At 41.0% G+C, this 72,089-nt stretch overlaps 1 protein-coding gene across 1 annotated transcript; it reads left to right on the top strand.

Moving 5' to 3' along the window:
* The first annotated feature begins 254 nt into the window (after positions 1–254).
* On the top strand, positions 255–44,312 carry LOC139475167 (alpha-mannosidase 2C1-like). The gene is made up of 32 exons (XM_071258423.1): positions 255–352; positions 1,519–1,644; positions 2,066–2,189; positions 3,183–3,250; positions 3,526–3,688; positions 4,195–4,292; positions 5,466–5,557; positions 11,125–11,228; positions 12,778–12,888; positions 14,398–14,490; positions 16,177–16,293; positions 17,152–17,247; positions 18,092–18,183; positions 19,752–19,805; positions 20,696–20,819; positions 22,941–23,126; positions 24,190–24,220; positions 28,975–29,030; positions 30,255–30,366; positions 31,185–31,228; positions 32,169–32,310; positions 34,236–34,318; positions 34,877–34,968; positions 35,405–35,509; positions 36,541–36,610; positions 37,203–37,289; positions 37,952–38,095; positions 38,764–38,873; positions 39,045–39,124; positions 40,221–40,372; positions 41,713–41,816; positions 44,189–44,312. Exons 1-32 carry the CDS (start codon positions 255–257, stop codon positions 44,310–44,312), a joined length of 3,282 nt encoding a protein of 1,093 aa, XP_071114524.1.
* Positions 44,313–72,089: the final 27,777 nt, after the last annotated feature.

Raw genomic sequence — 72,089 nt, forward strand, 5'->3', positions numbered from 1 at the left:
GTCAAAGACTATGGCTTTGCTCTTTGAGGATGGCCATATTACGGTCGATACTTCTTATTGAGGCTGAGATGTTTTTTTTCAAGCAGATGGAAGCTGATTTTTTTATTTACACAAGAGTATGAACTGTGTTTGTTTTTATACAAAAACCGGGCTTACCCTTGAAATCAAATTTTACTTTCGACTTTAGCGATGCCATCAACAAAAACGGTACCGGTGCTAATTTTGTTTCGTTATTTCAGTACCCAACGTGTCCCATGGATCTCATCCCCTTCAAGCACCGAGACACCCAACTGGCAAGAATACGGAAGTTTCTATGTCATGATCTATTTGACGGAATTTGTTTGACCTCCAGGTAAGCAGATCGTTTAAAAGTCTCCCCGTTTGATGAGTTTCATATTTTACATTTTAAAAACCATCTGAACATACGAATGTAAGTCAAACATTGACATAAGAACATCTAAGACCAACTCTTAATTATAATTGTTAGTCAGTTTCCGAGCAATGTTGTCCTGATAATAAATAATTAAAGTAATAATGTGTGTACTTATATTGCGCTAGATTCCAGACACAAATTAAAGTACATGCTTACATTATTACCCTGGTTAATGGATCAGTGTGCGCTGGATTTTCATTCTCCGTTGGAGTATATCATGATGCAGGTGTCTTATTTTATACTGATATCTATTAATGAATCTATTATTCTACGCCTGGCTAACTTTCAACTATGAGCCGTAACAAGGTGAACTAGTCAATAAAGTGCATTGTTTGAGTAGTTCATTGCAAGTGTATTTGATCTTGTATATTAGTGACAGCCGGTTGAACGTGATAGGAGTCCAAATAGACACAGAAATGGAAAAGAAAGAGTACCGAGCAGTCATCAAGTTTTTTACTTCAGAGAAAAGTACTCCCCTAAAAATTCCTGAAAGCTGCCGTAGATGGGTTTTTCAGGGTGGCTTCAGAAAATTTCGTCCTGATGGAATTTAAAAGCTTCATTGTCGATATGAGAAGTGTATTGTAAAACAGGGTGATTATGTTGAAAAATTAAATGAAAAACACTTTCACATTTTATTGTTTGTTTTGTTTGTTTGATAGGCTTGGTGCTTTTTGACCAACCCTCCAGAAGGCATTCATTATTTGCAAAACAATTTAAGTCAATTATTGTGAACTGATTTCAGTGCTTAATAAATGAATTGACATTTCGAATTTGTGTAGCAAACTAAAGCTTATAGCTTGCACTTGTTCTGAAATATGACGAACGTCATGTCAATATTTTCGATTTCAATACACCTATCGAAATTTTCGATATTCAAGTGTGGTTTCGTTGTCACCTATTTTGTCTTTTGTTGATGTATTGACATCGGACCAAGAACAATTCCGATACATCAATAATGCGATCAGTCGTAACACACTGAAGTCACGGCATTGAAATTTTGGATCGACATTGAACATGAAAAATCGATTTCTAGGTCATTATAAATGTATTTTGTCTATGAGTATATCTTCTATTTTTTGTTAAAGAGTATATCCACAAAAGGAGGCACTGTGTTGTATTGCTCACGCGCAAGCTGATGACACAGTTATGTACGCCCAAGCCGTCAATCTTCCCTATGACGAGGTCAAGGTTGGCCAAGCGTTTGGACCTCTGTAAGTTTACATTTATGATGATAATTTTGTCCTACGATCTACGATATATATTCTGTTACAAACGTGTTCTGTTTTTACTATCTCAATATTTAAGGTACATAAACCACAGAACTAAAAGTATCGTCATGGCCTGTTTAATGGATAACTAGCCCAAGACACAGAACTGGTCCTCCGTACAAATTGCTTGCCGAACGAGCAGGCTAAAGTGGAACGGGCTGTCACGTTCGGTAACCCGACTGCGTGGGTTGTTGATCATGATATCAACCACTGGTTTGTCTGGTCCAGACTTGATTACAAGTAGTTACAAGCCACTGTGGTGGTATAGCTGGAACATTGCTCATTAGTAACAGCCAAAACTGTACTTATTTGGATTGCTAGGTATGCTATAGTATACGAGCTGTTACCATTGCAACAACTGTAGGTGGTCCAAGCACTGGTTTCGACTCCAAATCAAGATACAAGAGAGCTGGTCGGGACAGGAAGTAAGGCTAGTGTGGAATTCGGGTTCCGAATGTCAAATATGGGTGGATGGGAAGCCAGTGCAAGTAAGTATATTATCATTGTCATTATTATTATTATTATTATTGTTATTATTATCGACCATTACTTTCTCGAACACCTGGTGCCATCACTATTTGATAGTGATCAACAATGCGTAGACGCAGCTTTTAGCATCGATGTCTTATGATTATGGACACAATTTGTGTCTATAATTAATTCAAGTTATGGCCCTTGCTCCAAGCTTTTCAAATGAGTGCTTTTCAAAAGCGGACAAATTGTCTGAGAAAGTACTGAATTTACATAAATGAAAATTTGCATGCTTGTTTAAGTGATACTTGCCAAGACAGTTCGAAAATTGTCCCGTAAATTAGTTTTGTACACAGTTAGTGCCCTTGGTCTATGCTATTTTACCTTGTCTATAGTGTTTTCTCAGAAACTACTGAATTTACATGAATGAGACTTATCTGAGAGATACTTGTCAAGACTGAGCTAAAACATTGGTCCATAAATTACTCTTATTCGGAGTGACGTGCCTTGCTACATGTTTTTAGATTTTGTGCATCCTGTCTTCATTTCATTTCCTGAAAACTACATAAACATTTGCATGCTTATACGAGATACTTGTTTTATAGTTTATTGACATTAACGTCCATATTATTCACTTGAAGAAACAAAATTCTCATGTGGCCCTTGATAAGGCTGTTTTCTTGTTGATAGTTGTTGAAGTCTCATTCATGTAAATTCAGTAGTTTCTGAGAAAACACTATAGACAAGGTAAAATAGCATAGACCAAGGGCACTAACTGTGTACAAAACTAATTTACGGGACAATTTTCGAACTGTCTTGGCAAGTATCTTTTTTAGGAGGAAAGCTTTAATGCATCAATAAAGGTTTGGATATCTATATGGGGAATCGAACGCGGGCCTTCGTCTTAAGGAGTGAACACTTGAACCACTGGGCCACCCAACCACCACTTCATATTCTGAAGTAAATGTGTCCTCTCTTTCCATCTGTAGACTCTTGTTCTTGTCTTCCAGGGTTTGAGTTGCATGAAGACTAGATATTACTACACCATCACGTCCTGTGCCGATTCAGAAGCTCTTGAGTGAGTTTCTGAGTCTTTTTTCAAATTATTTTGTTATCTGTTTACCGCAAAGTCAAATGTTTATAAAAAGAATTATGCGACAGGTTTAAATGGTGAACAACTAGTATTATTTCACTTTCTTACATTAGCAAATACGTGGGGATGGTTAACGTGGGCATAAAAGGCTATTTTATCCATCTTCGAGACAATATCTTGTCCCTTCCCAATGGATGTGTTGAAGATACGAACACTTATATCATTTAGGCCTTAAGCTTGCAACGACGTCTTTAATTCAGTCACCTCATCTACATCGAGATGTCTGTCAACGGTATCTACAACGATTTTAACGAAGCACCTCCTGATTTCCAAGCAAAGTTGACAACAGCAGAAATCCGAGTATTTGACAGAAATATATTCAACGTTATGATGGATTTGCAAGTGTTGTACGAAATGGCAAAGGTACCAAAATATATATAGATTAATTACACGACATAATTTCATATAAGAATTCAAATATAACTTGTAATCTGAACGATTGCTTTGAGCATATTGTTGGATGATGGACAGTGGTGCGTTTCATGTTTTTTAATGGTAGAGTTTGTTTGCTTGTCTGTTGTTTAAAGCCACACTGAACGCCAAAATGAAAGTGATTTAATAATAAGATCAATATTGACATCAGTGTTGTTGACGGAGGCTCATGCTCAAATTGGCAAAACACACAGTTTGTCCAATTTATTTGGGGCACGAGTGGACCTGTTGTCCGTGATGCCGAATATGCTGTCAGAATTGCGTCCCTTTGGCGTGCCAGGAACCTGTGCGTTCGTTTTCCATATTCGGTCATAAAGCTGACATGCCATGATATAAAACTGAAATACTGTTCCAACCAGTGTTAAATCAAAACTCACGCGCTTACTCGTACGATTTAGAAATGTAGATGTATTGGCATGTGATATTGGATGTTACAGGATCTCCCACGTGATAGCTGTATGTCGGAGTATGCACTGCAGGTTGCAAATGACGTCATCAATGCGTGTGTGCTTGGAACTAAAGAGGCCTACAAAATGTTGGTAGTTTGTTTAATCACAGAATTATTTTTGAGATTAGAAATAAAAGAAATCAATGTATTCATACATTCAGGTTAAGTGTCACAGTGTAAAACCGATAAATTTAGTACATCTATAAAGAATCGTGACAATAAAAATGAACATAAAAAACCGTACTCCGCTATGTATACAAAGATCTGATAATGGTGAGGTGAAATGGAGTTTAATGTCGCGTCAAAGATTATTGCACTTATATAGCGACGTGCGTGCACGTGTATGTGTGTGTGTGTGGCTGCTTGAACTAGTCTGGACTGATGCCGATTTTTTGTGCTAGCTCACTGAGATACCATGCCGCAGTTTAACATGAATACCCCACTCAGACACAGTATACTGACTCCAAGCCGACCAGTCCTTGTTTTAGCCCAGACAGGGTAAGAACAATTACCATCTTTTAACGTCTTTTGGTAAGACGCGGTCGGGGATCGAACCCCGGACCTTCCGCTCTCCGGGCGGACGCTCTACCATTAGACCAAGGGGGCGGTCAATCTAATAATGAGGATACGGTGGATAATATGACCTGGTTGATTGAGTTTATGTCATCGCACCTCAACGGTATGATCATCAGTCAGTCACGTGTCTGCATTATTTGTATATTCACTCGCCCACATGTCAGGTGGAGTATTGGTGACTGCGGAAAAAATGAAACAACATCCATTAAAATATATCACTCTCATTTTGTATGTGAATATGAAAATGATATTGGAGCAAAGTGGCCTAATCGTCTCAGGCGTCGCAATTCGATGTGCAGAGTTGCGTCCCTTCGGCGTGCCGGGAGCCTATGACAGTATCTTTCCTCCAACAGGGGTAGCCTGATGGTTAAAGCGTTTGCTCGTTAAGCCGAAGCACCGGGTCCGATTCCCGACATGGGTACAGTGTGTGAAGCCCATTTCTGGTGTCCCCCGCCGTGATATTGTTGGAATATTGCTAAAAGCGGCGTAAAACCATGTTCACTAACTCACTCACTGACTCCCGTCAAGGGAAAGACGTTTCATTAATGGAGTGAAATAAAAGATCATCCGCCAAAGCTAACTGACATACTGTTCAAAGCTGTTTTATACTCTACTCACACGCGCAGTCAAGTTGGCATTTGATGTCCATATCATTAATTATTTTCCTTTGTTGCGTTAATTCAGAGCACGGTCACGCGCACGTCACGCACTGGGCATGACAAGCGGAAAGGGAAGTCATCAGATTCACGCAGTGGGCTACGTTAATGTGGATACAGGTATGACGCTTGCATACGATATGTAATACGGACTACATTCCATAACACACAGTCCAGAGCTCCAGATAAGCTGCGTATCTGCGTGAAATACGCATCAGAAATGCAGAAATACGCACTTAAATAAAATCCAAGCGTATCAAATACGCAACGAACATTACAGATACGCTACAAAAATAATACTTGTGCGTATCATCAAAATATTGTGTAGTAACCCTGCGTATTCGATTAGCAAATCAGCAACTTATTTTGAAATTATAAACGGGCATTCCATCAACCTTGCCAAACTCCACGATGACAGTTACATCATGATCATTTGCCATCACACTTTCTTGTGGAAGTATCGTGGTATTTTTGAGTCCTATAAAGCTCTCGAACCCAAACGACAGCAGTTTGCAGGGCTTGATGAATAGTGTTTTAAATATTTAACTTAAATACCCACATGTGTAAAAACTAGTGGGTAACAGAAATTTGAATACCCAGATAGAATTACTGATACCCAATGATTTTAAAATGCATGGGTAAAATACCCACAACACCAAAAGCTTATCTGGAGCTATGAATACAGTATCTATGTGCTTTAACTTTTATCAATTATTTATGTACTGTAAATATTTTCTACAAGTACAATTTGAATTAAATAACATTTCCTAACCGTGATCTGCATCGTCATTTCCAATTTCGTATCAAACTGAAGTCTCGTGTGGAATTATTTACAGGAAATATTCCTGGTGATGGACATGCAAAACTCGTCTCATTTGCATATTATACGTGGGGGGCACAAATGGCCGAGTCATCTAAGGCGTTGCGTCCCCTGGGCTGAAAACAAGATCGTGGGTCGAATCCCGGTTCACCCCGATTATGTTTCTAGGTGTGTCAGCACCATACCCGTGCTCGTGGGTTTCACCGAAGTAGTAAACGTCTGAGACCTGCATCACTTCGGGCTTTCCTCCCACATTGGGCTGAAACGCTGTGATATTTATCTGGAATACTGTTAAAAGTGGAGTTAAACCAAACTCACTCACTCATATGGTATGTGTTTAATGTACATTGTATTACGTACGATAATCTGTTATTTCACACCATTAATGAAACGTCTTGCCCTTGACGTGAGTGAGTGAGTGAGTTTGGTTTTACGTCGATTTTACGTCGCTTTTAGCAATATTCAAGCACTATCACCGCTGGGGACACCAGAAATGGGCTTCACAAATTGTACCAACGTCGGGAATCGAACCCGGGTCTTGGGCGGGACGAGCGAACGCGTTAACCACTATGCTACCCGACAGCCCCTCCGTGGCGGGAGAAAGATGCATATGAAAACGTGATGGATGGGGAATGTTGACAGACGTGTCCATCTTAACTTAACATAGACTGCTGAATTGTGTGTGAAATTAAGGAAAGCATTTATCATAACGCAATCGTCTTTACTGTTATGAGCAAATATTTCATCGATGGCAAACAACACATTTTACTTCACAGAGCTTGACAAGCTGCAACTGGCGATCTAGATTCTCTCCAGGGTTCTGATTGTGTATTCATAGTGTCGTTTATTGTATTCACAGTGTTCTGATTGCGTATTCATGTTGTTCTGATTGCGTATTAACGGTGTTTTCATTGTGCATGCTTAGTGTTCTGATTGTGTGTTGACGCGAGTGGGTGAGTTGGGTACTTGACGTTTACCTCTTTGGATGAACAGTCATAATCAGGGTAATTTGAGATTCGAACCCAAGGAAGTTAACTGAATGTCAGTATTATAACATGGTAACACACAGTCTGTTTGTTCATAATCAGCTATAACAGCTATATGGTCGAGTCTGGGACAGGCAAACCAGTGTTGATTACCGAGTCTGGGACAGGCAAACCAGTGTAGATGATCGAGTCTTGGACAGGCAAACCAAACTTGGATGATCCAGTCTTGGACAAGCAAACAAGTGTAGATGATCGAGTCTTGAACTGGAAAACCAGTGTAGATGATCGAGTCTTTGACAGGCAAACCAGTGTAGATGATCGAGTCTTGGACAGGCAAACCAGTGTAGATGATCGAGTCTTGGACAGGCAAACCAGTGTAGATGATGGAGTCTTGGACAGACAAACCAGTGTAGATGATCGAGTATGTAACAGGCAAACCAGAGTAGATGATCGAGTCTTGGATAGGGAAACCAGAGTAGAAGATCGAGTCTTGACAAGCAAACCAGAGTAGATGATGGAGTCTTGGACAGACAAACCACTGTAGATGATCGAATCTTGGACAGGCAAACCAGCGTAGATGATCGAGTCTTGGACAGTCAAACCAGTGTAGATGATCGAGTCTTGGACAGGTAAACCAGTGTAGATGATCGGCTCTTGGACAGGCAAACCAGTGTAGACGATCGAGTCTTGGACAGACAAACCAGAGTAGATGATGGAGTCTTGGACAGACAAACCAGTGTAGATGATGGAGTCTCGGACAGGCAAACCAGTGTAGATGATGGAGTCTTGGACAGGCAAACCAGTTTAGATGATCGAGTCTTGGACAAGCAAACCAGAGTAGATGATCGAGTCTGGGACAGGCAAACCAGAGTAGATGATCGAGTCTTGGACAGGAAAACCAGTGTAGATGATGGAGTCTTGGACAAGCAAACCAGCGAGATGATGGAGTCTTGGACAGGCAAACCAGTTTAGATGATGGAGTCTTGGACAAGCAAACCAGAGTAGATGATCGAGTCTTGGACAGGCAAACCAGAGTAGATGATGGAATCTTGGACAGGCAAACCAGAGTAGATGATCAAGTCTTGGACAGGCAAACCAGTGTAGATGATCGAGTCTTGCACAGGCAAACCAGAGTAGATGATCGAGTCTTGGACAGGCAAACCGGAGTAGATGATCGAGTCTTGGACAGGCAAACCAGTGTAGATGATCGAGTCTTGGACAGGCAAACCAGTGTAGATGATGGAGTCTTGGACAAGCAAACCAGCGAGAAGATGGAGTCTTGGACAGGCAAACCAGTTTAGATGATGGAGTCTTGGACAGGCAAACCAGTGTAGACGATCGAGTCTTGGACTGGCAAACCAGTGTAGATGATGGAGTCTTGGACAGGCAAACCAGTGTAGATGATCGTGTCTTTGACAGGCAAACCAGAGTAGATGATCGAGTCTTTGACAGGCAAACCAGAGTAGATGATCTAGTCTTGGACAGACAAACCAGTGTAGATGATGGAATCTTGGACAGGCAAACCAGTGTAGATGATCGAGTCTTGGACAGACAAACCAGAGTAGATGATCAAGTCTTGGACAGGCAAACCAGTGTAGATGATCAAGTCTTGGACAGACAAACCAGTGTAGATGATCGAGTCTTGGACAGGCAAACCAGTGTAGATGATCGAGTCTTGGACAGGCAAACCAGAGTAGATGATCGAGTCTTGGACAGACAAACCAGTGTAGATGATCGAGTCTTGGACAGACAAACCAGAGTAGATGATCGAGTCTCGGACAGGCAAACCAGTGTAGATGATCGAGTCTTGGACAAGCAAACTGGAGTAGATGATCGAGTCTTGGACAAGCAAACCAGTGTAGATGATCGAGTCTTGGACAGGCAAACCAGTGTAGACGATCGAGTCTGTAACAGTCAAACCAATGTAGACGATCGAGTCTGTATCAGGCAAACCAGTGTAGATGATGGACTCTTGGACAAGTGAGTGAGTGAGTTTGGTTTTACGCCGCTTTTAGCAATATTCCAGCAATATCACGGCAGGGGACACCACAATTGGGCTTCACACATTGTACCCATGTCGGGAATCGAACCCTGATCTTCGGCGTGACGAGCGAACGCTTTAACCACTTGGCTACCCGACCGCCCCTCTTGGACAAGCAAACCAGTGTAGATGATTAAGTCTTAGACAGGCAAACCAACAGTCGATCGAGTCTGGGACAGGCAAACCAATGTAGACGATCGAGTCTTGGACAGGCAAACCAGTCTAGATGATCGAGTCTTGGACAGTCAAATCAATGTAGACGATCGAGTGTTGGACAGGCAAATCAGTGTAGATGATCGAGTGTGTTATTTTATCGTCGAATCACCGACCTTCGGCTCTCTGGGCAAACGCTTTATCCAGGCCAGTTATTACTGTTCCGCTATTCATAAAATGTGATGCTGAACCATTGGTTTCAGTGACATGTTTATTAAAAGTAGATTCGAAAATTAACATGAAGGACACCTTGCACCTTCGATGGATTTTACATGTACTGATAAAAAACACAGTATTTACCTAAACAGAAAATATACATAAATAACTGTAACCTGAGTTGTGACGAGAATGTGTTAACTCTGTTTAATACGTGAGTAGCTATCCTAAAGCTTTGTTCTTTCATAAAACAATGCACGTAAATCAAAACATTCAGAACAAAAGTACATGCATGTTCACACTGCACTATATTTGGGACAGAGCCAAACAATGGAACTTTTCGGTGTGGATACTTTAAAATACCTTTACAAGCAAAAACATTTCCTATTTTAAGGCTAACAGCCCAACTTATTGATTTTGATAACGGATATTTCGCTCTTGTTACAATTGTTCTCCTGAAGTTGGAACCCGTGAGTTACGTTTAACGTTGTTTTAAACAGCATTTCATGTATATCGCGTCAGCTTGATGTGGGAGGAAATCCCGAAGTGGTACAGGTCTCAGACCAAATATTATCTGGGCCAACCGGGATTTGAACCCATGTACAACCCATGGCAGCGTCTTGCCCCGTACGGTCTTGGAGTTCTTCGTTGTAGATGTAGGTGTCTAGGCAGCTGCACTGGGTCTTGTAGACTAGGCCTTATTTAATGTTGGAACATTTTGTGTTCTGGATTCGGTCGAGTAGCTTGGTGGTTAGAGCGTTCGCTCGTCGCGCCGAAGACCCGGGTTCAATTCCCGACATGGGTACAATGTGTGAGGCCCATTTCCGGTGTCCCCCGCTGTGATATTGCTGGAATATTGCTAAACGCGGCGTAAAACCTTACTCACTCTGAATTATTAAATGTTTTAAGGTAATATTGTTTATATTATATACGTGTCAATGTTGAATTGTTGCAGCTTCCTATTTTCTGCTTGGCTTTACCTATGTACGCATCATCCACATGACTCCTGTTGTCGACCTACCACAAATTCAACTGATTTATCATCGCAATTACCAACGTCAAAAGAGGACGTCAAGAGACAATGTCTGCTACCCACGCTACCAATCAGCAATATCCCTTCAAAACAGAGTGTTTCGAAAATATACACAAATGGGTAGAAGGTTATGACTAGTAAATAGTTAGTATACCACAGAAACGTACTTGTGACGTGCAGTGTTATCACCAAATAATGTGATCCGGTGGGGTAGCCTGGTGGTTAAAGCGTTCGCTCGTCATGCCGAAGACCGGGTTCGATTCCCACTCGTGTGAAGCCATTGTTATCGTATCCCCCGCAGTGATATTGCTTGGATAATGCTAAAAGCGGCGTAAAACCAAACTCACCCATTCGCTCATAGTGATCCGGCACAATAAGCTAACATTTGAAGCCACAAGCGTTTAAGTTTAGAACGTACACATGAATTATTATTTTCAGCATGGTTGTGGCCGTACCGGAAGACTCCGATGAAAAGCGTAAGCAGTTGGTCAACGGCATTCAGTGTGATGGAGAAATATCCCTTTAAGATGGCCTTTACTCAGGTAAAAATTGGACAAGAAAAGTGTGAAATAGAAAATATTCTAGTGTCGCACGTCACATAATTTACATGATAACCATGCATGCTATATTGTCAACTTAAACAAAACATGTTACATCTCAAATGATGCTACTGCCACACGTGTATTGCTGTAAAAATACACATATTCGTATCCTGCCCCACCGGTGGCACAAAATCATGCAAAGGAAAGTCAACTGTTCACCTGATAAAAACATGAGAACATATGGTACAAGTCAAAATAGGGAATTGCCTCGGACATCATTTTTGCCACTGATGCGTCAAATTTGTAAATTTGGACTAACGGGGTTGGGTGGTCAGGCTCGCTGACTTGGTTGAAGCATGTCATCGATCCCAATTGCGTGGATCGATGCTAATGATATCAATCACTGGATTATCTGGTTCAGACTCGATTATTTACAGACCGCCGTTATATAGCTAGAATATTGTTGAGTTACGGCGTTAAACAAAAAAACAACCAACGACAATGCCTGTGTATCCCTCCAATAATTCCTCCCTCAGTCCAGAAGTATCATCGCCGAAAACAGAACTAGAATGAGTTATTGTTTTGTTTGTTGTTTAACGCCGGGCTAAGCAATATTCCAGCTATATGAAAGCGCTCTGTGAATATTCGAGTCTGGACCAGACAATCCAGTGATTGACATCACGACCATCGATCTTCGCAATTAGGATACGATGACATGCATCAACCAAGCCAGTGAACCCTTCCTCGGCATCATCAGCAGGTTTGTTGTATCAGTGCAAACATGGCTACCATGGTTCATAAAAATGACCATTCATAGGGGCACTCAGAATGAAGGAGTTATGATCAGTATCTATTATTAAAACACATATATGGAAACACTTTGGACGCAACTCAGGCCATGCCTGGCCTACTTCCTGAAAAAAACTATAACTTCTAATAAATGAAGCATAACATGTCAGGGTTGATTTGCGGACAATGTCCTCATAGCCATGAAAATTAACTGTTTTACAAATATACAACTATTCGTGCAGACAGGAGTATTTACAATCAGTTTTCAATCTTCTTAAAAACATGAAAATAAATTGTTTTAGCCCAAAGGCCTGATGATTGTCATAATATGCGGTTCGCACTCATTTCATTATGAAAGAAGGTCATTTGAAAGAGAATATTCGTAACCAGATTAAAGAGCAAGAATACTTTTTAAAAAACATCATCATTTGACATTCCGCACTTAAATCCTAATACTATGTATGCCTTTCTTGAACATTCTGTAGGGTAAAGGGAATGTGGATTTGCCATGAACTAGTCAGCCAAGGGTTGGGTTCGATTCCTCATAAGGATACAATGTGTATGGTTTCTGGTGTCCCCCTCCGTGAGATTGGTTGATTATCGCTGAGAGGGGCGTAAAACTCTATTCACTCGTCACACAATGACGTAAAAGTGTTTGTTTCATTCATATTCAGAAATAGTGGAATCATTTTAAACCATTTAATCGGCTTGTTCTCGTCACGGTTATCCTAAATATATTCAGATGTCGGTTTGTTTTCAGCCACAGCAATTACTGTGGGTCAGCGAAAAGTACCCGGACTTTTACATCAGGGTGAAACACTTCATCAACACCGGCCAGCTTATTCCAGTCGGCCCTACCTGGATAGAAATGGTCAGTCCCGGGTTCGATTCCCAAATGTCCCCAGCCGTGATTCCTGGGAAATTGCGTTCACTGAAACTGTATTTGACAGGTTCGAAGATCTGAACGAAAGAGACAGTGACATTTAGATTAGCATATTTTCTGCAGTTATAACCAGAAGTTATTTGAAAGTTTCATTGTGGGACTTTATTATTAAAAAGACCGCCTCCGTGGTCTAGTGCTACAGCGTCCGCCCGGAGAGCGGAAGGTCCGGGGTTCGATCCCCAGCCGCGTCATACCAAAAGATGTTAAAAGATGGTACTTGTTGTTACCCTGTCTGGAGCTCGGCATTAAGGGACTGAAACAAGGACTGGTCGGCCCGGAGTCAGTATACTGTGTCTGAGTGGGGTATTCATGTTAAACTGCGGCATGGTATCTCAGTGCGCTAGCACAATAAATCGGCATCAGTCCAAACCATAGTCCGTTTGCTGCAAAAACGTACCGATGAAATGCAAAATAAATATAGATATAAATCCGAAAGCAACAATTCGTCTTAAATGGCCCCAACTCGTGACCATAATATCAGACATTGTCATTGAGTAGAGGAAGAATTGTTTTTCTAATTATCATGCAATTGTTAGTGGTTTAATGCCTGTTTTTACAAGGGTGTTTGCGCAATTAGCATAACAGATGAAGGGCATCGCGGAACAAAGTGATAATCTCAAAATTTCTATTCTGAAATATTTTCATTTTAACTGTTAATGTCAACTGAAATAATAATTTGACTGACAGCAGCATTATCTAAACCATCTCTTTTACAATAGGATGCTTTAAGTCCGCTCTCAACTTTGTCAATGCACCCCCTCCGACTTACAATAACTATAAACGTGATTCACATCATCTGTGAATTTCATCATGTACCATATCACAATGGTATATTGAGCTCGTTCTGTGTATTTTATTGGTTGAATTTGAAATTAGCTGAATAACAATACCAAGAAAATCACTAACACTGCTTTGATAATATTTTACAGCTTCTCATTGCATATTCCGTTTAATAACTACTACCGAAAAATACGCTTCAGCTTTAGACTATTTAATTTGGCAAGATTTTATTACAGGAAAGACGGTGTTAGTTTGATCTGACACGGGCGAGTTTCATGTGCGAATGTAGGGTTGTTCAGTTCACAGTGCAGACCCCCTTTTAACAGAAATAACTTTCATGCCATTTAAGATGTAGTGTTGCTTTCGGATAAATATTTATGTTGCATTTCATCGTTACGATCTTGCAGTAAACGGACTATAGTACAGGCAGCCACACACACACACACACACACACGCACGCACGCACGCACGCACGCACGCACACACTCACACTCACACTCACACATATAAGTGCAATAATCTTGGACGCGACGTTAAACCCCGTTTCACCTCACATCAAAGATAATTCTATATCATGAATTTAGTATTGCGGAGTTTAAGTTTAAGTTTTGATTCCCTTTTCAACATACATGTAGATTTATCACTGATTTGTTACAGGATGCAAACATGCCAAACGGAGAGTGCCTATTGCGACAGTTCCTGTATGGCCAAAAGTTCCTTGAAAAAGAATTTGGTACAAGGTGTACCGACGTAAGTGGTTTGTTAATTAAGGACTTAACGTCCGCCAGGCGCTGTCGGATCAAGGGAGTTAAACAATATAGACTCGTATCTGTAACATTAAAATGAGTCAACATTATGGATATAAATGGTAACAACACATCTTACTATGTAGTATCTCCTACGTAGGACTTAGTATCTCCTACGTAGGACTTAGTATCTCCTACGTAGGACTTACTATCTCCTACGTAGGACTTAGTATGGCCTAGAATCACTATCTCCTACGTACGACAGTATCTCCTACGTAGGACTTCCTATCTCCTGCGTAGGAGATACTAAGTCCTACGTAGGAGATTGTAAGTCCTACGTAGGAGATACTAAGTCCTACGTAGGAGATACTTAGACAAAAATAAATTCACCGTGGCCCTACTACGCTTCTGTACAATGACGACATCAAGTGTTCGCAAAAATGGCATTCATGATGTTCCGAGCCCGTATTATACCTCGTACGTCACGACATACACCTCTCGTACGTCACCATGGAACCATTTCGAACGTCACTATAAACACCTCCTACACATGTATTCGCCTCTCATACGCCACTGTAGACGCATCTCGGACGTACCATTAAATTCTAAACACATCTTAAACTTCACTATAGACACCTCGCGTGAGTCTCAAGACACACCTCACGCAACCCACCATAGACACCTCACGAAAGTCTATCATAGACACCTCTCGTAGGACAATATGGACATATCACGCAAATCAAATCGACAACACCCTTTCCATTTTCATAAGATATTCCTGCCAAGCGCAAAGCCGATTGTACGATTTCGACTGTGTCATGAGCATGTGTTTATGAATGATTATCAAATAGTGATGATACCAGGTGTTCGCGAAAGGGGAGCGTATCCTGTCCCGCCTGTAGTACCCGTCATAAACACATGCACGGGCAAGTCAATTGTTCACCTGAAAAAAAACACGGGAACATATGGATACTCCTCCCGTACGACAATATGGACACCTCACGTTAGCCACGATAGACACCTCACGTTAGTCACCACCTGTTGATATTCCTCTCGTTCGGCAATATGGACACCTCACGTAAGCTACGATAGACACCTCACGTAAGTCACCACATGTTTATAGTTTTCTCGTTCGACAATATGGACACCCCACGTAAGCCACTATAGACACCTCACGTAAGTCACCACATGTTTATAGTTTTCTCGTTCGACAATATGTACATCCCACGTAAGCCACTATAGACACCTCACGTAAGTCACCACATTTTTATACTCCTCCCGTACGACAATATGGACACCTCATGTAAGCCACGGTAGACACCTCACGTAAGTCACCACATGTTTATAGTTTTCTCGTTCGACAATATGGACACCTCACGTAAGCCACGACAGACACCTCACGTAAGTCACCACATTATATACTCCGCTCGCACGACAATATGGACACCTCACGTACGTCTAGTCCAGTAAATATGATATGATCGCAATCGATGAAAAGCTACACTTTCTTGTCAATGTATGTTTCAGACTTGAACCCTTATACGAACTTTCTTGTCAATGTATGTTTCAGACTTGAACCCTTATACGAACGCAACACACCCCAATGGATCTATAGCCTAACATTCTTATAGTGGATGTTGTGCCCGTCGAAGAGCTCAGTATGAATAATGTTTCATGTCTGTTTCCTCAGCTGTGGCTACTCGACAGCTTCGGCTATTCGGCTCAGCTACCCCAGATCATGAAGCACTGTGACGTCACGAGATTCGTCACCATCAAACTCAGCTGGAACTCCGTCAACAAATTCCCGGTTTGTGATTCTCTACGTCGGTAAGGTTTAGACATGTTGACCTACTGGAAATGCACAATTTCATAAGTATATATTTGATGGACGTAGGGAAAACTTTTGGTGTGTCTTAAGGCCACAATCAGCAATATACCAGCTACATATTGATGGACGTAGGTACATGTTTTTGGAGTGCCGTAAGGCCATTATCAGCAATATACCAGCTACATAGTGATGGACGTAGATTAATGTTTAAGAGTGTCGTAAGGCCACAATCAGTAATGTACCAGCTATATATTAATGGACGTAGGTTAATGTCCTTGGAGTGTCTTAAGGCCACAATCAGCAATGCACTGATACATGTACATCAAACATGCTGATGATACTGAGGAATAGGTCTTCAGAAACCCATGCTTGCCGTCATGGCGACTATGCTTGTCGTAAGAGGCGACTAACGGGATTGGGTGGTCAGGCTCGCTGACTTGGTTGATGCATGTCATCGTATGCAAATTGCGTGGATCGATGCCCAGGATAGCAATCACTGGATTGTCTGGTCCAGGCTCAATTATTTACAGACCGCCGTCATATAGCTGGAATATTACTGTGTGCGGTGTTATGCAACAAATAAAAAAACCCAACTCAACAACTCCGGAGTAGAATAGGTCTTCAGCAACCCGACAATACTTATAAGAGGCGACTAACGGGATCGTGGTCAGGCTCACTGACATTTGCGTGAATCGATGCTCATTATTTCAATCACTGGATTGTCTGGTCCAGGCTTTACAGACCGCCGTCATATAGCTGGAATATTGCTAAAAGCGCGCTAAAGAACAAACAAACAAACAAACAAACAAACAAATCACTGGGGCTGTTATCTTTCAGCACAACACATTCTGGTGGGAGGGGCTGGGAGGACACCGGGTGTTGGCGCACTTTCCCCCAGGCACAAACTACCACAAGGAAGTCACAGTGGATGAGGTAAGTTCTCTTGTCTTGGGGTAGGGTTGGGGTGGGTGGGGGTGGCGGTGGTGGTGGATGGGGATGCACGGGTGACCCAGTCATGTAAGTCGAGTTTGGATCAATATAGAAGACAGTGTAGCTCATGGAAACTTAAATTGTATGTCATCTTCCCGAGGCAAGGGACATTTACTGAGAATAAAAAAGTCCTGTTTCCACCCTTGCAGAACTCACCTGGAATTTCGTGGCCCGATCGTAGCAGTGGCTACTACGAGTTATGTCCCTCTTATGTCTCCCTTATTGACCAATCAGAGTTGCCTGAGAGTCCGCAATTTGCCGTGCAGAGATGTGTTCTATGATCGTGGGTTCAAATCCCGGTTCGCACCGATTATGTTTCTAGGTGTGTCAGCATAATACCCATGCTCGTGGGTTTCATCGAAGTGGTAAACGTCTGAGATCTGCATCACTTCGGGCTTCCCTCCCACATTAAGCTGACACGCCGTGATATAACTGGAATACTGTGAAAAGCGGCGTTAAATCCAACTCACTCACTCCTCCTATCTCAGGCTGACACACCGTGATAACTGAAAGACGGCCTTGAACCAAACTCACATGCTCTCTCGTCTACCATGTACTCTGTTGAAAAACGCTCGTTCTATAGCAGTTGCCCTGACAGATTTGTGTTTAAAAATAAACAGTATTTATTCCCAGCATTACTGTTTCATTATTTCATGCCTTGGTTTTACCTTGCTTTGTCAACTTTTTTTAACATGTGTTTGTGGAATATTTATAGAGAAGTGTTTTGAGGTTGTGTGTGAAATATTAATGTGCATGCTTTTGTACTTATATTATATTTTGTGTTTAGTTGCTGGAAGTGGAGAGGGAATTTTCCGAATCCCGGAGGTCAAATTCAAGTCTCTTCCTGTTCGGACACGGGAATGCTGGGATTGGTCCAAGGTAAACAAAATAGGCCCCTTTTACCGACTGCTTGTAATAGTCGATTAATAAAGATCGGATGGTCACAATGAATGGACCAATCTCATTAAAATCAGATCTTAGTTCTCGCTTAAGCTAAACAAAGATCCGAGGACATCCCATTACAGGTCTCGTCAGACCGACCTTGCGCGAACTTTGATCGACCAATCGAGTGACCAATCAGAAGGCAGCTTTCTCGTGCTTTACGGCACTAATTTCAAATTGGCGACTGCGCTTCGAAACATATTTTGACAAATTCTTGATTTCAAATTTGAAACCTGAACAAAAGAACATTCTGGAATGGCTAATAGATGGTCTAGATTGTATGGATTCAGTCGTTCAACCCGTAACTATCGTTACCACGTGTTAACGTTTTCGAGGTTGCATGATAAGAAATCACATTCCGACTGTCACTTTCATAATCTGGTAAGCGACGCTCTGATTGGTCGGATGAAAGGTGGTTCTGACGTGCCCCCTAATGGGATGTCTTCAGACCTTTGTTTAGCGGTAGCGAGAACTAAGGTCTGATTTTAATGAGATTGTGAGTGACCTGGCTGATTATGTGTCATCGTCCGGCACGAGTGGCCCAGCGTTTGAGGCGTTGAAATTAGCTGTGCAGATTAGCGTCTCTTAAACGTACCAGATCCCCATGATCGTATGTTCGAGTCACGGTTGACCCTAATTATGTTTCTGGCTTTGTCAGAACCGTCTTTGTGCTCGTGGGTTTAAACAAAGTGATAAACGTATAGAATTTGCTATCTTCGGACAGCCTCCCACATGAAGCTGACACGCCGTGATATAGCTTGAATCCTGTTCAAAGCGGCGGTTCATTCGCTCACTCACTCAGTCAACCACCCGACCCTTGCAGGTCCTGAGTAGAATAGGTCTTCAGCAACCCATGCTTGCCCTGAAAGGCGACACTACTTATAAGAGGCGACTAACGGGATTGTGGACAGGCTCGCTGACATTTGCGTGGATCGATGCTCATGATGTCAATCACTGGATTGTCTGGTCCAGACTCGATTATTTACAGACCGCCGTAATATAGCTGGAATATTGCTGAGTGCGGCGTTATGCAACAAATAAAAAAACCCAACTCAACCACCCAAAATCTACTCACTCACTCAGCGTGTCACATGACATGAATCAATGATGGGAACATGATTCGAACTGCTAACTCCCAAGTCCAGATTCGAACATTTACAGGCCATTATATTGGCTGGAATATCGCAAACTGCTGCTTTCACAACTATTTCTGATAAAAGAATTTAAAACTAAAACCGCTACATTTTACAACGTCACATTCTTGTTTCTTCTTAGGTAACGCTTACAGTAAAAGTGGCGGTGAGGTAGGCAAGTGGTTATCCCCACATGGGTACAACATGTGAAACCCACTTCTAGTGTCCCCGCCGTGGTATTGCTGGAATATTGCTAAAAGCGGCGTAACAATATACTCTCACTCACTCACTCACTCACTCACTCACTCACTCACTCACTCACTCACTCTGTAGGATGTCAAATTGTTCACATGATTAACATCTCTTTTGCAGTGAAGAAATGTTAGAAAAACTGCAAAGGATGAAAAGTCTGAATGGACTCCCCAGGTAATATATTCCTTATATGAACTAAAGTGAAACCTCGTTAATGCAGACGGCGCTGTATAGATAACTCTATGGGGAATCAGTCCCCGTCAATATATGCTGGTGATCGGGATTTAAATAATTGGGTGGTCAGTCTCCGTGACTTGGTCCACTGAGTGTCATCGACGATATCGATTGTTGTTCATAATATCATTCACTGGATTGTCTGATCCAGACTTGATTTTTGACAGCCCGCCTTCGTGTAGCTGGAATATTGCTGGGTGCAGCATTAAACAAAGTCTTTTTAACAAACAAAAATGCAATCGGTATGATTAACGAATTATAAATACGTGAGAGGATTGCCGAACAGCACTGGTCAGAAAAGTCATATTTCCGGATTAACGAGGTCCGGAATATAGGGGTTTCACTGTAATGAGATGATTTTAAAGACTGATCAGACTAACCATGTGATAAACTCATTTATCTCCTTGTACTTTAATGACTGCTCGGGTGGCACAGTCGTCTTGGGATTGTGGGTTCGAATCCCGATTCGTCCCGCTTATGTTTCTAGGTTTGTCAGCACCATACCCGTGCCCGTGGGTTTCACCAAAGTGGTAAACGTCTGATCATGAGACCTGCATCACTTGGGGCTTTCCTCCCACATTAAGCTGGTACGCCGTGATATAACAGGAATACTGTTAAAAACGGCGTTAAACCCATCTCACTCACTCACTCACTCACTAATGACTGCTTGTTACGACGTAAATTGTAATAAAAAGGTAAATTGTAATACTTGCAGCACTGCTCAAAAAGTTAAAGAAACAAATATTAATGTCTTTGTTTTAAACCATGCCTAAGCTCCAACCAGGCTGGAAAAAATCCCGTAGGTTCACAATCATGTTGCTTCTGTCCAGAATCCAACTGAGTACCCCTGAGACTTTCTACGAGTCAGTGGAGAGGGACACTACAAGACTGTGTACCTGGGTCGGGGAACTATACTTGGAGAGACACCAGGGCACTTATACCTCTCAGGCTCAAGTAAGTTTGAACGTACGGACGGTCGCGATCGTTAAAGGAATTCATCGAGCGATATCCAAAGGCGGGAGGTCATAAGTAACACGTGACCAAATAATTCCCTTTTTGAACACACCACTGTTAACCACCACGACAATACTAAGATTGCATGTATGCTATTAAGACGTCGAAAGCCCTAGTGACACTAAACCCCGTACTTGTTTTGGCGTTAACAGTCACGTGAGTGAGCTCTCGGTGGCTGCCTTTAAAGTGAGTTTTTGGCAAAGTTGTCTTTCATACATTCTGAGGTGAGGTGGTGAGGTGAAATGTGGTTTAACGTCGCGTCCAAGATTATTGCACTTATCAAGCGACGTGCATGTACGTGTGTGTGTTTGTGTGGCTGCCTGTACTAGTCCGGACTGATGCCGATTTATAGTGCTAGCTCACTGAGATACCATGCCGCAGTTTAACATGAATATCCCACTCAGACACAGTACTGACTCCGAGCCGACCAGTCCTTGTTTTAGCCCCTTAATGCCGAGCTCCAGACAGGGTAACAACAATTACCATCTTTTAACGTCTTTTGGTATGACGCGGCTGGTGATCGAACCTCGGACCTTACGCTCTCCGGGCGGACGCTCAACCACTAGACCACGGAGGCGGTCTTCTACATTCTGACGCTATCGTGATCAAACAAGCCAGCGTAATGACTATCTTGGTCACTTTGACGAGAACAGCTGTTCATGACTGTATAAAAGGGGGACTTGGCTAGGGCAAAAGAGCAGCCTTTCAGTATATCATTGAGTTCTATCAACACACCCATCAAATTCACCCAACTCGGGAGCACGGGTGGCCCAGTCGTCTAAGGTGCCACAACTCGCTCTGCAGCGTTGCATCCTTTTGGGCACGCCAGAAACCTATGATCTTAGGTTCGAATGCCGGTGCATCAGAATTTGTTTTAAGGTTTGTCAGCACCATACCTGTACTCGTGGGTTTCACCAAAGTGGTAAACGTCTGAGACCTGCATCACTTCGGGCTTTCCGCCCACTGATATAACTATAATACTGTTCAAAGCGGGGTTAAACCTAACTCACTCACTCACTCTGCCTCACATCTTGTAGTGTTTATCAATCAAGCAGTTTTTTCCGTTACTGTTTACTATGTCTCAATTGCAAACATGGTAGTATATTTACAATATATCTATCTAAATTTAAAACAATTCTTGATCGAAGTCGCCCTTTAAGTATTATTACACACATTGTCGTTCGGATATGGTACCCAAAGTTCATCACATTGTGTAAAGTGTAGATATTGAGTGAGTGACTGAGTTTGAATTAACACCTTTAGAGACAGTATTCCGGTTATATTATGCCGTGTCAGCTTAATGTTGGAGCAAAGCCGGAAGAGATGCAGGTCTTAGACGTTTACCACTTTGGTGAAAACCAGGAGCAGGTACATGGTGCTGACAAACCTAGAACACAATCAGAACGAACCGGGATTCGAACATACGACCATAGGGTTCTGGCACGCTCTGCATAGCGAATTGCGACACCTTAGACGATTGGGTCACCAGTGTCCCTGTATATAGTGTAATTGTCTTTGAAGGACGGGTGCATATAATGATGCTACGTTACCTTTAATGCCAACCAATTTGAATATATTTAAGAAATGGCGAATAGTGTTGGACATCATCGTGAAAGTGACCACATAAATGTTTACTTGAAAGAAAATTAGATGTTTTCACTGGCAATTATTTAGAGATAAAGTGTAAATGTAAAAACCCATTCCAGCCTGGGAAACGAACTTTCTCAGTCTCTCTGGAATTTAAAACATGAGCAATTTTTTTTTACTTCTGTACGCGGTAAGAGCCTAGTTGTCAGTCATAGATACATACGTGTCTGATGACGTCCCTGAAACTAAAGAAATGCCACGTGTCCAATAGGAGGAACACGCATGCCCTTTTCTATCGAATTCTGCAAGGGACATTCCTGAGTTCGCGCGTTTTCGACCCTTGAAGCTAGATCTGGTGTCCGTTACATTATTCCATAATATGTTCCATAACAATAAAGTGTTCACATTTTAAGACGACAAAAATACGCTGAACAAATATACCAAAATTTAATTTCAACTATATTTCATCGACAGGTAAAGAAACGTAACAGAAAAGCAGAGATTCTCCTTCGAGAGATGGACTTTTGGACGTCCATAGCGACAGCCACATCCCCAAATCCCGGAGACTATCGTCATCCCAGCAACGAGATTCGCCGGATATGGAAACTTCTGATGCTTAACCAGTTCCATGACGTACTTCCGGGTACATGTCACCCAGAGGTACGTCTCAGACATGTGCAGATGCACCAGCTGCATCTGTTGCAGGTGTTGTGTCTCGAACAACAGGGATACAGGTGGTCCAGTGGTCTAAGGCCCTATAGTTTTAATACACCCACCATTATCTTCTGGTCGTGAGTTTGAATCCTCGAATCGTCCTGATTATGAACCTTGGTTTGTCAGTGTTAAACATCAGAAACCTGCATCACCTCTGACATGGCTCTTTTGTTTAGCTCACCTGACTGAAAGTGATCGTTGCGAGTTGTCCGTCCATCAGTTATAGTATAGTAACTATACGTTTCCGAAGCTATGAAACCATTAATGATCCAAATGTGATATTCGTAAGTATTTGGTACACGAAATAACCATATGATACGTTTTCTGGCATATTTTGATTGTTTTATCAAGTTACGACTTTTGACCTCCACGTACTCCTGTCTCTGGATCTTACCTGAAACTACAGGGAATGAGGAACTGAAACTTTGTAAGAATGATACGTGCAATAGTGTCTCTAAAACAGCGCACAAAATTTCGATCCGATTTTAAATATGGTGAGCTATAATCATATATATCGAGTTTTTATATCGAGCGGGCCGTGATCACGATATAACGGAAATACTGCTGGTGACCCCTTAACCCAAAGCCGCTCACTCTGTATTCGTTCATATATAATTGTTATCTGCTATGACTTCTTTACAGGAAACTAATAATGGATTGTGAGTGAGTGAGGGAGTTTAGTTTTACGCCGCTTTTAGCAATATTCCAGCAATATCACGGCGGGGGACACCAGAAATGGGCTTCAACCACTGTACCCATGTCGAGAGTCGAACCCATATCTTCGGCGTGACGAGCGAACGCTTTAACCCGACCGCCCCCTTTTAATGATTGATACATGGTATGGAAAATTATAACAATGAACGCCTATTTCACTGATATTTTTATGCTGATAACAGCAAGCGTAATTGTTATAGAAGTGTAACATACTAACATATTTATATTTAACAGAAATCAGTTATTACACGTACTTGTCTTTTTATGAGAATATAGAGCATGCATTCTCTTGTAGGTCTACAAGGATTTCCACGCTCATCATGACGGTAAATATAAAATCTTGTGTATATATTTGTAGTCTATCACCCAGGTAAGCATTCATTGTACGTGCACTGCACTGGTACTGCAGGGGTCAAAGGCTATGCTGAGTTACGGCAGTGCAAGGATCCGAAGGTCGTGGTCCAGTTTCGTACAATGTTGGGATAGTCTCATATTCCATGATTGTACAAAGCATCTTCAGATTAAACGTCGTCTCAATACATATATTTCTTACCGACTGGTACGCCACGACGAAACCTTTACGACCTTGCGCACTGAGCAAGGCACGAACTAACTGACGGTAGGTTGGACTGCCAGTGTTGACGTGACGTTGTTGTCGGCTTTCTGTATACGGGTTAACGTGTAGGATAAAACACGTCAGACGGTTTTATAAGATATGAAACCTTCATCCTCGGGGCTGACGGCCCTCGGTTTTATCTCTTTGATACGTGTTGTCAATATCATGCAAACCCGAGGGTAAGTATTTTATCTAACTTAAACAGAAAAAAAGAAACATAAAACAACATTTATCAACATTTTTATGTTTCAACATACTTTAACCTTAGGAAACGGTCGTAAAACACGAGGGGCGTTCAATAAGTTTTGCAACTTCAATATAAGACCAACTCGCAGAATATCTTAAGTACAGTTAAATCACCCACCCTACGGCTCAGACTTAGCCCCCCAGTGACTATTTCCTGTTCCGGCAATTGAATTCAGACGTACGTGTGTACGTGGAAGACGCTTCCAGGATGACGAGGACATTAAGGCTGCCACAGAGGTGTGGTTAGAGGGCCAATCTGCGGATTTCTATAAAAGTGGTATTAAAAGCTTGAAGGACAAATGGATTAAGTGTATTGAGGTGATTGGAGATTATATTGAAAAAAATGTGCAAAAGATATTCTGCGACTTGATCTTATATTGAAGTTGCAAAAAATATTGAACGCCCCTCGTATCTGTTGCTGGTTTGTGTGTGATTTATAAGCGCGTATGTAACCTAATGGTACATTCACTGGGCTACAGGTACAAAGTTTGCATTTTCGATCCTCCGGAATATAAATATAATATTTGTCATCTGAGTTTTGAATTTTAAGTTTTCTTACATTTGTCCTGCCTACAAAAAACATTGCGCCTGAACTACCAAAAGATGCAGACATTCTAAAAAAAGATTTTGAGCAATGGTGCTGCCAGGTTTACACACAACAAAAGGAACACGTTGTTAATGCGTATAGATAGAAATGTCAACAATGCCCATGTTTCGGACTGTGGGAGCCAGTTTTGGATTATATATAGAGGTTATTACGCGAGTGTGTTTAGGGATGGTAAATATCCTGCATTAGGAATAAACATTGTATTTAGAGAGCGAGCCTTTACCTAGACATTGCGAGTTTTCCTGGAATGCGCGCATTAATATTTATATATATATAACATGTATATCCAAAACCTGAACTGTACTTGTACAGCACTCCTAGGACATGTCTACATGGATTTCTTTTTAAAAATATAATTTGATTAAAAAACTTAAATGTGTAAAAAATCGCATACTACACATCTTGTCTTTGAATATCAACAAAGTTGCTTCTTTAATTCGGCAAAACATTACATTACAAACATGGTAGGGGTCATGTGGTTCCAAATTAATTCCTAACCCCAGTCTTCAATGAACCAATTTATGTTAACACAACATTACCTATCCACAGAATCTTTTTTACAAACTCATATTTTGCATGCCAGTTTTGCTATGTATATATTTGTTTGGATTACATGTATTTTACATCTAGCTGATGAAGCAGGTATGCAAATGCGTTATTTTCTGAAAAAATTATTGTTTGATCACTGATCCTTATCAAACTACAATTATATCTATTTCATTTGAACGGGTTTTTTTCAAAACTCGGATGAGAAAAAACTGTTCGTTATTCATGGCTAACGATGCTTGTGATTTGAGGCTCCACATCACTTCCAGTGAAACGTATTTGCAAATTTAAAGCAAACACTGTTTTCATAGATAGTAATACTGACAATAAATATATAGCATAATCATTGACAACAGCAGTGCAACACCACTGTAGCTCACCTGAATATGTTTAAAATGTCAACAAAAACAGACACTTTACAAAAGTAAAGTACATTGCTGTTCAAAGATATTCTGTATAAATACTGAGAACAAACGGGTGAGATTCTCTATGTAACTTGTCAGACAGAGTGAGCTTAATTTGGGTTGTATGTTTCTCCTTCTGATGACGTCATATGATTTTTAACATTATTAGGATTTTCCTTTGTGAGTGTGAAACGATGGGAAAAGCATTTGTAACGATGATACTAAGAATAACTTTGTGTAAAGTAAATTTAACTGTTGCTCATTGGAAATATGTTATGCAGTAGTATATCTATTCTTGCAGATGTAGAAACATTGTAAAAATTTAGCTGCTTTCATATTTGTTAAGACTTTTGTTCTCAGTATTTATACAGAAAATCTTTGAACAGCAATGTGCTTTACTTTTGTAATTTTTTGTTGACATTTTAAACGTATTCAGGTGAGCTACAGTGGTGTTGCACTGTTGTCAGTATTACTATCTATGAAAAAAGTGTTTGCTATAAATTGGAAAATATGTTTTACTGGAAGTGATGTGGAGCCTCAAATAGCAATCATCGTTGGTCATGAAGAACGAGCAGTGTTTCGTCATCCGAGTTTTGAAAAAACCGTTCAAATGAAATAGATATAATTGGAATTTAAGAAGGATCAGTGATCAAACAATAATTATTGTTCAGAAAATAACGGATTTGCATACCTGCTTCATGAGCTAGATGTAAAATACATGTAATCCAAACAAATATATACATAGAAAAACTGGGAGACAAAATATGAGTTTGTAAAAAGTAATCCGTAATAAATAGGTAATGTTGTGTAAAAATAAATTGGTCATTGAAGACTGGGGTAAGAAATTAATTTGGAACGACATGACCCCTACCATTATTTAAATGTAAGTTTTTTTCCGAAAGAATCAACTTTATTGATTATCAAAGATACCCATCAGCAGTTGTGTATTGTGCGATTTTTATAAATTTTAAGACTTTTAATTTTATTATATTTTTAAAAGGATACCATGTAGAAGTGTCCTTTTAGTGCTGATCACTAAGCGCCAGTACAGTTCAGGTTTTGGATATGTACATGTAATATACATGTTTATATGTCTTAGGATATATTCAATTGAAAAAAACCAACATATTATAAAATCTGCTGAGAGTTAAAGCTTCTTTTGCCCCTCAATTTAGTTTTATGTGCATGAGTGAGTGAGTGAGTGAGTGAGTTGGGTTCAACGCCGCTGAGAACAGTATTCCAGTTATATCACGGCGTGTCAGCTTAATGTGGGAGGAAAGCCCGAAGTGATGCAGATCTCAAACGTTTACCGCTTCGGTGAAACCAACGAGCACGGGTATGGTGCTGACAAACCTATAAACATTATCTGGGCGAACCGGGATTCGAACCCACAATCATAGGTTTCCGGCGTGCCCAAGGGACGGAACTCTGGCTAAGCGAATCGCAGCGCCTTAGACGACTGGGCCACCCGTGCCCCCCTTATGTGCATGGAGATGCAAGAGTACAAGAAAAGCGAAACTATCAGCCAAGTCACCGACCCTGCCCACCCGATTGATTTACCACAAGCACAGGTGGCTGTTTAGAGTTGCGTCCCTTTGGCAAGATCAGGAACCTATGATCGTAGGCTAGAATCCCAGTTTGACCCGATCATGTTTCTAGGTTTGTCAGCACCATTCCCGTGTGTCACCGAAGTGGTAAACGTCACAGACCTGCATTACCTCCGGCTTTCCTCCCACATTAGGCTGACATGCTGTGATATAACTGGAATACTGTTCAAATCGGTTTAACAAATACCCGATAGACAGAGTCGATAATATCCCATCAACCTCAACACCAGTTATCCGACTCACCGTCAGTTGGAAGTAGCCTATAGTTAGCTACGAGACGCAGCAAGCTAGGCTGTAGGTTACACACAACCAAATGTTTTCCCATAGACTTCTATAGTAACGTTATATTTTTTTAAATAACTAAGCATTCAACAGCTATTACCTGTACGTGTGTGCACAGTTTGGCCTTAGAGCAGCAATAAAAACAAAAAAATGACTAGCTTAGCCAGCTCCTTTTCCGAGTACAGGATGCTTAACACACCACCCCCAGTTTCGAACCAAATGTCACCTACTTGAAAATAGCTGTGGTCACATTCAGCATAAGTCATCATGTTGAATAAGACAGTACTAAATATAGAAAAACATGGTCAGTTTTAATAATTGGATGGATGTACATTTAAAAGACATAAAAATCTTACACAATATCCTCCAATCACAGCCTGCAGATATCTCTCGATCTGCACTGAAGGCTACGAAAACCGCACTGTCCAAACTGGTTCTGATTTGGTGTAGTAGAACCTGTAACGGGTAACTAGTAACCCGGCTACCAGACAATTACAAACGAATATACATTGTACACAGCATAGAGGTGGAAAAACCTTTGTTTTTTTTATGTTTCTATGTTTTTTTCCCCACAATAATTTGTCACGCTGTGATATAACTGAAATACGGTTCAATACGGCATTAAAATGAATTCATTCACTCATTCATCGACTATTATACGTTGTATCAATTACGTAAATATATAATTTATCTTGTCATAACTACACTGTACGTCAATACTATGTTAATGATCACATGGAAACTAATTGAATAGTTTCATGGTCCTTTTCAGAAATAGAGCGAGTCGCTGGATCCCTCTGTCAGATTGCTCTTTCCTATATACTGAAGGTGCGTAACTCTCGACAGACGTTATGATTACATGGTTTACGGATGTTCCCAATTTTTATCAGGTGTACAATTGACCATTACTAAAATTAACTCTGCCTTCTGTATAGTTTCCAAACCAATCTGAAAGTTTCTTCCATATTTCAACAGCATAGTCACAATTACATAACACTCGAGCAGTTGTTTCAGATAGTCATTACCTTATGAACAAACTGGTGATTCAACATATCCGATATGAAATAAATAAAAATTAGTACTTAAAATATTATTTATAACTTTAAACGGAAACCATCTTAATTCCGTACTTTGTATACACCTTTTGCCAAAAGGTTAAACTATATCCACTTTTTATCTGTGTTCTGTTTTAAAACAATATTCCCATTTACTTTCACACTAATGTTTTATAAATTTAGGGTATAATAGGGCTCAATATAATGCCCTACTAGCCGTTTTATTGTGTATTTTTGATAAATCATATCGCAGTAAGGGTGTTTGGCAAACTTTAGCACAACAGTTTACATTGAAAGTTTTACTCCTTGATAGATCAAAAGGTCTCTCTTCAAACTACATTTGTGTACTAATTCATCAAAATCATATAATTTCCATGTGTCATGAATAAAGTCATTATAAATGCTATACCCTTTTGATGCCACTGAGGGAAGTAAATAGACTTACCAATGGCATCATTTTTGATTTCATTATTATACCACACATATTTGCCCACCGTATCTTCAACAGATCGTATAACAACAATTCAAGTATAAGGACCACCAAAACAAAACTTTAGTCCAAAAGTTAATATTAATGTTTGGAATAATCTATCAATTAGTGATAACACCAGGTGTTCACAGATAATGTAAGCGTATCTTTACTCACCGGTGGCACCTGTCACACAAATGTGTGTTTTCAAACACATGAAAAAGTTAGTTGTTCACCTGAAATGAAAAACGCGGAAACACGTGGTACAAGTCAAAATAGGGAATTGCACCAGATATAATTTTTGTCATTGATGCGTCAAATTTGTACATATTATCTCTACGGCTACATATGTCTTTGTCAAAACTATACTCAGGCCGTAAATATTGTAACCCTGAATGTCGAACAACTTCTACTGATTGACCCTGACTCTGTAAATGAGCTTTGAGAAGTGAAAACACAATTAATATGGATGTCCTTACTTTTGTAATGGTTGCGAATAATGGTAGATATTTAACATTATATATACAGTGCTGTCATTCAGTGAGACAGAAAGTGCTACACGACAACTCGGAACTCAATGGCACAGTACAGACAGCGGATGTACACATCAACGGTGACGCTCCTCGCGGTGTAACAAATGGTAACTACTCATAATTATCATGCTCTTTGATAAAATTGGTACCTGATGTTTATGATAACTATGACTATGACGATATGAAGCGAGGAGGAGAGGAGAACATATTCACAATTTGCACCGTATTGTTTTATGACGAAAACAATTCAAATATAGTTCTAAGTAGACAAGTGTCCTTGGGACGTATAATTCATTTATGGGTTAATATGCCGGAGTGGGTCCTACAGGAATTGTATGGTTGCCCGGGACATGCATTCCATAATCCTAGTTGTCAATGGATAAAGTACACTTTCTTATGTTGTCAGAATATCTATTCAATCACCACTGTTTCAAGACATTCAATTATTTTTCCCTGAAAAGGGGCGCCAAACATATATATTGGATCCACAATATAAATGATTCAGGGCATAAAGTGAAGAAGGTTTATGTACAACCAGATACAAATTCCTTTTTCCAATTTGTTTTCTGGAACACCCCCATGCCACCCAGAATATCCAATATTCAATCAAGCATAGGATATCTCTTGCGACGCCAGTTTTCTAAGTCTCAGCGATTGATTGTGCAGAGTTGTGTCCCTTAGGCGTACCAGGAACCTATGAGCATTTTGTTGATCCCCAAAGCATCCTCGTTATTGTCAATAATTTGTCATTCCCCTATCCATGCTCGTTGGTTACTTCAAAGTGGTAAACATCTGAGACATGTATCATTTCGGGCTTTTATACCAACATCAAGTTGGCACGTCATAATGTAACTGAAATACCTTTGACAGCGGTGTTAAACCCAACGCACCCAGTCACTCTATCTTGCTGTTTTGTTCGCTGCAGGTCTGAAGGGAGACAACGGCTCACTAGAATTTTCCGAGACAGAGGTACGACCAATATCGTCTTCATACAAAATGGGACTTAACAATAAGCACATTTATTGCATTTGAAATGACGTAGTACTGATGCGAGGCAAAATAATGCTGTCTCTTTCGTTCCTCTACTGCATGGTAAATATCAATCAAAAAGGGATGTTAACAAACATCATCCATGAATACATGACACTTTTTATGGATAACAACTTCTTATATTTTTTGTCACGACGTTTCAGAGCTGCTTCATGCTCCTTCATCTCATCAAGTGAATGCTACAAAGTTTATATATACATTTTATATATATATAAAATATATGAATGTATAAAGATACAAATGCACGTAATTTTCTTTGCCATTACATTGTTATCTTTGTGACCGTCTCCGTGTTCTAGTGGTAGAGCGTCCGCCCGCCCGAAGAGCGGAAGGTCCGAGGTTCGATCCCCGGCCGCGTCATACCAAAATATGGTACTTGTTGTTACCCTGTCTGGCGCTCGGCATTAAGGGACTAAAACAAGGACTGGTCGGCTCGGAGTCAGTATACTGTGTCTGAGTGAGGTATTAATGTTAAACTGTGTCATGGTATCTCAGTGTGCTAGCACTATAAATCGGCATCAGTCCGGACTAGTACAAGCAGCCACACACACAAGTGCATGCACGTCGCTATATACATGTAAGTGCAATAATCTTGGACACGACGTTAAATCCAATTTCACCTCACCTGTTATCTTTGTACATATATCTGTGCTCTTACTGATGAAGAAACATCACGTAGCTCTGAAACGTCGTGCTATCCATAAAAAGTGTCCTGTATCATGTTCTTCGAACATCTAAATGCCTGTCGAAGACTTCAAACATTATCCACTTATAATGCGTGTTTTGAACAAACAGATAAAGGTGATATGTATTATGTTAGATATATGAAATGATAAAACCTTCTGTGTGACGTTGCCAGAAAACGACGGGTACGACCACTGACAATGGAGAAATAACCGTCGTTAATTCCTTGTCATGGCCCAGGACACAAGTAGTAAGGGTACCAGCAGAATGTTCATGGGGCAACAGTCTACAGACAGATCACCATGGCAACAACTTTGGTAAAGGACTATACATGTTATATCGATCGTAGATCTCGTGAAGATCAGGGTTAGATTTGACCTTTAACAACCCATTCTTGTCATTAGAGGCGACAAACGGCATCGGTTGGTCAAACTCGCTGATTTGGTTGATGTATGTTATCGTATTCCAGTTGCGTAGATCAATGCTCATGATGTCAATCACCGGATTGTTTGGTCCAGACTCGATTACTCACAGACCACCGTCATATAGCTGGAACATTGCTAAATGCGGCGTTAAACAACAAACAAAACAATGAAATATATGCATCGTCGTCACCTTTTACCTGTGTATGTGCAATGGCAAATAACTGCAGAGGTTCGCTTTTCAGACGCCGCTGATATCGTTATCAGGCTTAATACACCAACTGACAACGGAGACAAATATTTTGTAAATGTATGTAAATGTACCTCATGTTTATGGGGCGGTGGGGTGGCCCAGTGGTTAAGGAGTAGCCCCAGGTTATGAGAAGGTATTCTTTCTTTACGTAGCATACCAATAAAGCAAGTGTGTTCTTCATTTTAGTAGCATGTCAAGTTCTAAACAGCGAAAGTTCTCGCGTAGTCCCATGACCTACTTACGGGCCCTATTCGTAGTATTAAGTAACATATCAATGCAAGGTTATTCTTGGTTCAAGTAGGATGTCAATACGACGTTATTCTTGGTGTTAAGTGACATATCAATGCAAGGTTATTCTTGGTTCAAGTAAGATGTCAATACGACGTTATTCTTGGTATTAAGTGACATATCAATGCAATGTTATTCTTGGTTCAAGTAAGATGTCAATACGAGGTTATTCTCGGTAATAAGTGACATATCAATGCAAGGTTATTCTTGGTTCAAGTAAGATGTCAATACAAGGTTATTCTTGGTATTAAGTAACATATCAATGCACGGTTATTCTTGGTTCAAGTAGGATGTCAATACGACGTTATTCTTGGTATTAAGTGACATATCAATGCAATGTTATTCTTGGTTCAAGTAAGATGTCAATACGAGGTTATTCTTGGTATTACGTAACATATCAATGCAAGGTTATTCTTGGTTCAAGTAGGATGTCAATACGACGTTATTCTTAGTATTAAGAAACATATCAATGCAAGGTTATTCTTGGTTCAAGTAAGATGTCAATACGAGGTTATTCTTGGTATTAAGTGACATATCAATGCACGGTTATTCTTGGTTCAAGTAAGATGTTAATACTAGGTTATTCTTGGTATTAAGTGACATATCAATGCACGGTTATTCTTGGTTCAAGTAAGAAGTTAATACCAGGTTATTCTTGGTATTAAGTGACATATCAATGCACGGTTATTCTTGGTTCAAGTAAGATGTCAATACAAGGTTATTCTCGGTATTAAGTGACATACCAATGCAAGGTTATTCTTGGTTCAAGTAAGATGGCAATACGAGGTTATTCTTGGTATTACGTAACATATCAATGCACGGTTATTCTTGGTTCAAGTAGGATGTCAATACGAGGTTATTCTTAGTATTAAGTAACATATCAATGCAAGGTTATTCTTGGTTCAAGTAAGATGTCAATACGAGGTTATTCTCGGTATTAAGTGACATACCAATGCAAGGTTATTCTTGGTTCAAGTAAGATGTAACTACAAGGTTATTCGTTGTTAAAATAACATATGAATTCACGGTTATTCTTTGTTTAAGTATAATATCAATGCGAGGGTATTCTCGGTATAAGTAATATATCAAGACAAAGTTTGTCCTGGTTGAAGTAACATATCGATTATTCAATATTATTCTTGATTTTAGTAACAAAATATGAATTATGACGGTAATTTTTGTTAGAAATAATATATGAATTATACAATGTTATAAGGTTATTCTTGGTTATTATTTTTCTACACCGTACACATACAATGTATGTGGTTTATTATGTCAGCGCTTGTACACGCACCAAGTTGTGGACTATGCAGCCTACAGTTGTGTGAGGTTACACGCCCTGCTACAGCAACCGTGGGGAAGGTGAGTCTACATATCTTCTCCTCTCCTGCTCGGGAAGCCTAATATCTTTACTTAGATAGAAGATACGAGTATGTCCGCATTTGTCAACACATTTGTCCACATATATGGTAAACCCATTCCGATTTCCCGAGCTGTGGCTATTCCGGGTTGGAATTGGTCCCCAGCTTTGCTCAACCCCAGTTATGCTCGGTTACTTGTATGATGACGTGTCATCCTAGTTTCTGATGGTGCTCACAATATCAATCATTGGATTGTCTTGCCAAGAATTGACCATTTGCAGGTCGCAGTCATATACGTGGAATATCCACCAGTGCTGTGTCAACAAGGAACAAAACACAACACAAAACACAAACTGTGACTTTACTGCAATATTCGCATTAGAGTGCGAAACCTCACTCACTCACTCACTCACTCACTCACTCGACACATCTTCAGCGATTAATACGAAGTCTTTTTATTGTGATTAAAACACCTTTGTAATGGTGATCGAACGTGTGTCATGACGTACTAAATATATCTCCTTCTTCCCGGTGTCCAAATATCCTTGTAACGTTTTAGGATGGCCTCATCCGCTTGAGTAACCGTCTCGTGTCCGCCACTGTAGACACGTATGGCCGCCTTGTGGGTCTGCGGAAGCCGGGGAGTGCAAAGTAAGTGTCTCTACTCAGAAAACTAGCAACTTCCAAACAAAACCAACAAGATCATAGCCCCTATATCGATGTATCTCATCCTATATTAATGACGCTAATGATCGACTTTAGACGCATTCGATGAGTGATCACCGATACTTCTAAACTATATATACAATTATTCATCTCACGACTGTATTTTTCATAGTGATTTTATTATCGCGACTTGAGGATTTGTGGCAGTATAGAAGCACCACTTCGGGACTTCCTCCAGCTTGAATATAACATGCTGTAACATAACTGACCATGAAATACTGTTAAATAGAACTCGCTCCAATCTCTTTATAGTTTTAATGATTATGTATAGTGGAACGGAGAGGAGACGGTTGTAAATATCGTTTATGTTTAACTTATAAAAGAAATCATAATTACAAATGCATTTGCAACTACGTTTCAGAAATTTCCTGAACTCCGGTCACCATGGTAATCAACTGGTGATGTACGACGATTTCCCTCTATATAGAGATGCCTGGGACAGTCTGGATTTCAACCTGCAAACACGGTACACATGGGCGTGTTTGTTGCCGGGCAATGTGTGGCGCGGTTGTCTGAGGCGCAGCAATTGGCTGTGAAGAGTTGAAACCCTCTTGACATGCCAGACACTTTTGATCGTGGTTCGAATCCCAGATCCAACCTAATTATAATTCTACGTAGGTAATGTGCAAGACCTGCATCGCTTCGGGCACCCCTCCCACATCAAGCCGATACGCTGAAGTATAACTGAAAGACTGTTCGAAGCGGCATTAACCCAAACGCATCCTCTCTTATACCGTTTGATTCGACATGGGCCTTGGTTTGTTGGTTGCTTAGTTTGTTGTTTTACGCCGCACTCAGCAATATTCCAGCTATATGACGGCGGTCTGTAAATAATCGAGTCTGGACCAGACAACCCAGTGATTGATATCATGAGCATCGATCCACGCAATTGGGATCGATGACATGCATCAACCAAGTCAGTGAGCCTGACCACCTGATTCCGCTAGTCCGCTTTTACGACAAGCATGCCATTGGGTTGCTGAAGACCTATTCTACCCCGGAATCTTCACGGGTCCCTTGGTTCGTAGCAATGTATCCGTATACATTGTAATCGGATGTTACATCCCAAATCCCAGATGCGCTTCCATTACGGTCCTCTGTCTTTCAACGAGTTTTCACGTTTACAATCTTCATCACTTTCTTCTAATTGAAGCGGGGGCACGGGTGGCCCAGACGATCTTAGGCGATGCGATTCGCTGTGCACTCCGCAACATACCCGTGCTCGTGGGTATCACCGAAGTGGTAAACGTCTGAGACCTGCATCACTTCGGGCTTTCCTCCCACATTAAGCTGACACGCCGTGATATAACTTGAATACTGTTAAAAGCGGCGTTAAACCAAACAACTTTGATGTATGGCAGGGGGCTATTCACGTGACCAAGGAGGGCCCTCGAACTTCTTATTTGTGACCCTATGCCGTCACGTCACGTCAGTGCAAAAACTTATCATCGGCTTTAATAAATCGTAGTTATATCAGTGAACCAATTTTAATTTTAGACGGATTGATATCGATGTCGTGAAACCTGCCACTGTGGTGGAGAATGGTCCTGTTCGAGCTGTCGTGGAGGTACGTGTACATGATTAATTGTATATGATACTAAGTAACAGTAACTCATCATGATGTCGTTGTTGCAGCTGATTCTGAGCCAGGAATTCAGTGGCCATTGCCCGAAAAACAAGTACAGTAAAATACGTTTATAACGAGCACGCTTATAACGAACTGACGGATATTACGAACTTAATTCTAGGTCCCGGCCATTTGCTGTATAGATGATTTCTAAGTTACTGAAATAATTTTACATTTCATTTTATTCCATGTTAGTATTTTAGCAATTGTAATCGTGACATTTGTAAATAATAAAATGTCTGCCTTGTAGCCTTGTAGTGTAAACTGATGTTGGTGTTTTGTGTTAGTACTTCATAGGGTCCGATCTTGTCATTTTCTTAGGGGGTTGGGTAAATAATTTGTTTCAGAAAATATTTGTTTTCTGGACATGTAGGATTTCCTAAAGACAAACGTGCTATGACAACATGCAAGCGTTGAAGGTTGGTTTTACATGAGTATATGTCATTTTGGTGTGTTACCTCAGCATTTCAACAATACTAAGTTACTGTCTGTATATTTACTCGATTCAGTAGTGTGTATGTGTTGTGACCAGGTGTGCGTGCGGGTCAGTGAGAGGAGTCACGTGACACAGTCCATCATACTAGACGCAGAGTGTCCCTACATCAAATTCAACACTCAGGTGAGAGCTCAAGTCACGTGTGACATCTGAGGAATTACGATGCGGTGCCAACCGAGTATGTATCTGAGAAGGTGCCCCTCCAAACTGACTATAGGTCCATGCGTTTTTGTTAATATGCCATTCGAAAAAAATGAATCTGTAGAATGTTTTCATCACAAATGTGATGTCAATTGTAAATGTGTCGTATATTGCTCAAACTGACTACGTTTTCTTGTTCACAGGTTCCTGTGGGTGTGTACGTCACTGTGCCACTATCTGTATACATGTTATACCTGGCCCGTGACGATCCGGGTTAGACTAGGCCTTCAGCAACCCATGCTTGCCGTAACAGCGTCTGTGCTTGTCGTAAGAGGCGACAAATGGGATCGGGTGGTCAGACTCTCAGATGATCTGATGCATGTTATCGTTTCCCAATTGCATAGATCAATGCTCATGATATCAATCACTGGATTGTCTAGTTCAGACACGATTATTCACAGACGCCGTCATTTAGCTGGAATATTGCTGAGTGCGGCGTTAAACAATAAACAAATGACATGTTATAACCACCCCCTACCTCTATCCAAGGTGAGCTATCATAAGAGCCACAAGTCCCTCTAGAGGTGCACAGCACTGTGCAACTATCTGTATACATGTTATAACTATTCTTACCCCTATCCAAGGTGAGCTGGCACGAGAGCCACAAGTTCCTGAAGGTCGAGTTCCCCACCAGCATGACGTCATCCCAGGCCACGTACGAGATCCAGTTTGGCCATCTACAGAGACCCACACACTACAACACTTCCTGGGACTCCGCCAAGTATGAGGTAAGCAGAGGACACTGTACATGACGGGAGTGGTCCTAATAGGAATCCAGATAGTGAAAGCCTCACACTGTATAGGATATGTAAACAAAAACGACAAAACCATTTCCAAATTAATCATTAGAAAAGACTATTGAAAGCAGAGTACTCTGTACGAGTCCAATCATAGCATAGCAGTCTCTATCAAATAGTACTCATGTTAGATGTTGAGCAGGGGTCACGGGTGGCCCAGTCGTCTAAGGCACCGCGATTCGCTGTGCAGAGTTGCGTCCCTTGGTCGAACCAGAAACCTATGATTGTGGGTTCGAATCCCGGTTCACCCCGATTATGTTTTGAGGTTTGTCAGCACCATACCCGTGCTCGTGGCTTTCACCGAAGTGGTAAACGTCTGAGACCTGCATCACTTCGGGTTTTCCTCCCACATTAAGCTGACACGCCGTGATATAACTGTAATACTGTTAAAAGCGGCGTTAAACACAACTCACTCAGATGTTGAGCAAAAGGTTGGCGTATCCTTCTCAACCCGGGACACCCGTCACAAACACATGCAAAGGCAAGTCAATCGTTCACTTACTTTCCAGGCCTCCAGGATGATGTAATATTAAGAACACATATTTAAACTGTTTCACCTCGTCAGTTTGATGCATTGCGTGTATGTATTGTTGTAACAGGTCTGTGGACACAAATGGGCTGACATATCTGAACACGGCCGCGGGGTGGCGCTCCTCAATGACAGCAAATATGGCTACTCGTGTGTCGGCGGAACTCTCCGGCTCTCGCTGTAAGTAAGCAGGACACTTCATCATCGTCACCATAATTACTCTCCACCTTCATCAATTCCAGATTCTTGCTTTGTCGGCAAAATCCCCTTGCTTGTCGCTTTCTCCAAAGATTCCGCTCAACTGGGTGCTTTCCTCCCACTAACTCACTCAACTTTCTATTTTATTTCTAGTTTGAGATCACCCACAGCCCCCGACACCAGCTGTGACATCGGAGACCACGAGTTTACATATGCAGTCATGCCTTATACAGGTAGAACGAAACGTTTAATTAAAACGCATGAGTAACTGAGTTTGAAAATCACATCAATCTCATTAAAATCAGATCTTAGTTCTCGCTACCGCTAAACAAATATCTAAGGACATCCCATTACGGGTCATGTCAGACCGACCTTGCGCGAACTTTGATCGACCAATGGAATGACCAATCAGAAGGCAGCTTTCTCGTGCTTTACGGCACCAATTTCAAATAGGCAACTACGCTTCGAAACATATTTTGACAAATTCTCCATTACAAATTTGAAACCTGAACAAAAGAATATTCTGGAATGGCTAATAGATGGTCTAGATTGTATGGATTCAGTCGTTAAACCCGTATCTATCGTTCGGAATATCCCGTGCGTGTTAATGTTTTCGAGGTTGTATGATTAGAAATCACATTCCGACTGTCACTTTCATAATTTGGTAAGTGACGCTCTGATTGGTCGGATGAACGGTCGTTCTGACGTGACCCCTAATGGGATGTCTTCAGATCTTTGTTTAGCGGTAGCGAGAACTAAGGTCTGATTTTAATGAGATTGAAAATCACATGTGAGAATCTTATCATCATGTCTATTTGGAGCATGGGAGGTGTTGTGAATCATGGAGCATAACCAGGTGATTGGAGGTAAGACATAGTGGTCTATGTAACTCTAATCCCACATGGAACCCGAAATAGCAGCGAGGTGATACCAGTGGATCGTTCTTCTTGCAGAGTTGCGTACCTTAGCCTAAACAGGATCCGCTGATGGTTGGTTAAAATACCAGATTAAACCTGATCACGACCCTTGGTCTTGTAGTACCGTGTATCTGCTCTGGTTTCCCTGGGCGGTAAACGAGTATGACTTGCCTTTGTGCTTTCCTCTCACATTACACTTGTCCGCCTAACCTCGGATTGAATGTTTTTGGTTTATCGTAAAGTTATAGTTTTTATGAAACACAAACTGGTTCTATATATGTCCTAAATATCGTGGCATATTTCTGAATTGGGCATATTTCTGTTTATGAAATTACCCTGTCCTGATTAAATGTATACATAATGGCATGAACGTAATCACGTATTTAAGGATATTAACTGTACTTTGGTATAGGTACATTTCAGGCTGCCGGGGTCATTCAAGAAGCATACAACCTGAACTCTCCTCTAAACCTGCGTCTTAGCCCCGCTTTCACTCTCCCCACAAATGGCGTCAGCTACTTCCGGTTGGATACAAATCAGATTGTCCTGGAAACTGTGAAAGTTGTAAGTTCAGTTTCCCCAGCGTGGTCGTCACCCCTGTTACACGATAGTTTCGACATTGAGTTATTCACCACGCTGAGCTATCCTGTATGCTCGCGTTGTTCAATTAATATTTCAAAGCTTTGGTATCCACAATGCACCACCCTTACCTTATTTCCCTATTCACCACTGCTGTCGCCAACCTAAATCTGTTGAATCGTGACTAGAACCATCTTCCCGAGGCAAGAGAGTTAACTCACTATAAAAGTCCAGTTTCCACCCTTGCTGAACTAGGCTGGTGTTATAGAGTTACATTTTGGCTGGACTAACGAGTCTATGCATAGTCCAATCAAAATCGCGCATCGAAATCGAATTCCGGTTCGTAAACTGTCGTGCAGATTTCGGTCGATTGCAGGATTTGCAAAGCATGTGCACCGCCAACTCGTTGTCAGTAGATATGTTCCACTTCTTTTCATGTTTTTAATCAAGGTGCTCACGTATTTTGATGCATTTCGCGATGTAAGACCCGTTTTATCACAATATAGATCTTGATTATCGATCAGATTGTCTTGACTGGGCGCCACTATTTTGTGTGAAGCAAACGCAAGTAATGAGAGAGGGGGAATCTGATTGGTCCATAGGAGAGGCTCAGAAGGGACATAACTCGTAATAGCCACTGGTGGCGCTACGATTGTGCCCAGTAATTCCAGCCTAGTTCGGCAAGGGTGGGGGAAACTGGACTTTTAAAGTCATTTAACTCTCTTGCCTCGGGAAGATGGACTGGAACCGACTGGTGTAGAAGACTTCCTCCCCGTGGTGTAAAACGTCCTCCACATAGTGTTTGCCATATAGTTTGGGAAGAGGTAGCAATCTGACAGTGCCATAGCTGGTGAATACGGAGAGTGTTCAATGTGTCTAAAGCCACAGTCATCTTTTTGTTTTGGTTTGGTTTGTTGTTTTACGCCGCACTCAGCAATATTCCAGCTATATGACGGCGGTCTGTAAATAATCGAATCTAGCCCAGACAATCCAGTGATTGATATCATGAGCATCGACCGACGCAATTATGATCGATGACATGGTCATAATGGTCTGACCTTTTGGGAGGTAGTCCACCAATAGGATTCCCTTGGAATCTTAGGGGCGGTCGGGTAGCCTAGTGGTTAAAGCGTTCGCTCGTCACTCCGAGGACCCGGGTTCGATTCCCGACATTGCCACAATGTGTGAAGCCCATTTCTGGTGTCCCCCGCCGTAATATTGGATGGATTGTACATAACTAAAGGTTCACTGTAGACTTACCAGCCACCCTTCATACGGCTATGTATTTTGTTACATATTTTGCTTCATTTCCATTGCCTTTTTAGGCCGAGGAGGATCCACGAAGTCTGATTCTGAGATTGTATGAATCGTTCGGTGGAAGTGTAGCGACAACGCTGAGTACCTTACTCCCTGTTTTGAGTGTTTCAAGGTAAAGAAGATAAAAGTTATTTTTTAAGATATACATTTAGTAACTCAGAGAGCTCGAGTGACATCGTGGTTGAAGGTGTTGCAAATTGCTGTGCAAAGTTGCATCCATGTTCACAGTTGGTTCGAATCCAAGATAAGCCAACGTTACGACCCTTGCCAACACCTTACTTGTAAAATGAATTGGGCTAACGAGAGTGTCTGTATAAGTGTCTTTACATGATACCTTAACGTTTCCACAAAAATATATTTAATAAATCAGTTTGTGTGTCAGAAAAATTCAAACTATATATGTAAACGTACGGTCTGATGTTATTTTATGCAACAAAGTTTCATTTAACATCCGAAATATTTTGTTTGTTTGTTGTTTAACGCCGCATTCAGTATCAATCAATTCACCGAGTCTAACCATCCCAACGACAAGCATATGTTGCCGGGGACATATTCTAGCCTGGAATACCAACGGGGTTAGCGTTCATGGAAGACAGCTTCCTGTGAGATCAGAACCGTACAGTTTTATTTCTTTGGTTTAACGAGGCACTCAGAAATATTCCAGCTATATGACGGCGGTCTGTAAATAATCGAGTCTGGACCAGACAATCCAGTGATTGATATCATGCAAATATCGATCCACGTAATACGGATGCGATGACATGCATCAACAAAGTCAACGAGCCTGACCACCCGTTAGTCGTCTCTTACGACGAGAACAGTCACCTGTTATGGTAAACATGGGTTGCTGAAGCCTTTTTTTACCCCGGATCTTCACGGGTCAGGTATGACATGTATACAGATTATGGCACAGTGATGTACACACCTTCAGGAACCTGTGAACAAGAAAATGTAGTCAGTTTGAGTAATATAAGACACTATCACGATTGACTACAGATTCAGTTTTTCGGATGGAATATTAACAGACCTGTCATAGCGACTGATTTACGACAACCATTGTCTGAAGAACATTTGATTCCAAAGGCTAATTACCCTGTAGCCATGACATGTGCATGTTTCCATATCTTAATTGTCATCATGTATTAGACCCTAATCCCCGTTGTTAATCCTCACCAACATTTCATTGTATATTGACTGTCAACCAACCTGGGCCACTATATAACTTCCCGTTAATTACTGTTATTTATAGTATGGCATGTATTGCCTGAATTGTTCATCCCCTGAGCTGTGTCGGTTCATCAGCCCCCAGAAGTCCCATGTCCAGAGCAACTTCATTGTCTGTCCATTGTTGTTCATTACTATATATGTGTTACCATTACACTGTTAGTCACAATCCTATAGGCTCCCAATTAATCGATCAATGTTCACAGCCGAATTAATGGGGATAGTAATAGCCCTGCACAGCGATCAAATGAATAGACACAAAAAAAATAATCTTTTCAGACTCATTAAGTAGGCTCCAGGCCATAAAAAAACAAAAACTGGAGTGTTTGGCAACGAACACGTAGACAAAGCAGCCAAATCAGCACTAAAATTAGAAGAAGTAAGCATCAACCTACCGATAGCAAAAAACGAAACTAAAAGTATCACAACGGAAAAAATCTTCCAAAAGTGGCAAAATAACCATCAGAAATCTGATTGCAAACTAAAACACCTACTACAAAAGCCACTCATAAAACCAAAAATTCATCATAAAACCAAAAAAATTGACAGAGTAATAACTAAACTACAAACAGGCCACACTAAGTTAAACTCCCACCTACACCAAATTATAAAACACCAAACCGGTAAATGCCCCCACTCCAACTTAAAAGAAACGCCTGAACACGTAATACTATTTTGCACACAATACCAGCAACACAGAACAACGCTCCAATCCACACTAAATTGCAACAACCAAATGACACTAGCAACGGTACAAAAAACCCTAAATGACTTACAAACCTTTAACGCACTAGGCATGTACATGTATCTTATCAAAACAGGCCTACTTGGCCGCATTTTAAAAAAAAGAACAACAAACAAGCTGCCAATAAACCCTAAAATTCTAAACCTATAAAAACATACAAACTCCTTTTAGTCCCCCCTCATGTGGTCCACACACTTCCCCAGAGAACTCACGTTGCTACAACCCACACACGTCTTCATTTCATTATTATACACATCCAACTGTGCTAACAGTCAAACTCCCCTCTCCATTCTAGACATTCCGCGCACCCGCCTACTAGCAACGCATCACCTTCGTCCGCCATATTCGTGCTACATTCTTTTAGAGTTATACCCCTTACACTGCCCGTACATGTATGTACCACAAGTTACCTCCCCTTATACTACACTATTAATAAATGTGCATTTGCATGTGACTGTCAAGATCGAACGTTTGACCACTGTCACTGATTTACTGACCAATCGTTGTCGTTGCAGATGTAACGGGCTGGAGGAGATACTGGACGATGATGAAGATGTTGACTTCATCCCTGGTCACCCTGCCACAATACGGATGTCTCTGGGTCCATTTCAGATACTGTCCCTGACAGTTCACTTCTAGTGAGCCAGATACTCAAGTACAAAAAGAACCGACTAACGCTCTTGTAGATGTCTGGAGAAGTCAGGGTCCGCGAAACCCCTCAGTAACCATAGAGCCGGTTTATATGAGGTCCGTGTGTTTACAAAGAGTCACTGGCTGTCAACGTACCCCGATGGCGTGTATTGTCATCCGCTGTTTTCCCCACCCAGATGCAACTATTTACAGTCAGCCATTATTATAGCCAGAATATTTCCAGGGTACGGCGAAAACACTGTACCCTCACTCACCCATCCTTTCATATGTGATTTGCTTTATGTGTGTCAGGTCTATAACGGAAAACGTTCCAGAGACGTTCCAGATAGCTATGGTAGTGGGTTAGAATCCTAGGTGCAACCTTGATCATCAACCATCAACTTCAATCACTTAAGCCTTTCGTCCATCAACCGGACCTGCCTTGCTTTAACTGAAATACTGTCATCACTCACAATCACTGCTTTAATCCAATCCACTTAAGATTGTTGTTATTGTTGGAAACAAGGGCATTCTTAAAGTTTGTTGTAGTTTTCATAAAAGTTGTTCTATGCAAACAAAAATAAAGGTATTTAGTGGTACGTGATCTTGTTATCTTTCTTATTATGACTTAACCATTTATCGCATTATAATTAATTCGTTTCTTTGAAGGAAAATCATTCATGGATTTCGTGACAGAGATCGGAAACTAAACATGACCCTCTAAGGGTTCGTGGTAGGCACGGCTGGCCCAGTCGTCGCGATTCGCTGTGCAGAGTTGCGTCCCTTTGGCACGCAAGAAACCTATGATTGTGGGTTCGAATCCCGGTTCGCCCCGATTATGTTTCTAGGTTTGTCAGCACCATACCCGTGCTCGTGGGTTTCACCGAAGTGGTAAACGTCTGAGACCTGCATCACCTCCCACATTAAGCTGACACGCCGTGATATAACTGGAATACTGTTAAAAGCTGCGTTAAACCCAACTCACTCACTCACTCTAAGGATTCGTCGTTTTTTAATTCACAGGCGCCTGCAATAAAACATCTTTCCCTTTTAGCCCACTTTACATGTATGAACTCAGGTATGGTGTTCAATAAGTGCATACATAATTCTGATCCGATTTTAAACACGTAAGTATATGTTATGACGAGTGGGAGTTGTTTGGTGTACAAGAAAACACTGCATAGAGATCAAGGATGATGACTCTAGGTTAAGACGTTCCTCAACTTCCATCAATGAAGATTCAAGTTGCGTAAGTTTGGTATTTCCCGGATATTCGGGTAATTACTGAATACATTGTTTGTCTTATACTGGTTTACCTGGTGCAGACTCTGTAACTATCAGACGTCCTTTCTGTTACTGAAATATTGCTCACAGCAGAATGAAAGTATCCGAGTTCAATCAATCACCCAGTCTGCAGATGTCGGTTTGGATTACCAATTTCAAAGCCAGACATTTAGGCGAGGTGACCGGGTATTCGAACGTGTAAACATATTAAAACAGTGTAACCTAATCTATCGCATGATTCTGTGTTAAACGTATATTTTTTTTACTTTGGCGTTTACACGATACACGGCTTTTCCATTGGACGAGAAGTCGGTCACATACATGACCGCGAAATGGACGTTCGTAAGTGTATGAACGACACAATTTTGCGTTCATAGGTTTTTCACGGGACCGTGTTCTTGAAATGACGTAAACAATGACGGACAACATCCACATTCCTTGGGAAACCCTTGGGAATTCCCCAGCACGAATACGTACAGAAGCGTTCTTTCTGATTCATTTAGACCCTTTAATCGTGAACTCAGCGTTTTACTATACATTGAGAAACGTCATAGTTTGACTGCACGATCGTTCACGAATATCCTCGCTACGATCCATCCTAGTGAACAAAACGAAGAAATGCACATCCAAACTATAGTAGTATCGACTCAATCCGTCATTAGGCTGGCAGTGACTGTCTACAGCAACTAATGACTTTACTTTAGTGTCTGTTTGACATATCTTTAATCACCTTTCAATGATCAGGCAACTGATCAATGATGACTAAAACATGTAACCGCCATGGGTTCATTCGCAACTCCCGAATTCTCTCCCGTCATGTTTATCGTGTCGGCCATTTTGACGTCTTGTACTTAATGTACATGTATTACGACGCGTTGTCATTGTGACTGACTTACTGAGGTAGTTCTTAACAGACCTTTCTTATCTAATGGTGATATTATTTGAATACATGTGTTGCGTAACATGTTTCTGAAGAGCATGTTGTGCATCCATCCGCTCATGTCACCTCTCTTTTTGACGAACTATTTTATTCCGCGATATAGCTGGTTGTTGTATGGCTGTCAGTGTAAACATGAACTCACGCGTACTAAATAAAATTGTGTAAAGATCTTGGCCTACATCCTTTGAGGTAAGAGATTGTGATAAAAATGTATAAGAATTCGCTTTGTGTGAGTTCATTAGAGTATGAACCTTCAAAGAATGAGGGCCAAGCATTGTATGAACGTCGGAGCTTGCTCTATGAAGGTTCATACTCCAATAAACTCACACAAGGTGAAAGTCAATTCTTAATAACACGAATACCAAACTCAAATAGCTCCCTTGATTGTTTGGCGTGGGAACGCGTTCTAAAGCGCCAGGAAGAGAGATCGTATCCCGCTAGTTACCAGGTTATTCAGCCAATGAACCAACAATTTTCAAAGGTCTGTACGGTCTTGTCACTACCCCTAGTGTGCAGTACATATACCCCGTGTACTCAAAAGAATCCACTCATCCGATGGTAGATGACCAGATGGTGGAAACACGAATACGTTCATACATCCGAAACACAAGTGTCAAAACGTGTGGTGTCACACTGGGAAATAGACTTAGTTCAAATGTGCCTCTGTTCACCCAGCAGAGAATGGGTACCTGATATGTGAAGTAGATGTGGATCCCCCAGCGCCCAAAGGCAGCTTGGATCGTATACTCCCCAGGGAGTTGAAACAAAGTGGAAATTCACTCCGCATTTGAGCGGATACTTGTAACTGGATATATGCGGTATATAAATGTATAATATAATAAAAGAAATTCTCATGTTATGCAGGGGGCACGGGTGGCCCAGTCGTCTAAGGCGCTGCGATTCGCTGTGCAGAGTTACGGGGAGTTGAAACAAAGTGGAAATTCACTCCGCATTTGAGCGGATACTTGTAACTGGATATATGCGGTATATAAATGTATAATATAATAAAAGAAATTCTCATGTTATGCAGGGGGCACGGGTGGCCCAGTCGTCTAAGGCGCTGCGATTCGCTGTGCAGAGTTACGGGGAGTTGAAACAAAGTGGAAATTCACTCTTCGCATTTGAGCGGATACTTGTAACTGGATATATGCGGTATATAAATGTATAATATAATAAAAGAAATTCTCATGTTATGCAGGGGGCACGGGTGTCCCAGTCGTCTAAGGCGCCAGAAACCTATGATTGTGGGTTCGAATCCCGGTTCGCCCAGATTATGTTTCTAGGTTTGTCAGCACCATACCCGTGCTCGTGGGTTTCACCGAAGTGGTAAACCTCTAAGACCTGCATCACTTCGGGCTTTCCTCCCACATTAAGCTGTCACGCCACGATATAACTGGAATACTGTTAAAAGCGGCGTTAAACCCAACTCACTCACTCACACTCATGTTATGCATGTATGTGATCTTGTGATCACAAATGACACCTACTTTTCAATAGAGCTTTATACGTGTTGTTATGATGAGGCCAAATCACAGAATGGTGGCAGACACCAACGCTGTTAAGTCGCTGTATGTCTAATCCTGAACCGTGTTTATCACATTGAAGCTAAGAACAAAGGCACGCGGTCACTTTGATGTAAAGGTTAAACGACAATATGAACCTAGTGTGGGCAGTCTGGTGTTATAACGCTCTTTACAATAATGAACAGTCATAGGTCGGCCATCGGGTTTGAATGTGGGTGAAACCCAGGGCCCACTTGCACAAAGCGATCTTAGCGCTAAGATGATCTTAACTCCCATACTTTAACACAGGCTTACAATAGTCGTTAGCGCTAAGATAGCTTTGTGCAAGTGGGCCCAGGAGCAAAGATGTGTTTGGTTTGAGAAAGAAAGTATAATGCCGGGAGGGAATCCTTCGTCTGAAACTACAAAGGGACATAACTCTGTGCACCCAGTTGCACTAATGTATCATTCGGTCTTGAGACAAAGCCATGGTGTATTTTAGACTTGACTTCAAAATGTTTTGCGCTTATACAGGTATAAACGTGTAAGCCAATGTGCACGCCTTGTACATCCGCTTATTTTATTAATATGTCAACAATAATAACTTCACATACTGCTTATTTATTCATTATCACAAAAAACTGTTGGCAACAGAACGAGAGTTACATGTTACAGAATTATATCAATCGCATCATTATAAATCTGCTTGTAGTTGATTAAATTCGCTGCTCATGGTTATATTTGCTCACGTAGCCATAAGGTGAGGTGAAATGGGGTTTAACGTCGCGTCCAAGATTATTGCACTTATATAGCGACGTGCATGCACGTGTATGTGTGTGTGTGTGGCTGCTTGTACTAGCCCGGACTGATGCCGATTTATAGTGCTAGCTCACTGAGATACCATGCCGCAGTTTAACATGAATACCCCACTCAGGCACAGTATACTGACTCCGAGCCGACCAGTCCTTGTTTTAGCCCCTTAATGCCGAGCGCCAGACAGGGTAACAACAAGTACCATCTTTTAACGTCTTTTGGTATGACGCTGCTGGGGATCGAACCCCGGACCTTCCGCTCTCCGGGCGGATGCTCTACCATAAGACCACGGAGGCGGTCACACGTAGCCATTAAAGAAATATTGCACATACAAGTTTTCACTTCTGGTTTTATTTATTAACAAATAATGTATTTAATCTCAGTCGTATTTCAACCAGCGAACTGTCGGTCACCATTCTTACTTTGGCTATCAGATGTAATAGCACAACGGAAGAATATCGTCTTCGAGATTTGGAATTCAAAACATCTTATTCGACAGCTGTCAATGGCATATACACATCCTGCGTCCCCGTCAAAAGTTTGTTGATATGTTGTTTAACGCCGCACTCAGCAGTTTTCCAGCTATATGACGGCGGTCTGTAAATAATCGACCAGACAATACAGTGAATGACAATCAATCCACGCAAATCGGAAGGTGACTTAAGCTTGGTTGAATCCAATCACGGGTGCTGTCGTCATCGGAGTCGCTCTTTTGAGTTGCGTCCCTTAGGTATGCCTGGATCTTATCTGGAATCGCGCTGGTTATGATGTACATGTAGTTTGCTTGTTTGTTTGTTTGTTGTTTAACGCCGCACTCAGCAATATTCCAGCTATATGGCGGCGGTCTGTAATTAATCGAGTCTAGACAAGACACTCCAGTGATTGACATCATGAACATCGATCAACGCAATTGGGATAGGATGACATGCATCAACCAAGATAACGAGCCTGAACACCCGTTAATCGCCTATTACGAAAAGCATAGTTGCCATTTACGACAAGCATGGGTTGCTGAAGACCTATTCTACCCCGGATTTTGGTTATGATTTAAGATTTGGCAGCCCAATTCTTTTGAGGTTTGTTAGTACCATACCCGTGTCCTGGGTTTCACCAAATCGGTAGACGTCTGATAACCCTCTGATAAATTGAGTTTTCCCCTACACCAAGTTGACCGTGATTAAGCTGAAACAAAATCCAAGAGAGATAAAACTAAACGCCTTCACTCACTTTCTCTCTCTCTTGTTCTCCCTCTCTCTCACTCAAGCAACAATTCCACTAATTAAACTACATCACCAAAGCCAGGAACGTCTGTGGACACAAACATCATTGGAATAACGATCTATTCACCAGACGATTGCAAACCTTTTTATAAAGCGAGCGTCAGAATGATATTTTACATGTTCAATCCCAACGAGTCCTATAACGCCATGACTACATTGAACTTCCCTAGCGGATTCCGGGGGAGTGAGTGAGTGAGTGAGCTGGGTTTAACGCCGCTTTTAACAGTATTACAGTTATATCACGGCGTGTCAGCTTAATGTGGGAGAAAAGCCCGAAGTGATGCAGGTCTCAGACGTTTACCACTTCGGTGAAACCTGCGAACACGGGTATAGTGCTGACAAACCTAGAAACATAATCGGGGCGAAGCGGGATTCGAACCCAAAATCATAGGTTTCTGGCGTGCCAATGGGACGCAACTCTGCACAGCGAATCGCGGCGCCTTAGCCGACTGGGCCACCCGTGCCCCCGGATTCCGGAGGAAACATTCCGCCTTTTACACAGCCTTGTCGCAAGAGTCAACTGAATGGGTCAAGGGGTCAGGCTCAGCGTCTTGTTTTTTGGGGGGTTATCGTCCCACGGCGGCGTGAGACGTTGCTCATAATATCATTCACTGGTTGGCGATGTCCGGGGTCGCTATCTACAGACCGGTATGAATAGTGACGACAAGACTGACATAAAGCAAGAGCAGCATCACTTGTATCATGAAGCTGACACTCAGTTATGTGAGTAGGTAAGTGAGTTGGTATAACGCCACTTTTAACAGTATTACAGTTATATCTCGGCGTGTCAGCTTAAAATGGGGGGGAGCAAGAAATGATGCAGGTCTCAGACGTTTACAACATCGGCGAAACCCACGAGCACGGGTATGGTGCTGACAAACCTAGAAACAAAATCGGGGCGAACCGGGATTCGAACCCACGATCATAGACTTCTGGCGCGCCCAAGGGACGCAACTCTGCACAGCGAATCGCGGCGCCTTAGACGACTTGGCCACCCGTGCCCCCGACACTTCGATATGTACCTCAAATACTGATCAAGGCGGCGTAGAAACTAACACCAACTCGTTATCACGTTACCACACATCATAAAATATTATAAATGAAATATTATTTAATTCGCAAATAGCGATAGATGTCAACATTCTTAGTTTGTGAAGCCCATAGTCGATAAAACACTGCGCACCGTCGTATGGCTGGAATAGAGACGGCGACATCAACATCAACATCTTGCAATTCGATCTTTATCATGGAGGTCTGTATGTTGTGGGCGTCTACCTTCTGAGAACGGCACTAGTGTGTATTTGGCTAAACCGCTTATCTTGAACCATATGGGCAATAACATACTTTACTGGCAAAACATGAAAACAATTGTTTTGCATTGATTTCGCTGGAAACCTACCAGTTATGTTCCCCTGTGATCCAAAAACGCGTTTCATCTATCTGATATCCGCAACATGAAAATGCGCTGCGTTTACAAGAAACTATTTTAACCTCACACTGTTAAATCAAATGATTTGAGGCATCGATCAAACTGCACATATTGCAAGTTTGAAGGTATTCGGAGTATTTCTCGACAGAGATTATTTTTGAACGAAACATGCATTTTACTTTCGCAAAGTTTGGTTGCTTGGTTTGTTGTTTTTCGCCGCACTCAGCAATATTCCAGCTATATGGCGGCGGTCTGTAAATAATCGATTCTGGACCAGACAATCTAGTGACTGATATCATGAGCATCGATCCACGCAAACAAGTCAGCGAGCCTGACCACCCGATCCCGTTAGTCGCCTCTCACGACAGGCATAGTCGCCTTTTACGTCACGTATGGATTGCTGAAGACCTTATCTACCCCGGATCTTCACGCATAGGAAATTTATTGGTTTTCGATAATAAGAAATCTACGATACCCATCAGCATTTGTGTATTATACAAAAAATTCTTTATTAATTCTCAAAAGTTTTGAATCAAATTATTTTAAAAAAAACAACCTTGTAGAAATATTCTTTGAGTGCTGACTAAGCGACTATAGTTCTTTATGGGATATTATTTTCGACTTATATGGTTAACTTAAGATATTTTCAATTAAAATCAAACATATGACAAAAACAACTAGGAGATATAGTTTTTCACTCAGTTTATAACATGAAGACAACATATGACCCTTCAATGATCCATTGCAATGTTTTGTTGAGGCTTTTAACATGAAGTGGGGTGATGTTTACAAATGTTAAAAATGTTTATTCATATCAAACCTTAGTGCACTCTTAACCAATAAAACATAGCATCTTTGTTTTTTCCCCTGTTAAATGTCACTCTTGTGCACCCAAAAGAGACCAGTCTGACGATCTGTCTGACATATTGCTTGCAGCAAGGCTTTAATGGTATTAGTTCCTGAAGAAGAGAGAGTCACACGGAAGACGAATACTGATTTATTCGTCGAAGCTGTCAAACACAATTACATTATGAGTGCACTGAATGACACGAGCAGCGACTCCAAGTTGTTTTGATTTTTTGTTGCAAATATGAAAAGTACACGTGAACGTATGTTGTGGATAATTCAGTTTGTCATAGGAAATAACCATTTGACATCATATTTGTTTGAATCGTTCGGTTTCCTGTTTCCTTTTAAAGGCGCACTCAGCCATTTTCTAGCTTTATGTCAGCGGCCTGTAAATAATGGAGTCCGTCCCAGACAGTTCAGTGACTGATGTTATGAGCACCGATCCAGGGTACGATGACTCATAAGCAACCAAGTCACCGAGCCTGCCACCCTCATGGACAAGCATCGGTTGTTTGACTTGAATACTCTTGCTTTGGTAGAGATATCACTGCTAAACTCAATAGTGACGAACACACACACACACACACACACACACACACACACACACACACACACACACACACACACACACACACACACACACACACACACACACACACACACACAATAATAGTGACCAACATATTATGACCTAAATACTCACATACTTATCGAGAAAACTAATCTAACGAGCGAAATCGAAATTAAATACGTTTTGAAATTTATTATTGTCACAATCAATTCAAATTGTCACAATCAACTGATTTTATCATATGTCGGATTTTCATATAAAAATAGTATAAAATCCAGAAAATGAACTGAACTCGCGCTAAAAAATGTCTTATTCTAAGAAAAAAAAAACGATTTCAAAGTTTTAGAAATGAGAAAAATCGCAAATACATCTTAGATATTTTATCTTTGAAAAAAAATAAATTCGCTTTTGGGGCACAAATTTCAAACATGGTAGGGGTCATGCGGTTCCAATTTCATTTACTCCTGCCTTCAATGAACAACTATTTTATTACAAAAAACTTACCAAGCCACGGATTACGTTTTACAAACTGTTGCAGGGATGAGTGAAGGTTAAAATAGACATAAACAAATTTTACAACTTTTCTTTCAATTTGCAATTGCATAAAAAACAAACTCGGTATACTTTCTTTTGCCCCTCTACACTTCGCATCCTAATCCAGTCCCAAGAAAAAATGGGCGAAGCCGATTATAGAAACCACCGTTCGGATTCAGAGGCAAAAATGTGCCTCTTGACTTGAGCGTGTCGTAAGAACCAAATTACGTTAGAAACCACTGTCTGGCAAAAGAACGTATACACTTAAAAATTGAATTTGACCAAAACACTAAAAACGATCACTAACTTATCAAAATGTTCCTAGGCAGAAGAGAGTCTCCTAAACACTGCAAACCTTAGGTCCAAAACTCAACTATGACACCCGTTTTAAATGCATCACCATCAAAGAACCATGGACATGCCTGGCGATTTTGAGTGAGTGAGTGAGTGAGTGAGTGAGTGAGTAAGTGAGTGAGTATTGTTTTACGCCACTTTTAGCAATATTCCAGCAATATCACGGCGGGGGACACCAGAAATGGGCTTCACACATTGTACCCATGTCGGGAATCTTCGGCGTGACGAGCGAACGCTTTAACCACTGGGCTACCCAACCGCCCCCGGGCGATTTTGACAAGGGTTTGTATGGTTAATGGGTTTTCGTTATCGAGCAAATTATTACGATCACGACCACTGCCTGTTAGTGTTTTGTAATACGAAAGTCATTAGAACAAGTGAAACTTGTGTGGGACCTTTGAATTCAAAGGACTACAGTGCTTAATCTGGCTGCTTGATTGTCACCGTTTTCCGACGCATATCGAATGTTCCTCATGCTATCAACCACTGGTTTGTAGTATCCAGATTTAATTTTACATATCGACGTGATTCCTTGTTCAAACCATTCTTGTGGGTGGTGTTTAACGCGCAATCACCAATATTCAGGCTATGTCTCATCCACCAGCACATACAGGAGTCTGGACCCAGCAAAAGGCTTGCATTCGGCCACAAAGTCACAAAGTAATTTTAGTCGACTCTTACGACAAGAATACGGGGGACTAGTATTCCGAAATTCCCCTGCAGTCCCCTAACGTGGAGTAGGTGAGGTGAAATGGGGTTTAACGTTTAACGTCTAAGATTATTGCACTTATATAGCGACGTGCACATACGTGTGTGTGTTTGTGTGGCTGCTTGTACTAGTCCGGACTGTTGCCGATTTATAGTGCTGGCTCACTGAGATACCATGCCGCAGTTTAACATGAATATCCCACTCAGGCACAGTATACTGACTCCGAGCCGACCAGTCCTTGTTTGAGCCCCTTAATGCCGAGCGCCAGACAGGGTAACAACAAGTAGCATCTTTTAACGTCTCTTGGTATGACGCGGCCGGGGATCGAACCCCGAACGTTCCGCTCTCCGGGCGGACGCTTTATGTATAGGATATGAACCGCCTGCGCGGGCTATCCGTGAAAATAATGCAGTCCGGCAAAGGAAAAGCCCGCGGGCCATAGGAGAAGGTTTATATCTGACTTATTAACTGACAGATATGAGGATGCTTTTTTTTTTACATGACATAACTTTAATTCTGAAATTTCAATTGTAGCACATATAATAATATATATTAATTTAGGCATGAAACAAGATGTAGAACTTGAAGCAGTGCCTTGATTGTCAATTTGCACCGTCATGTGATTTTTCCTGGGAACGGAACAATACAATAGTCGTTTACGTTTGTTTAATGTTCTGCAAATGAATGTGCCATTGAAACCAGTTTTTAAAATTTAATTTTAATTTGCGAAATAACTGGTACGTTTTGATATTTTTATATAACGCATCAGATATAAAATTCTAGCTTTTGCAGTTCTTGCAAAAACGTGACCACTATAGGCTGTAGTCGCAGTACTTGAGCTTGGGTTAGATTGCCTTTCTTATTTACCTCAGAGAAACCATCAGGGTTTTTTTAATTAAAAAAATATTGTTTCAGGGCACCGAAGTGAAGCTGTGCGGTCGTACAAGCGTACATCTGATCAACAGAAGTCGGCAGTGTCTGCAATTATCTGTGGTGCCGATTCGAAACGGAGATGCGAGACTATTTCTGACAAGTCGGAAAAACTGACGCCTACACAGTCGCCAGTAACTCCAGATGAGCCAACCAGAAGTGGACGTCCTATTGTTTTCAATGTCCACATCGCGTAGACTTCTGTAAACATTTCATGAAATAAACGTTGATGAAAAAACTTCTTTCTTTTTTTCAAAAGGCCAGAGAGGTCATCTGTAAAAAATCCCGTGGGCAGAGGTATCTTCTGTAGAAAATCCCGTGGGCAGAGGGATCTTCTGTAGAAATTCCCGTGGGCAGAAGGATATTCTGTAGAAAATCCCATGGGCTGAGGGATCTTCTGTAAAAAATCCCGTGGGCAGAGGGATCTTCTGTAGAAAATCCCATGGGCAGAGGGATCTTCTGTAGAAAATCCCGTGGGCAGAGGGATTTTCGGAGAAAAGAACAACCTGTTGTAGCAATGGTAATGCATCACTGGAGGTTTATAACACTACCTAACGTGGAGTAACAGTCGGGTAGCCTACCGGTGAAAGTGTTCGATCGTCACGCCGTAGCCCCGAGTTAAAAGCCACATATGGGTAAATTGTGTGAAGCCCCGATGTCCACCGCCATGATATTGCAGGACTATTACTAACAGATGTATACTATGTATAAACATACATACACTCGCTCACTCACTCACTCACTCACTCACTCACTGTAACGTGGAGAGCGGTGAATTCTAGCTGGTAAGTCCAGTCCAGTTATAATGCACGGAAAGTGTGCCATTTTTATATTCGTAATATTTTTTATCTCCCGAAATCTGTTAATTCTACACCGGAGATTTATGGTCTGTTTACACAACTACACTGATCGTGTTTAGTTTTATATTACATCCTACTTGATGCAGTGCCCAAAACACAGGAGTGAAGCAGGGCACGAACTGGAAGTATTAATCCATTTGTCAAATGTGAGGCTGTCAAAGCCTATTCACAAGATATTTGGAAATGTTTCAAACCAATCACAGTGGAATTGAACGAGCCATGATGAACAATGATATGCGCCTCGTAAAAGGACGATTTACGTTTAGACGAACGAATTGTGGTCTTCGTGTCACGCGGCAGATATTTGATTCGCGAATTCATTAATCACACCTGTCAGACCCAGAGAAGGGAGTTAAATATTCAACCCAGCCATATTTTGTCAAGAAAATAAACATGAGATCACCAGAATTGTTGTTGCTGATGGAAAATATACAGGGATGAAAGACGCTGCTGTATGTATGACGGACGTGTTGACTCTCTGAGTCACTTGCCGCCATACAGGTTTAATACACCTGAGCAATACGAAGTGGACATGAGGGACCGAACAATCAAAACCTGGTGATGGGTGGCCATGGAATGGCCGAGATGGAATGTATTTTTACTCAGCGACTCAAAACATAATATTTCTTTCTCTGAAAGGAGAAGGCAGACAATTCTTTGTTGATGCACAAGTCATTATTTTCAGAACATAAAACATGTCCAGTGCACGATTAAAAAACTAGGTTGGAAAACCTAAAGGACAGCTTACATTTTTAATTTTATTTTTATTGTCCCTCTTTATTCATCTCAGCAGGTACAGCATTTATAGATACATGTCTTGTCAATACAATTGGACAATTTATTACTTTCCAGCAATTTCAAGAGAAGACACACAAGTATGCCAAATGGTCTCTGTTTGAAGTTTGCTCTTCCTTTGTTGTTTAACACCGTAGTCTACTCCGATCCATTTAGTCACCACGTAAGACAAGCATGCCAGTTCTATCCAGGAATTCTCACAGTGGTATCACGAATCGAAGAAGCTGTTGTATATGTGACAGGAGTGGTCACAGTGTCGAGCTCGCTCAGTGTCATATAAGTTCTAAGTTCCGAAACAAGAGTGAGTGAGTGAGTTGGGTTTAACGCCGCTTTTAACAGTATTACAGTTATATCACGGCGTGTCAGGTTAATGTGGGAGGAAAGCCCGAAGTGATGCAGGTTTCAGACGTTTACCACTTCGATGAAACCCACGAGCACTGGTATGGTGCTGACAAACCTATAAACATAATCGGGGCGAACCGGGATTCAAACTCACAATCATAGGTTTCTGGCGTGCCCAAGGGACTCCGCACAGCGAATCGCGGCGGCTTAGACGACTGGGCCACCAGTGCACCCTCCTAAACAAGAGGCCATTAACATGCAATACCTTTCCAAGTTTTATACAAGTGACGAGATGTCTCCTGGAAAGTTCAACAGTTGAGAGGGAGAAGGGATATTATCCACAAACTTATATTAACGTCAAAAGCCTACTCAGAATATTAGAAGAGAATTAGATGGCCACAATAGCCGTTTAGTATGGCTGTGCTTGTATTAATTACCATCATTTGGTATTTGTCAAAAGCATTGTGTGAAAAATATAAAATACAAAATAAATTGCCATTGATAATTATCTTTAAAATAAGCCTGAAACAATAATATATTTGTATTAGATGATGTCTTACAAGTAAGGTCGGTAGGCTCAGATTCAAAGAATAAGACAATGAAAAATGTGTTACTTGAATGACAAATCAAAAGCGTTTCTACCATTCTAAATTCTAATTATCATTACCATTTTTAGAACAAGAGGGTCGAAGGTGTAACCCAATTACCCGAAACAACAAAAGCCTGTACATGTATTTATATATTTATCACAAGCATTATTATTTTGCTTTCCAGTATCCAACCTATATGGGGCGGTCGGGTAGCCTAGTGGTTAAAGCGTTTGCTCGTCACGCCGAAAATCCGGGTTCGACTCCCGACATGGGTACAATGTGTGAAGCCCATTTCTGTGAAGCCCCGCCTTGGTATTGCTGGAATATTGCTAAAAGCGGCGTAAAACCATACACACACACACTCCAACCTATATGTGATATCGTCAGTGTTGTCCCTGGGTGCTACAGTATTTCAGAATGGCAATACTGCAGTATTGATTGCAAGAAGAACATCAGTCCCTCAGCGTGTTAAGCACTTCAAACACGGGATCAGGAGTCATTTGCGCTAAAGGACCATAGCGCCGTGTAACGGGCATTAAATGTGCTGTAATCGAAGTGATACGAGTGTTTTGTACAAGCTCTTTAAGATTTCTTCCTGCAAAACAACTGAGTGGTATTGCTCAGGACGTCATTTGTTAATTCTAGGATTAACAACTGAACATGTAACTATTTCATTCATTTACAAGCAATAAATCATTCATCTGACAAGGTTTTGCTTTCAATATCTTTCATTTTTCAGATGCCCCATGGGGATTGTGGGTTCGAATTGGTCCCCAGTAATAGTAATAGGCGACAAAAATGGATCTGTTCGGTGACTTGGTTGATAGTATGTTATCGTACGCCGATCGCATGGATCGTTGTTCATGATATCAATCACTTAATCGTCTGGTACAAAATCAGTTATACACAGCCTGGCGTCATATACATGTAGCTACATGGTCGACAACAAACAAAATAAATAAACAAACAAACATATTTAGCCGAGTCGTTTATCCTTCTGACACTCAGTAGAAGAAGGATATTGTGGCAGAATGTGTAAAGAATCGATATGCGGATTCCTTGTCCGAACAGGTCATCGTGATCTACATCCATCGCCGTCGAATTATATTGATACGCAGACACCCAGCCACCATTTATCCATTTTAAACGCCTAAAGTGATAAGACCTTGAGTGTTCAGGACCCATTCTAACCCGGGAACCCGCGACCACACATGTGCAAGCTCCCTATTCTTGACCTAGACCGCACTCAAGTTTTGCCTTCCGCCTACCAGAAGGTGTCTGCAACAAGCTGCAGATAACCTAGATGGTTCTAGAAGCTGTACAAGTAAAGTGTTTGCAACACATCCAATGGCTTTATTGAGATTTTATGCTTCACAATTTCAATATAATTGTTTGTTCGTTGTTTAACAAAGCACTCCGCAATATTCCAGTTATATGACCATGGACTGTAAATAATCGAGTCTGGACAATCCAGGGATTGACATCATGAACATCGATCTACGCAAATGGGATACGATGACATGCATCAACCGATCCCGTTAGTCGCCTCTTATTAAAAGCATGTGTTGCTAAAGATCAATTCTGACCTGGAAATTCACGGGTATATTTCAATATAAATATTCGTTACGAACAATAATGATGCTGAACGTGATAAACCAAATTAATCAACTCTAAAATTTTATATAACCAAAGACCCGTGAAGATCCGGGGTGGAAATGGTCTTCCTTGCAATCCTTGCCGTAAAATGCGACCATGCTTGCCGTAAGAGGCGACTAACGGGATCGGGTGATCAGGCTCGTTAACTTGGTTGATGCATGTCACCGTATCCCTATTACGTGGATCAATGTTCATGATGTCAATCACTGGATTGTCTGGTATACAGACTCGAATATTTACAGACCGCCGTCATATAGCTCGAATACTGCTAAGTTACAGCGTTAAACAACAAACAAACAAAATCATATCACCAACAGAGCAAGATTTCAAATGTTACATGAAACTTTGTTACATATATTGTCCATGGCCCGTTTATAACATCAGAACGTACGTTTGCATATATGGTTGGCATTTGCCGACACACTGATTTAATAAATATATATTTTGTGAAGCAGTTAAGGTATGTCAATCGATGGGCCCACAGTCAATACATTCTATTCCAGTTCAGATAGACCCTGACACCGTACGTGCGTCACTGCTGGGGCATCTTCAGGAAAGTCCACCTCTTCATCTGAAAATAGCTCCCTCTGAGTAGTGACCAGCGTAAAACTACGAGACGCAGTGTCCACACAAGCATCATGTCTGGCAGTTATTATGTTTGATCAACGCATAATTCAGACGCATTGTTTAATGAGGGATTATGGACTAAATGTTCACGCCACAAGCATGGCACCGTCATCAATAAGCCATCAGTTGAAGGATTTCTTCAGAAGGTCGCTTGTACACAACTATGGTGGTGAAGTAGGTGTATTTGAACTACGTTTGAAACTATGTTTACCTGGTTCATCTTCTGAACACATGTGGCCATTTTCAGCCCAACTAATTCAAGTGTGGGCCAAAATCTTTCAAGAAAGAATTGGAGCCACGTGCTTCTTAACAAATCACTAAAGCTTTAATACGTCGCACAGCTAATTTTGTTCCGCCTAAACTATTTATGCTAATCAAAAAAGGAAAAGATCGTGACCATTTTGGTGGATAGTGTTTCAAAACCTACACACAATTTCAAAAATATATCCCCAAAAGTATCTGATCCCTGAATCTTTTGTTCAGTATACCAAGCATAAATACAATAGGTGTAGAAAATACGAAGTGTTTTTTTAACATGGCATTGTCTCTTTTTATTGCAGATTCAGTGCAAAAAGTCTTGTCCAAAGTGTTTGGAATACGAATCTTTTTCTTGTGTAAGGCATTTCTAGGCAGTAGTGCAGCATGCATGTATTTAGATCATATTGTATAATATTGTGTGTTGATATCATAACTTTGTTTTAATAGTTGTATTAAAGCCTTTGAGATGACTGTGCTCCAAAGTCTAACGCCTATTTCCAGTGAAGCCCTTGATGCTGTAATCAACCCCTAGTGAGACCGCCTCATTTGTTTCATATTTAGATCTTTGTATTCAATCAAGGGACAAAAAACTCTCCACATGAATGTATGACAAGAGGGATCATTTTCCAAAAGTCAACATTCCCTTTATGTCAAACAATACTCCTGCAGCCACAGCCTTTGGTGTGTACATTTCACGACTTTTGAGCTCAAAAGTTGTTTCATCAAGGTGAAAACATGAAAGGCCTCAGTGAAGTTTTCAGAACGTTTTATGGTAGACATGTAGAGGATGAGAGAGAGAGAGAGAGAGAGAGAGAGAGAGAGAGAGAGAGAGAGAGTATATGTGTAATTGTTTGTTTTATTAACGCTAGGTTGATATAAATAACATTTGGAAATTGGGATTTGAATGGCTTGAGATCGCCTGCCAATTCGCCCGAGCCTAGTCTCACATGTAATTGTTTGTCAATATCATTTTGATTTGAAATGAAAGTAAAAAAAGTTACACCTAAAAATACATCAATAATGAAAATGACAGATGCTCATGCTGCATAATATTGCATTCAAAGCAGATCTTTAACATGATACGATTCCTCTCTGCGTGAGGGTCTGAGGATATCTCCAAAGAAGATGGCATCAGATTAACCCAGCGCAAATTTTCACTGCACAATCTTACTGATTGATGCGTGGGTTGGTGTACACATCAGAGAAATATTAAGATTTTCAATGGGATTGGCTGCATATGAAACTTTCGAAAGTAGCACCACGACTAATCTCATGTCACCACTTCATGTTATGAGTGTACCATGTAACCCAATACCGAAATACTCATCAGGATCATCTGGTGTATGTTCATCCTGTATGTTAGCGCAGTTGTCTGTGTTTCAACAAAAGGATGTCACTGGAGTCTCTCTGGTTGATAAAGTTGCTTGTATGTATGGTGTGCCAACTCGATTGTAAATCTCATAACTCATCACCGCAAGTATGAGTTACTTTGCAGCCCTGGAATAGTTCGTAGTGGCGTCCAGACGCTGTATACACAAATGAACAATTCTAGCTGAAGCAGCAGTCGGTGTAACCAATCATTGGCTACTGGCTCTCCTGACACGTTGACAAAAACTAGTTGATATCCTTTAAAGAAAGTAAAAAATATACTGAATTAACGCGATTTAACAATCCTCACATACGTACATGACCTCGAGGTAAGAATGAGTCCTCGGTAACGTGTGTTGTTCGTAGGAGGCGACTGAATGGACCGTGTGGTCAGAATAAGTTGATTGTGTATTATCAACTCTGCAAAAGTTTGAAAAACCACAAAACTAATAAAACATATCCTAAGTTTTGAAACTCTAAGCAGTTAGTTAAACATGACTTTAGAAACAAACTGGATCGTAGGGAGATTTGATCCCCCAATGTAGGTGACACAGAATAATAGGCCATTAAATGTTTCCAGGTGCTGCTTTAACCGATTAGGTGGATAATGACGGTAATCCAAGCCAAGCGTATGCAAAGGACACTGCCAATGAGGAAACATGGATTTTCACGTTACACCTGCGATTAGCTGTATCAGAGGAACTACAACAGAATACACCATCATTGATATTTTAGCTGGAGGCCCAGTCGCATTGGTGAGGTTATATTATCTAATTTGTCAGCGGTTTATATCCAACCTTCCTTTTAGCTCCTTATTTTGTGTTACTTTGGCTTAGTAGGAGTTTTGTTACGATGCTTTTCAGCTTGATTTCCCCTGAATCACCGTAAGGAACACATACCAATGAAGGTGTGGGTATCGGTGTGTCGCTGTGAAATATCTAACAATATCACTAATGAAGGGAATTAAACCTGGGCCTTCGGAGTGTCGAGAGAACAGGATAAACGAATAATAATACTTGGTTCCAGACAAAACTGGAGAAAGAATTGTTGTTAGGGTCTAACCCAAAATATTAAATTATGCTCCAGGACCTATAGAAAATGTGCTGTAAAACATTTAACAAATTTCCGCCTCCTTTCACAGATTAAAAAAGTTTGTGTTTTGAAGTGGTTATCGAAGTAGAGATCCTGTCTGTAGCAAACTTCGCAGTCTACACCCTATGGTCGTTCCCTCAAAGACATGCAGAAGTTTTATAATGAGAAAAATCTGTGGAGATCTGATCATTTTTACTCCAGTATGCACATTGAAGTCCTGACTATAGGTAGCATTTTACTTCAGAACACACATATTTAATGTTCCGCGTTCTCATGACTGTTGATCTAAATGTTGTATGCAGACATGTCGGCTTGAGAGATAGTTGCTCGATGACAAGATTAAAGTCTCCCTTATGGGAAACTGCGATGAATCAGATAACCCTCCAAGCACGATGCTGCCATTGCCAGCAGCTGTATGTCCAACCATCGCCATTGGTCCTTTCTCCAGAAGTAATTCTGTGTCTGTGTTGAGTGATTATGTTTACAAATTGCGTTGTGTTTGGATTTGGTGTTTTAGCGTTTGACTCCATTTTGGAAAATGAACGAAAGCTTTAAAGGCTGCGCTGGGATAAACTGTATTTTTGTGTCCATCTTTTTAATGACGTCACAGTGTGTACATAATAATAATTACAAAGTGTGTTTGTATACCTATTTTCTGCTAGCCCTATTGGCTGAGATGGAAATGTGACAGTCACCGAACAGTCTACTGTTCAGTCGAGCGATAACCTTGATTTGCTCAATCGTTCATGAAGATCGGACAGAAATACATAACAGTGCTATGTTTAATAAACGTTTCAGGGTTTTTGATACGTTTATTTGTTACGAGTGATTGAGGCGGGTTTTTAAGACTCTATAATCCAAGGAGGGGGGGTAGTTTGGTATTAGACTGTGTAGGCCAATGCTCATTAACGATGTTAATCACTAGATTGTCTATTCCAGACTTGAGTATTTCCAGATCGCTGTCATAGAGTTGGAATATTGATTAGCGCGGCGTTAAACATCAAACAAACAAACAGACAAACTGACCCCACTGAGTCCCCATAGGCTGTCATTAGTCAGCTCCAATCAAACATTTATAGTGTTTGGCAGATGCATGAGGACGACTTCATTCATTCAGAATAACATGCTGACTATAAGTGTTACTCTTGTGATCACGGGCACCAGCTGTTGAAACAGATAAGGGCGATACAAGCTTACTTTAGAGCCACCAGCAAACGTGTGTTTATCACACGTCAAAGGCACAAGCAATCGCTCAGTTTGCAGAACAGTCCACAAGTGGAATGTGGCGTTTGTTACAACACTTCTTCCAAAGCCCCGTCTCAATGTTCTAATGGATATTGCGTATAACATTAATATTCCATCTACTGTTGGCCTACATGGACTGAAGACAAATCACACGAAATAACATGCCCTTGAATGTAAGTCTTTCTCCGAAAAGACCAGGATGGAACGTGTGACATGTGTGAATGTGTGCGTGGTATTTTGAAAATTGAATTTGAGTGGACAGTGATACATTTTCGGGCGTAATTGTTGCACATTATAATCGTAATACCTTGATATAAACAATCCCTGCTTCTTAAAACAATAACCATACGATCAACATCTTGAATCAGATCACTTTAAAGTTCGCTAGTGGAGACAAATAATGTTTCTGTGAAATGACCCTTGAAAACCAATTTGTGTCATGGCATCATTATCTATAAGTATGATGATCGACTCTTCCAAACCGATAACCCTCAAAGTAACGCTGTATCATATCTCGTGGGAGACGTCTCTCTGATTGTAGCACTAAACCGCTCACACACAGAACCCTGCCTCTTTTCAATCGTGTTTCATAGAGAGGAATGCGTTCATTCAGGCCTACAACATAGCAAGCCATATTCGTCGTTTAGCACCATTTTATAGCATCAGAATAACTGCCATAGACTGTCTGCCACAATTGTGTTCCGTGGAGTTTGTGTTTTCCGGACATCAGACACGATTGGACACCATGCGTGTTTTGTCCGATATTGGGATGAAGATGATGTTATGGAGATGTCTAGACAGATGCTATCATTTGGCAAGGAGATATGTCAATACAAGTAGGAGTATCTCTGAGGTCTTACATATTGTTTGGAATTGGTAAAGGTTGATTCTGATAGTATGTTCGTGGTCTATTAGACAAGATGTATGTACCCTCATCCTAATACCCCTTAGACCCACATACACAGTAACTTGGTTGAGTTTGTTTTGTTTTTGTTGTTGTTTAATGCGCACTCAACAATATTCATGCTATATGACGGCGGTCAGTAAAGGAAGAAGCCTGGACGGGTCGGGTCTACACAGTAACTGAAGAATGTAGCTGAACCAGTTGTTATTTCAGAATTGACTTAATCAGATTGAGGTATAAACCTACAATCGCGTTTTCACACCGCCCTATAGATCTCAAAACATATTGAAGTCCATTCTTATAAATAATTACGTCAACAATAATAACTTCACAGATTCCTTTTTTAATTATTAACACAGAAACGGTAGATAACAATAGGAAATCAGTGATGTCGTTTAGCGCAATAATGTGAAGTCAATTCAAACCTAGTGTAAGCATTTGTCTTATCATGAGACTGAACACGAAAACATAATGTGCATATAAATAGGCCACATAGAAGACAGCGACTGATTGGAAATATAACTGGCATACAGTTTCAGTTTACAAATTAATAACAACTTGTGTTGCAAGTTCAACAGAAACAATGTTTGCTTGATGCATATCTACTGACATCTCAGACCCGTTGGAATTCAACGAAAGAATATAGGTCCCCAGCAGCCTAGTTTGATTGTATTGGGAGGCGACTAAGTTAATCGGGGCTTTGTGAAATTTATCGATGAAAGCAGTACGAAAACACAAAACAGAAAAGATGTAATATTTCCACGCATAACATGCTGTCATCTTGTCACATATTAATACTTTATGTACAACTGCTTTTGCACTCTTTTGTACCACCGCTAGAGGTTTGGAGAGAATTGACTGTTACTGTTTCTGGAGACAGGGATGATTGCATGTCATCTGATCCAAATGGCGAGGAACGCTATTTATACAGACCGCCATCATGTGGCTGGAATATAGCTGAGTGTGGCGTGAAGAAACAAACAAACTAGCATCACAGCGGTACATTGTCCGACGAATTCAAATTGGAATGTGTTCAGTATGTATTGATCAGTGTAGGTGAGAAGCCATTCCAATGGAAAAATGTATTACTTATTTTCTATACTATTTCGGGTCACTCACTCAGTATCCTGAATGTGTAATTGCTTCTCGACAAAGTAGCGGCGAATGATACATAGATCATGTAGAAAGGTGAAAGATTAATTCTGTTTTTGAATTTCGAATCTTTAACACTGAATGCCAGAAATATCTTTATATCTATTGATCGTTTAAAACCTCGCCAACTTGTTCATGTCCTGATAGATCATATAGTTGTCGTTGTATCGAGGTGGTGCGGTAGCCCCATGATTAAAGTGTTCGCTCCTCACGCAGAAGGGCCAGGTTTGATTCCACACATGGGGACAATATTAGTATCGTTCTTACGCCGCTTTTAGCAAACGGCGGGGGACACCAGAAATGGGCTTCATACATTGTAGCAATGTGGAGAATCGAACCCAGGCCTTTGGAGTGACGTGCGAGTGCTTTAACCACATTGCTGCCCCACCGCCCCTTGAATCATTAGACATATCACCAGTACATTTGCATATCACTAGTACTGTTTTTAATGATGATTTAAACAGGGTATATTTTTCAATCTACTATTTTGGTGATGTGGAAACGTCTAGTAGGTGAAATGTATCTTTGTGTGAATTATGTTTAACGCCGCTTCGAAAAGTATCATAATGAGCTTCAGGTGGAAGGAAAGCCGAAGTCATGCAGGTCTTAGACGTTTACCACTTTGGTGTGAAACCCATGAGAACAGGACAACCTTGAAACATAATCATCGCAATTTGAACTCCCGATCCTCGGTTTCTGGCATGCCTAAGGGAGACAATTCTGCACAGCAAATTATTTCACTTCAGGTGGCTTGGTCACCCGTGTTCTCCATTAGCTGTATTAGATTCCTTCTGATGTCGTAAGGGTTATTATATATCATTTAAGTCGAGACATGTTTCCAATACTTTATATTTAAAATAGAACTTATCTATTTCTATATGATGGGATATCAAATAGGAACTTTAAAATTGTATCATGAAAACATAATCGTGAAAGGGAAAGGAGCTCTCTTGAAAAGGTTGTGTATGTTTGCTTTCAAATAAGAACGGCAACATTGATATTTACTTCGCTGATATTTTGAATGTATGGTTTTATTTATTCCACTAAACTCAAATCAGTCTCCTTGCAGGTTCTTTACCATAATATACACATATCTATTCCAATGGCTTCACTTTGCGACAGTAGAGTATAGCCTTTAGACAAAAAAATTATATTTTCATAACCATGAGGGTGAAAATATTCCTTGTGGAGCGCTTTGTCATACGTGTCAGTTATTAATACAATAACGTTGTAGATGCGTGGGCGGCAGTGCCAATGGGGAAGGAGACACGTACAAGACGAAGTAGATACGTACTCTTCGTCAATCGTTATGTCCGCTGATGCATGTCTCAGACGTTTATCACTTTGGTGACACCCACGAGCCTGGTATGGTGCAAACAGACTTAGAAAGATAATCAGAGCGAACCTGGATTCGAACCCACGATCATAGGTTCCTGGTGCGCCCAAGTGATCCAACTCTGCACAGAGAATTGTGGCGCCTTAGACGACAAGGCCACCCGTGCCCCAGCTATACCTGGAACTATTAATGACTATTCATTTAACTTAAGGGGAACAACCTACAGCACTACACCAAGAGCCAAGTTATTGTCAAGTATAGTTTTATATGTTAGGCTATTTCAGTGTAATGCACTGGCTTAATTATATGGAATTCTAGTATTGTTGAGTGAGGCGTTATGCAACAGACGTTTACTCTTACTTTTCACAAACAGTTGACTGACTGACTGAGGTTAGGGATTTAACGTGCGCTTTCCGACTAACAGCGTATGTCGCACACGGACAAACAGTTGGTGTTTTCACTGATTTTCAGTGATCCATTACTGGTTTACCGATTACATGTATAAAATCCGTAGTGGCAGATGGTCGAGACTGAGTATTCCCTGGAGCTGACGTTTTAACTTTAATGACGCTAACCAATACAACAGAAGCATTTTGAATGGTGTATGTTGTCATGATTGTGTATATGTGTATACCGTAGGGAGTTCGGGTCAGAATAAACCCCTATTAACTCAAAGAGACGACTTAAACTGGTGGTCTGACTCTGTGACTTGGCTGATAGCGTTTCATCTAGACCAATGACATGGATCGTATATTCAGAGATGAATTCTCTGTAGTTGACAATAACAATTTTTTTCCGTTATTCAAATATAGACCACAATAGCATGAGCATGCTGCTGACAATTGGGATCACGACTTCAAAATCACTATGGGTGTTGTTGAAGCATATGTCAAACAATGGGCTAGAGGAGAAGATGAACCTGTGGAATTTCTTTCCGTTAGTTAAGTCAGTGCATGATGTAGGATCACAAACTGAAAAAGAGGAAACAGATCTGGAATAGGAATGAACCCATTCTGTCGCAGCCAGCGGTCATTCAAAGTCTGGCTGACCTATATGGCGTTTGTAGTTGTTCCACTGACAAAGCCTCAAAGAACATAAAACTTAAGTGTGGGCGTCACTACGTTACATGTTTGATCAAAGAACTTGGTATTAGTTACATATCAAATAATCCGAAATATAATAACCGAGCAACAATTCAGCACAAACCACACATCAGTACTATCAACCTTAACTTTTATTTTACTTGATTCCAAAACTCCATCGAACTTCATAGAACTTCATAGAACGAGAGTTATCAAATCCCTGTACATCCAATCATTCACAGAAAGTATTTGAGAAACGCTGTATCAATACCATACGAAATCTAAAAAAAGCAAAGGATTTGTCTGAATCTCAGATAAAACCCAAGTTCAGTTATGTCAAAACGTTTGTGTTTTTCAACTTCATGGACCACTATCCAATAAGACAAACGTGAGGAAAAACTTCATTCCTTGTTTCCTTAAGTTTCCTTAAGATGCAGTGATGTACCAGTAGCTCTAGCCTTTTGTGTCAACATTTTGAGATACAATTGAGCTTGCTCTTTCTACGAGGATTTCAATGAGTGTCATACGACTGTTGCTAAACGGTTGTTGGATGGGGATAGCAACATTCAAGACCCATTCAGTGAAGCTTTTAAAATGTTGTGTGGAACACGTGGGAGCATATTTCCAAATTTGACGCATTAGTGACACAAATTATGCACTTTTTAGGTGAACAATTGACTTATGTATGTTTGTGACTGGTGCCACCGATGGGACAGGGTACGCTCTCCTTTTCGTGAACACCTGGTGTCATCAGTGATAGTGATCTAAAAACGCATGCGTTATGATTTCTCGGAATCGTACAGTGATTATTGAAATTATGGTTTGTCATTTTTATTTACCTGGTGGTAACTGAATTATATACAGGTCGCCGTTATAGAGCTGGAATAATTTTGACAGCGGACTTCAACTTTGTTCATTCATACATGTACTCACTGACTCACAAACATATCAGGGCAAATGTCGAGGTATACCCTGTAGCGACTGTAGTCCTGTAGAACAAGTTTGTTTTGAGCACAGTTTGGGGGAAAAGTGTGCAAACTCTTTGTGATGTAGTTTCTTTCAAGAGTTGACATACGTCCATGTAGTTCAAGTAATAGTGTCCACAATGTGCCAATCAAATAGGATCAGGCACGGGTTCAGATTTACTGCACAAATGTCGAACACATTATAAGCCCTTCTTGTTCCTTATAAAAAAGCTGACACCCAACGAGTAGAAAATTAATGAACGTGAGAACTTGATGCTGGCACCAACTAGTTACCAAAATCAAATGTAGAACTTGATCAGAAACCATATAAGCCTGGCCTGATGCAAACAACACAGTTTACCATATATCGATAAGGGTTGGCTCTTTTTGCAGCATTTAAATAGTTTGAAATGAAGATAAATAAATGCTCAAGGCGTGCTTATTTCAAGCAATCAAAAATCACATGAACGTTTTTCTAAAGTAGTATGACGTCGTTCCTGTTTTATAAGTTGTTGATATGTTAATATTGGAACAGATGGGATATTTTCTCCTTTATAGTTGCAAAACATGTTTTCTTGGCCAACGACATGAAGACATAGGAAACAATGCCATTAAACGAGGCGTTGGCACTAACTAAGATGTATGCATCTGAACGGAGGATTTATAAACATGTTTGGTCTGAAGATTAACCTTGAACAGGGGCAGCCGCTGTCTCCACGTGGTCGTCGTGGTCTTGTGTGACATATCTATCTTCATACTTTCAAAACAATTTGCCCAAAATGAAAGCAGGTGTCATCTGAAGGTTACAGAGAAAAGAATATGTGAAATGCTGTTCTTCCTCACTGATAACATCTATGTGAACTTACGGGACAAGACAAATGACTTGTAAAGGCATGAAGTAGCCATGCAAGCACCTTTAGGCACCTGTGTGCTCTCGTCCTCGCTGATCTGCTTCTGTGTGCATATGAATGTCATATTCAAATCTTTTCATACGTAATTAGTGACAAACACGATCTACAAGGTTGCATGACAAAAGGGGCGAATCTAACTTACCAATAGCCAACATTCCCTTTATATTGAGCAATATTCCAGCAGTTCCAAACTCTGATGTCCACATTTCACAAATCTTGAGATACAAACAAACATACACTTTCTGTGAAGATTTAAAAAAGCAAACACATGATTGGAACGCTTGGATGATAGCTGTCTACACGATCTTTATGTATAGAGATGCATAGGGGGCACATACGACGACGTCCCTCAAGATATCAACATTCACTGTACAGATTTGCATCCCTTTGTTGTGCTAGAAGGCTGCGATCAGGGGTTCGAATTACATGATTATGATTCTTGGTTTGCTGTAAACGTCTCAGACCTTCATTACGTCAGCTCTCCTCCCACACTATGCTATCCGGTCCTGTTGTCACAGAAATATATACTGTTTAAAGTGTCTTGTCCTATACATGTGCCATAGATACACTCATTGGGTTGACAGAAGACTCCGCGATGTGGCTGGATCTGAAAAAAACCAAGAACATGGTTTATGTGGGGGCTCTCAAATCGGACTATTAAAACAGTGCATACTTTTACAGATAACAGTTAACTTTAATGAGGTATGGTGTTTAAAAGGGATGCATATATTTGTCACTGAGGTTTCATCTAACTAGATCGTTATCTTTGAAAGTCAACGTTGACAGAAGTTTTAGAAAGATCATGTATATCTTGTGTCTCAAGCAATATTTTCTAATCAAAGTACACGTTGAGGTGAAATGAGGTGAAATTGGGTTTAACGTCGCGTCCAAGATTATTGCACATAGCGACGTGCATGCACATGTGTGTGTGGCTGCGTGTACTAGTCCGGACTGATGCCGATTTATGATGCTAGCTCACTGAGATACCATGCCGCAGTTTAACATGAATACCCCACTCAGACACAGTATACTGACTCCGAGCCGACCAGTCCTTGTTTTAGCCCCTTAATGCCGAGCGCCAGACAGGGTTACAACAAGTACAACCTTTTAACGTCTTTTGGTATGACGCGGCCGGGGATCGAACCCCGGACCTTCTGCTCTCCGGGCGGATGCTCTACCACAAGACCACGGAAGCGGTCTAGTACACGTTGAACTGGACTGATATGTCTTAAGCCGAGTCGATCAACAACGTCTTTTGGTATGACGCGTCGGGGATCGAACCCCTGATTTTCAGCTTTCCGGGCAGATGCTCTACCAGTAGACCACGGAGGCGGTGTCACTGTCAAGAACGTGACGGAGGATTTTGAGATAAGCTTATGTATTCATGGCATATCGATATATATTATAA

Source organism: Haliotis cracherodii, unplaced genomic scaffold (genome assembly GCF_022045235.1).
Source record: "Haliotis cracherodii isolate W230 unplaced genomic scaffold, xgHalCrac1.p SCAF_3, whole genome shotgun sequence".
NCBI lineage: Eukaryota > Metazoa > Mollusca > Gastropoda > Lepetellida > Haliotidae > Haliotis > Haliotis cracherodii.

Coding starts and splice junctions, on each gene's coding strand:
- LOC139475167 (XM_071258423.1), top strand. CDS start 255: ATGGATCTCATCCCCTTCAAGCACCGAGACACCCAACTGGCAAGAATA. Junction 5,558..11,124: donor CTACGTTAATGTGGATACAG/GTATGACGCTTG, acceptor TATTATTTTCAG/CATGGTTGTGGCCGTACCGG. Junction 23,127..24,189: donor CGGGTACATGTCACCCAGAG/GTACGTCTCAGA, acceptor ATTCTCTTGTAG/GTCTACAAGGATTTCCACGC.